Raw genomic sequence first — 72,089 nt, 5'->3', positions numbered from 1 at the left:
CACTTAGGAGTGTATAATCCTTACAATTTCTTTAATTTCAAGAAGAGTATTTTTAGATTCTGAACAATTTTGCCATCTAAATTGCACTGGCTTTCACATTACTGCTTCAGACCAAAGCATTAGCTTTACTTTTCTTCTAAACTAATTTTCCCACTTTGCCATCACCCGTGGTCTCTAGAGTATATCTGGTCATTATGTGAAGAGTGACAGAGGAAGTGTAGAGGAGACTTGAAAGGCAGTGAAAGGTTACTTGCTCATTGTCCTGCTTTTTATTCTAACACTTCAATGGAAAGGTGAAAGAAATGGAAGCACTGTGATTCTTCAGGAAAAACTTAGAAGAGCAATTGTCCTTTCCATGAGACCATTTTTACTTTTATCCTTCTCTTATGACTAGAAGGTATTTTTATGTGTGATGATCAAAAGTGATCAAATATTGGACAATGATAGGAAATTCATTTTATAATTTCCTTTTCTTTTGCTCACTTGGATTAGAAGAATGAGCAAATACCATTAAGACCGTGAATGCTTTCACGCTGTAAGATTTTTCATCTATTATAATTTCCTCCTGCAATTCCTTGATAGTGTCTGGCATGAAGTTTAATGCTCTATTTGTAACCATCGAAAAAATGGAATCAAAACAATATAAAGAGACCCAGAATATGCTTATTAATGCACCTAAGAACTTTAATTTCAGTGAAAAATACTGCTTCCTAACCATAAGGATATATCATCTCACCTGTTGGAATGGCTATTAGGAAAAAACCAGCAATAACAAGTATTCTCAAGGATAAGGAGAAAAGGGAGCCCAATGCACTGTTTACGGGAATGGAAATTGGTAAAACCACCATGGAAAATATTGAAGTTCCTCAGAAAGTTGAAAATAGAACTACTATATGATCCAGAAATCCCACCTGAGTGTGTATCCAAGGGAAACAAAATAAGAATCTCAAGAGCCCTCTGTTCTCCCGTGTTCACTGCAGGGAGACAAGATATGAAAACAAGTCAAATGTCCGTAGACATAGCAGGGAAGCTGAGGAGGGTGTGGTGAATCGGGAGAGGAGTGTTGACGTGGGCACACTGCCACGTGTAAAATAGACAGCTGGTGGGAGCTGCCATGCAGCACAGGGCACTCAGCTCCATGCTCGTGGTAACCTGGAGGACGGGCAGAGGGAATGGGAGGTGGGTGCAAGAGAGAGGAGACATGTGTCCGCTTGTGGGTAATTCACGTTCTTGTTCAGCGGAAACCAACACAGCATTGTAAAGCAACTACACCCTGTGACTCAGGGAGCTCAGACTGGGGCTCTGTGGTAACCTGGAGGCATGGGATGGGGAGGGGGGTGGGAGGGAGGTCCAAGAGGGAGGGGGCATGTGTATACCTATGGCTGATTCGTGCTGATGCATGGCAGGAACCAACAGAACATTGTAAAGCAGTTATCCTTCAATTTAAACTAAATTAATTTAAAAAAATGGATGGTGGGAGTGGAAATGAGGGGAAGAGAGTGGAAAACCCTAACTGGGAAGATTGGCAGGATCTATAACTGGGGGAAAGAGTGGGAAGGGACCAGAGTGAGTCCTGGTTCTCTGCTTGAATTTTATCATAAGGCCACCGACTGAACTACAGAAGACAGGAGCTGGGAGGGGCCGGGGATGAGCATGGTTTTGGGCAAAGTGAAGCTGAGCTGCCTCTGGGGAGTGTATCAGATAGCTACATCCATCTGATGCCCAAGAGGGAGATTTTTGGCTAGAAACCAAAATCCAGAAATCATGAGCTTTTGGGTAGATGAAATGCAATCAAATGAGACAGTCAAGGAGGGCTGTATAGAGTGAAAAAAGGCAACAAACCTCTCACAGAGCCTTGAGACACACCAATATTTAAATGAAAAAAAAAAAAAACCTGAAGTTTTCTATCACAGTATCATATTTTACCACAAAATGAGTGACTTGAAGCAATATGTTGTGGGTCAGGGGTCCAGGCATGGCTTGAGTGGGGCTTCTGCTTGCAGATCTCACAGAATTGCAGTCAAGGAATGGACCAGGGAAGGCTGGTCTCATCTGAGGTTCAGCTGGGGAATTACCTTAGCAGAAAGTGACACATGCTTAATCCTACTTTGTAGCAGAGTGTTGGCAGCATCTTGTTTTCTGCCAGCTAATAATTGAGCACCCCAGTTTCCTGAGTGATGTTGGCTGGAACCCCCTTCAGCCCCTAGAAGCTGCCCTCGGGTTTTTGCCCTGTGGACCCCCCAACACGTCCAGTAAGAAAGAGAATCTCCTGGTTGGATGCAAGTCACATATTCCCTGTCACACTAGTGTTTTCTGTTGGTGAGAAGCAAGTCACGAGTCTCAAAGGGGAGGGTATTACACAACGGTAGAGCTCGTGGGGCCCCCCAGTGTCTTCACTAGAAAACAGGTAAGGGCTTTCCCGGTGGCTCAGATGGTTAAGAATCTGCCTGCAATGTGAGACACATGGGTTTGATTCCCTGGGTCGGGAAGATCCTCTGGAGGAGGGCATGGCAACCCACTCCAGTATTCTTGCCTGGAGAATCCCATGGACAGAGGAGCTGTGTGCTCCAGCCCATAGGGTCACAAGGAGGCAGACACCACCAGGTGGCTGAACAACAATGGGTGGGGGAAGGGGATGAAGAAAGATTTTCCAATTGGCAAAGCCAGGCCCTCAAGCAGTGGTCCAGAGACTGGTAGGAAGGTGGGGAAATGTCTTCCTCAGTTCCAGTAGTTCCAAAGAGAAAGTGAGACAATGTGTACTATAAAAAGGTGTCCACAGAGCGTACAAAAGCTTTCTGAACTCTGGCAGTGGTAACCTGAGATTTTTTCCCAGATTTTGAAACTTTGGGACTGATTTAAAATCATGAACTAGAAGCAGAATTTGCAATGTTTTGGTTTCCGTTCTATAAATAACATACTATAAATAAATCGACTGTGCAATTTAAGTCTTTGAAACTTGAAGTGCATTTAAATCACAAAGCATGGCTGTGTGAACTGTGCTAATCCAATTTTATGATGATTTCAAAGTGCTTGAGTGTTAATGCTTTTTTTCTTTTTTTGGTTTGTTTCCTGAAGCACAGGGACTCTTGGTGAGGCCAAGTGAGTCAGCACTTTCTGGGATGTTTAACTTCACTCCATACTTTTCTCCAGAGTGGGTCAAAGTCACCAACTGCTCGACTGCTCCACCCGTACATGTGATGCCACTATTTTTCCAGCCTTATCATTGGCTTTGATAGAATTATTTTGCAAAGTGGAATATCTATATGACAGTGTCCCTTCTTAGTGACCCTCCATCTTTCACCCAACTTCATGACTTTTTTTCTGATCACGCTGCGAGGAAATACCTTCTTTTTATACCTTATCTTTCTCTACTGTGTGCATGCATGCTGAGTTGCTTCAGCTGTATCCAATACTTTGTGACCCTGAGCTGTAGCCCGCCAGGGTCCTCTGACCATGGGATTCTCCAGGCAAGAATATGGGAGTGGGTTGCCATGCCCTCCTCCAGGGGGAACTCTTCCCGACCCAGGGATCAAACCCATGTCTCTTGTGTCTCCTGTGTTGACAGGTGGCTTCTTTACTGATAGTGCCTCCTGGGAAGTCCACTGGTTCTCAGTTAGGGGGCGGTTTCATTACCCAGGGGACACTTGGCCATGTCTGGAGATAGCTTTGACTGTCAGAATTTGGAGTGGTGAGTACCGCTTCTGATATTTAGTGTATAGACTTCAGGCCACGGATGCAGTTCAACACCCTGGAAAGTTTCCCCCATCAAGAATTATTCGATCCCAAATTTCAGTAGTGCCAAGGTCGAAACACCCTGTTCTGTGGCTCAGAATCCACATGCTGTCCTAAATAAGGTTAACGTGGGGATACTGTAGCTCAGTTACTTAGGCAAGTATCCGCTAGACTGACAGCTAGTTTTTGAAGTAAAAAGCAGAGAGAGTTCCCTGCAAAAGATACACTGGTATAGGGACTCAAAGCAGTTTTCTGCAAGGCTAAAGTGGCCTCATTCGGTTTAAAGAGTCAGATATTTGCTTTAGGCTCCTGGTCTGCATTCATACTCACATTGTGTCTGTTGAATGGAAACTTGTGCAAGGTCAGCATTTTGAAATTGGGTTTGCCTACTAGACGACTAGATTCAGCAAACGTTTTGGAGCATCACTTATGCAGTGGGCTTTAGGCTGAGTGTCAGAAAGAATAGAAATACGAGACAGCATCCAGGGCAGTGACCGGCCCTGGAGAGAGTGAGAGAAGCAGAGCAGAGGGAGAAGCAGGTTCACCTCCTGGGTGACCGTGACTTTGGGGCTGTGTCTGCTAAGGTTTCAGCAGTGGTTCAATAGAGAACTGGCAGAAGCGCCTGCTCGCTGGGCTTTGGAGGCTGCTCCTGAAAGGAACCGCGCTTGTGTTTGGCAAACTGGAAATTATTTTGACATACCCACGATGCGAATGAACTCTAGCTGCAAGATTATAAAGCCAGTGCCATTACCTGTTTCACCTGCTGACCTTCTCAGTTCTTACCTTCCCCCAGCGCATGTGTGGACAACTTCCCAAAGTGGCACCTAGGATGTCATCGCCTTTTTTCATAAGACATGCGGGAAGGATGTGGGAAGACGGGGCCATGTTTTGCAATACAAGTGGGTTTCCCCTCAGCCGGGCAGTAAAGAGCTGATCTGTTTGGGGCTAATAGTTAAGTCCCCACGACTGAAGCAACTTAGCACGCACACCCGCACATTGTTTAGTCGCTAAGTTGTGTCCGACTCTTCGCAACCCCATGGGCTGTAGTCAGCCAGGCTCCTCTGTCCATGGGATTCTCCAGGCAAGAATACTGGACTGGGTTGCCATGTCCTCCACGGGATCTTCCTGATGCAGGGATCAAACCTGAGTCTCCTGCCCTGGCAGGCGGGTTCTTCACCACTGAGCCACCAGGAAGCCTCACTAGATGTCAGTAGAAAAGAGCGCAGTGTGATATCCAAGGGCAGCCGAGGTGGGTTTCCATCAGCTGAGTGCTGCGTGCTGATTTGAGGACCTGGTCTCTCCAACAACACCCCTTCCGGGGCCCCTCTGCCGCGTGCTCTCACTCATCTCCAGGACGTCTGGCCCTGTCTGTTCCCGGGTATCTTCCCCAGGATGCTTTCCATGCGCTTCTGATAAGCCACTTCCTTTTCTTTTCCACAGTCATTTTCTGATTTAGAATCGTGAAATCTTCATTCTTCCATAAGTGTCTCCGCTCTTCTCCCTTCCTGACGAATCTCATCTCTGTCAACCAGAATGTGAAAACCAATTTTCAACATCAGCCCTGTGTAAATAAATTAAAAAAAAAAAAGAGAAATGAGTGAAATAAAGTTTAGCAATGTATCTTATTTTAGGCCATACCTACAAAATAGTAACATTGCAACCATTATGTGTTGGGGTCTATGTTTTCTTTGAGGGGTTGTTGTAAATTTTAAACGTTTACCGTCAGAGTGCACATGAAGTGCCTTTTGTTGTCTGCAGCATGATGATAATTATGGTCCTTCTTTTCTCTGGGTCAGCCCTAATCCTTGGACATTTTATCCCTGAGCTGGGCAAGGATCTGTTAGAATTTTGACATTGTGGAGTATGTTTCAGAGAGCAGAGAGAATCTGGAAGTGAATATGTATGAAGAGAAAGATGTGGATGTAAAATTTTCATGCCTTCTTGAGGTTCTGGCATTTCTAGAAATTTTAGAAATGAATCATCATGCTATAAATATTCTGAGTCACAGCTAATACTATTGCACATTATGCCAACTTATATACATTGCTTTATAATGAAACTTCAGTGTTATGTTAGTTTTAACGATACTAAATAATTTAACAATGGAAAGAGATTACGTTATTTGTACACATTCCTCCTTGATGATTCAAATTCACACTTTCACCTTGGCCGTGCCACCCTGAGTACCAGAAGTCTAAAGGAAGCTTTGAATCATGAGTTTTGTGAATGTCTGAACTGATTGAACTTTTGTCAAACTCACTATATTATTCAGCTAGTGTTGCAATAACAAATACCACAGACCAGGGGTCTTAGACAACAGAAATGTATTTTCTTCCAGTTCTGGGGGCTGGGGTTCCAGAACCCAGGTGTTGACAGGGGTGATGTCTCCTGAGGCTTCTCCTCTTGGGCTGTGGATTTTTGACCTCTCGCTGTCTTCTCACATGGTCTGGTGTCTGCATGCAAGTGTGTTTGTATTTTCAAAGCCTCTTATTTGTCTGTTCATTAAATTATTTTTTTTTTCTTTTGTTTGTTAAATCTTTTCGCTATGCTGCACCCGGGATCTTAATTCCCCGTCCAGGGGTTAACCTGTGCCCCCGGCACTGGCAGCAGGGCGTCTTAACCACTGGACCACCAGGGAGTCCCCCAAAGCCTTTTTCTTTTTTTTAAAATGAAGGCACCAGTCTTGTTGGTTCAGGGCCTACCTTAATGACCTAATTTTATCTTCATTTCCTCTTTAAAGGACATGTCTCCAAATACAATGATGTTCTGAGGAACTGGGAGAGGGATTACAACTTCAACATAAGAATTTGGGGGATACAGTTTTGCTCATTATTCTAGGTACCCAGGAGAGAATATCCAACTGTGTGTCTCCATCTGTCCTTAGCCCTTGGGCTCTGACACCAGTGAAGCAGGGAGCTTAGCAGGCTCTACCATCACTATGAGAGTTCTGGTGGATTTTCTGGCTCTTCCCCTATCTTTTCTCCTCTCTCGTTCTGGTTAATGTCTACCTTGGAAACACATTATCCAGATCAATCTGACTATAGTTTATTAGAAAAATTCCCTAAAAAAAAATCATAGTTCTTTCTTATTTGGAATGTTTTAAATATATATAATGACAGAATTCCTACATTTAATTGCAAAATACTGAAAAGATAATTTAGCTTTGTTTGAACTTTTTTTTTTTTGCATTGATTTTTAAGAGTGTTCCAGAAACTCTTTGGACTGGTTAATTTTAATTTTCATAACTTGTTTTAAATTAGAAAACTTCTTTTTCATGACCTTATATTTGAATTAATTTTAGGCCAAATGACTCTTATTAATTAATATTCCTAAATGTTTATTGTGTTCTCAAACCAGGGTAAAAAGGGTAAAAAGTTAGTATGATTTTTCCTTTTGTCCTTGTCTTTGTGTTCTTGGTCAAATCTCTTGTCCTCTCTTTCATACCTGTGTTTTATAGGAAATTAAGGTCAATATTACTAATTTGATCTTACCCCAAAAATAGTGATTTCTCTGGCTACCTGTGTGTTTATACTATGTGAAAGGAAGTTTGATGCATGATGTGTAATCCATCCTAGTCTAAAGATTAACTAGTCATTAATACATGTAATTCCCATTCTCTAGTCTATGTTTAAATGCTAAGTTAAAAGGAGAAACTTCTGCCTGTTGGTGGTATGGTCTGATCTATGTGACACTCAATGTAACACTCAACTAGATTTTTTCATTATGAAGTTAATAATATTTATCCACTATTGGGGAAAAAAAATCTATTCTTAGGTGTTTTCTTGGTAGTGACAACCTTCTTTTTTTTTTTCCTAATCAGTACTCAGATTTCTATATTGCTTTTTTGAGTCAAGGGCTGATTTTTCTCTGTTGTTGTTTGTGGATGAGCTCATAGGTAATTGACCATTGAAGTTAAATTTTGGCTTTTTAGCAGTGATGCTCTAAACGTGAAATAACATCCAAAGGGCAATGAGGTATATAGGTTTTTATTAACTGTCTGACCTGATGAATGTTCAATGTCATGTGTGTAGTTAATGGCTACCAGCTTGCACAGAGCTTTGCATGTGAGAACAAGAGAGAGATCTGGGTTCTTACTGCTGTGCAGGGGGTGATGCTCGCACGGCTTGTATTTAGGGACCTCGCAGTCACTCATGCTGCTCCTCACTCTTGGTGTCTCTGTCCTTTCCCTTCCTTGGTTCTTTCCTCGGCTGTTCATCTTGCATACATCAGTGTGGAGTCACGATGATGCACATTTGAAGTAGAACAGTCTTCCAGCTGCCACGAGAGGCTCACTTCAGTGCTAATACAGCCCATTCATTTCACAAGCCTGGCTTGAGTGTGTTTGTCTTGACACTCATTGTCAAGTACGGCTTAGACGATGGCGATGGGATGGTTTGCCGACATAAATGTTTTATGTCAGTAGTTTCAGGCTGCAGAACAAAGAGAAAGCTGAAGTGAGGGTTCCTGCTTGGGTGTCCCACTTGCTCTGAATCTGTATACCGTGTCCTTGCCTTCTTTCAGCCTTGCTTCTGCAAGGATGGAGCTGGGTCTTGTCAGTTGGACCACTGTGGAGGAGATGGCTGCATCCATTCTGCTGTTGTGTGAGAGACTCTTCACTGCTGTCCTTCATAGCAGCTCACATTTCCTCACTTATTTACTCCTGCATCCACGTGCACATCCATTCATGTGTTCAGCATATGGATGGCTGTGATCTGTGTCACTCTGTGAGCACCCGTGATCCCAGGATGAGTAGCACAGAGACACCACTCTCAATGGCTCACAATATCTTGGGGAAAGAAGCACGTACAACCTGGAACATCTGACAGTCGCCCGGCCATGCACAGGCTCCCAACAGAACAGGTCTCAAAGGTGGAGTGAAGGCAGCCCAGTGGGACAATGGAGAAGAGTTCTGTAGGCAACAGAAAGCAACCATTAAGGCACGTGGTGAGAGAAAATGTTGTGGACTGGAGAATTATTAGCAGCTAGGATTACCAGACTTAACAATGAAGCAAGCAAGACAGGCTGGTGTTGGTGGGAGATGAACCTGGAGAAATAGGTAGCTGGCTGGTCACTGGGGGCTGTGTGTGCCTTCCTAAGTAAGACAGAGCCTCTTATTCCTACCAGATGCACTGCCTGCTACTTACAGCAGGTGTTTAATGATGCTCTTTTTGCTATCTTGAAATCCAAAGATCCTATAACCTTTCTATAATGTTAGAAAGCTTAAAAAATCAAGCTAATGCTTTTACTATAATATGAAAGAAATGCAAAAGAAAACTTATTTATAATATAATAATAAATATTTACTTGGGCTTCCCAGGTGATTCAGTAGTAAAGAATCTACCTGCCAATGTAGGAGATGCCAGTTAGATCCTTGGGTCAGAAAGATCCCCTGGAGAAGGGAATGGTAACCCCCTCCAGCATTCTTTCCTGGAAAATTCAATGAACAGAGGAGCCTGGAAGGCTACAGTCTATGAGGTCATAAAGAGTCAGACACAACTGAGCACACGCACACTATATATATAGGTATGTAAACATTTTAATATACTCTCATTAGGAAACATGATGACACTGTGAGATGCTTAAATTAAACAGAATAGTGGTATGCGTGACAGCTCTGAATGCAGACAGAAATATAAGTATCATGTTGATGACTCAAACACCAAGAGACATTGCAGTGATGTGATTTTCTAAAATGTTAAATAACACTTGCTATGGTTCAGAATAAAGCAAAGTGCAAGATAGACGCATTCCGGGAAAAATCAGCATATAGTAAAACTGTACAAGTACTTTGTGTTTCTGGGTAAAATATCTCATGTGGAGCAAAATGTCTGGAAACTCTGGCTTCATTGCTAAGTATCATCACCTTCTGCCCCCCTCCTTGTAACAACCCACAATCCACATGCACGTTTCCATACAAGCAGTGTGCCTCTCCCTAGAAACATCACTTTGGACAAGGAGTAGTGACAGTGTGAATCAGGAGAATGTCATAATTAGATTTCAGTGCAGACAGATCATCTTCAAGTCTTTTTTTCCCCCAATCGCATCACATGGCCCGTGGAACTTCCCTGATCAGGGACGGAACCCACGTCCCCTGCAATGGAAGCACAGAATCTTAACACCGTACCACCAGGGAAATCCCCTAGAGTCTTCTTGACTTGAACTTGAGGAGCACAGGATATAAGGTGAGAAGACTGGTACTGAGCTGCTGCAGTGATCCAGGTGAGATATTACTGAATGTGGAATGAGGACAGTGCTGGAGGAAGGGGGAGGGTGAAAGGACCTGGAGACATCGTAAGTTTTAAGACTTGCAAGGGAAGGAGAAAAATTTCTCTGGTGTCACTTCTGGAGTCTGTCCTAGGGGATGCTTGGCTGGTTTTAGAAACCCAGGACCAAAATGCTTGAAGAATTAATACAGAGGAAAGCAAGAAAATAGTTTTGGCTGATTTGAGTGGCCATAGATAGCCAGGAAGAGCTGTTCTACAGACCTGTGTGTGTGTGTGTATGTGTGTGTATGTGTATACATTGAAAATTTGATGGATGGATCAGGGTTTGAGATAAAGATTTAAGTCACCAGCAAACAGTTGGCAGCTGAAGCAACGAGACTACTCCTTAGAAAGAGTGTGCCACTAGATGAACAGACGATCAAAGGTGAAATGTGTTTGCATGTGTTTTCATCTCTTGAGATAATAAATTCATTTAAACTCTCAATCTCTCCAGAAATAAAATCTTCTTGTACTGCATGCAAGTCATCCAAATTATCTGGGAAACCAAGAGAGTGAGGAATCCTGTTTCTCTGACATTCACACCTGCCTGAGAAACTATTTTTCTTTAGCCATGCAGTCTGAGACTTAGGCAAGTACATGTCTGGTTTTAAGGGTCTGAAATCATTTTAGAGAAATATCTTTATGAAATCTTACTGCGGTTGTAAGCATGGCAGGGACAAACAGCCTCCCCATTTTACACACAGAGATCCGGAAGCCGGGAAATTAAGCAGTTTGCACATGGCCTAGAAAGTCCCATGCATCATTGGCCACCTTCACTGAGCCCCTGTGGTGCTTAATTGAGCCCAGCAGGTGCTGGATTGCAAGAGTGTTTTAGATAGAAGACAAGAGGCAAGATATCCACTTCCCAGATCACACACATGGCCTCATTGCCAAGAGGGCTTCCTGCCACGGACACACATCTTGTTTGCAGAAATCAGTTTGGATATGTAGTGTCAAATTTCATTAGCACAAAGCCTCCCCACACCTTTAGTTTAATTCATCACAATCAGTCTTAGCTAGAATAGAGCCTAAGGTTTTCCCTGCAGTGAAAGAAATTCACCTTGTCAAACTCAATACTTTGAAAAACGTTGAAGACAATGGCATTCCTTGTGCACTTGACACCCTGAACAGATCCCTAACAGGCATTTCTCTGCACAACAATTTGTATAGTCACTAAATCTTGCCACTGATGAATCATCTCATTTTCTTGGTTCATATTTAAAAAAAAAAAAAAAAAAAACAAAGATGAACAGTTATAAAAGGAGACTCACTTTTGGTGATAAAGGCAATATTTAAATCCAGTGACATGTTTTCTGAATGTTTTATGCTTGTACTAAAATTTGCACTTGTGAAACAAAAATATTACACTTCACACTGAAAACTCTATTTCACAGCACTAAAAATTTAAACACAAATGAAGCTCTCTAAGTGGTCACATAGGATGAGAAAGTGGAAGTAACTCTATTCAGTCTCTAAGGCTACCATCACTGTGTTATTGTGTTTTGTTTTTTGGTACTATTTTTTGTAGCATTATGTAGAACAAGGACAGAGAACGCATGAACATAGTCCAAAGAAAATTATTTGATTCTACCAGTCTCACAGGAAGACTGTGAAATGGGGGAATCCCTCAGTTTAACTTTCATGGAGACCATGATGTTTATTAAAGAAGAGGAATAAAAATGTGTAAATTTGTAGCTTGCATATATGTTATTAAAATTCTCTAGTAACCACAGCAACCACTGAGAACTTACATCAACAAAATATCTCCCCCTTTTCTCCAGGGATGTATAGTTCATCACTGACCTTGTTTAGAATTGCCAGTTCATGGTGAACTTAAAAGCAGACAGATTTCAGTCAGCTCAATCACTCATTTCAGATTTTCTGCAATCAGTGCATTTCCTCCCTTCCTCACCACACGGCTTGCACCTGAGTCAGATTCTGTCCACTTTCCCTGACCATCCTGTAAATCAGAGAATGAAGTCACACTACAGAGTATCTTGATGTCTGTTGTGATTATATCTGGCAATCCCAGATTTAGTATGATTGTTACAGACTTGTGTGAACACACATGGTATGAATGTTATGGACATGTATGAACACTGTATTGTATGATTGTTACATACTTGTATGAATACCATGTTGTTTGATTGTTATGAACTTGGATGAACACCATATTGTTTGGTTGTTACAGATTTATATGAACACCATGTTATATGATTGTTTTAGACTTATATGAACACCACATTGTATGATTGTTGCAGACTTGTGTGAACACCACATTGCCTGATTGTTATGGACTTGTATGAACACCAAATTATTTGATTGTTACTGACTTGTATGAATAAATATTGTGCAATTGTTATGGACTGAATGTTTATGTCCATGTCAGATTCATATGTTGGGACCCTGTCCTCAGATGGAGTGTGGTTAGGAGGGGAGGCGCTAGGATTAGATGTGGCAGTGAGGGTGGAGGCCTCCTGAATGGAATTAATGTACTTACAATAGTTCCTAGAGAGTTCATTTCCTCTGTTGGCCCTCCAGCAGGTGAAGACATGAGGAGGGGGTGGCAGTCTGCAACCTGCATGGGTTCTCATCAGAACTTGACCATGCCGACCCCTGAATCTTGGCCTTCCAGGCTTCAGAACTAGAGGAAATTATACCTGTCTATTGTTTATAAGCCTCCCAGTCTAAGGTACTTTGTGATAGAAGCCCAAACATAGATATCAGTGTTGTTGTTTACTTTTATTTTTCATTTTATTTGTCTAATTATTTCAAATAGAACCTGCAGTTTAACTCTAGTGGGTATATGTGCCTGTATAACAGAAATGCATGCCTTCTAGTGAGAGGGTGTTTAAAATAAGGCTCAGTGAGTCCCAGAAAGCTAGATTTAGTCTTGTATGCCAGGCAATAATAAAGGGACTAAAGTAATGAAGCTTACAAAGGCTTATGGAGAAAAATAGACACCATCAGGCGTTTGAAACTACAACAGCTATGAAGAAATCATGTAATTCCATCTTCCCCATCAGCACTCTGTGTGCTAATGTGTGCATTTTGCCAAAGGCCTTAATCATGGCTAAATGAAATCAAGACTACTCCCTTACCACCTCATCAAAAAGACATTTGGGCCTTTGAATAAGCAAGGTTAAAAGCTCAGGCGTTCGGAGACTTGGTAGGCATAAACGTCGGCCCTTGCTGGGTTTCCGCAGCCTCATTGGAGCCACTGGCGGGGTGACAGCCCTGTGGTTCGAAGCTGAGTGCTGTCACAACTCGTGCCGTGGTGTCCCGGGGCTTTCCTCACTGATGACTCTGAGCCGTTCTGCAAACACCACCAGGCATCTGGAAGTGGTGGCGAAGCTGACCTGTCCCCGTGGGCAGAAAAGAAAGGCAAGTGGAAAGCTTTCTCAGCCATCACTAAGCCATTAAACAAATGGCCTGGTAGAGACATGACCACATTGACCTTGCTCGGATGTGTGTCTGGTTTTAATCTAGCTGTTACCCTAAATGTTTGCTTTCCTTTAATTCTCCAAATATTTATGGGCAACGAGAACATTCTAAGGGCTTCCCTGGTGGCTCAGTGGTAAAGAATCTGCCTGCTAATGCAGGAGATGTGGGTTTAATCCCCGGGTGGGGTAGGTCCCCTGGAGAAGGGAATGGCAACCTATCCCATGATTCTTGCCTGGAGAATCCCATGGACAGAGAAGCCTGTTGGGCTACAGTCCATGGGGTCACAAAAGAGCTGGATATGACTTAGTGACTAAACAACAAAAACAGGAACAGTCTAAATATGCAGATATGTATCTGTTATGTAGGCAAATACATTATTTACCTCTCTCAGAGTATTAGGTTCACTTTTATGGTTTGGAGGGAGAAAAAAAAAACTGGAGAGAGGGATCTTTACAAGGAGTGTCCCCTCAGAGAGGTGTCCCAAAATGTCAGAGACCTCGATGGTCAAGTGAGCTAGGACCCCATGTTCCTTCCCCCAACAAAATCAAAGCACTGCCAATTGAATTGTTGAAATTATAGGCCTCGTCTCACTCCGAAGGCTGCACTTGACCTTAAGGATTTCTTAGAATTTGTGAGTCCTGCACAGCAGGGAATTTTCTCCTGCCGTCCTTGCTGATTCCTCTCTGCTTCAAGTGTTCCTCTTGCTCTAATTAAATCGAATTTAACAAGTTTGAGACCATGATGTCCAGCAGCTGTTCAGCCAGAAACACAAAGAGTGATGAAGGGCTCAGAGAATGGCTACATTAAACGAGTCTCTATGTTAGAGGCAAAAATATCGATTCTGTTTCTGTTTTTCCAGAAGTAGAACTAATCAGCTGCTGTGGGAATCCAGTTAGACAATTCTACCTCTTAGGAAACCGTGGAAGAATGAATAAGCTGGATTTGCTGCCGACATGGCCCTCAGCTCACTGGACACATGTCCACGGGCGTGAGTAGGGGTCCAAACGGTGCTGACCCATAGCCACATCAACAAGGCTGCCCGGTTCCTATGTCTGGTTCTATCTGTCATTATTACTACTATCTGTGTTGACAGCATCCTGAAAGCATTTATAAAAGCATTTATAAAAACGATGCCTGTGTGGGCAAAATGAGTCTTATTTTATTGGTAGAAGATGAGGCTCAGACATGTGGAATGATTCACTCAGTTCTTTCATGGGGCACATGGTGAAGGGTGCGAACTCTGCCCTCGGCCAGTTTGGTTCAGCCTCAACGACACCATTGGCATCATACAAGACTTCAGGCAAGCTAAACAACCCCCTGCTTCAGTCCTCATTGGTATGATAAAGTTGTTGAGAAGATTAAATGAGGGAATACAGGAATGAGCTAGCAAGACTGCCTAGCACGTGGTAGTCTACTTCATTTCCCAGGATGAAGCTGGAGATGCGAGAGCAGAGTCGCCAACATCCTGAAGCCACTGCTTTGAGATGGTGAATTTGGTGCAAGTGGTTCTGTCATTTGGATGGAGACAAAATATTCAAATACAAAAATTACTCCAGCTTTTCAATGTTATGCTATTTTATTGCAGCTGGAACATTTGCCATGAGATCTGCCCTCTTCACCAGATGTTAATTACACAGTCCAGCACCGCTGGCTACAGGTGCCATGCTGTATGGTGGACTCTGGAGCTTAGTCATCTTGTGTATCAGGACAACAGCTGTTGAAACTCTCCATATCCCCTCCCCTGAGCCTCTAGCAACCACCATTCTACTCTGTTTCTGTGAATTTGACTAGTTTATTTATTTATTTTTAATTAATTAATTTATTTATTTTACTTTACAACATTGTATTGGTTTTGCCATACACTGACTTGAATCTGCCATGAGTGTACATGTGTTCCCCATCCTGAACCCCCTCCCACCTCCCTCTACATCCCATCCAGCTGGGTCATCCCAGTGCACCAGCCCTGAGCACCCTGTCTCATGCATCAAATCTGGTCTGGTGATTCATTTCACATATAATAATTTACATGTTTCAATGTCATTCTTCCATATCATCCCACCTCACCCTCTCCCACAGAGTCCAAAAGACTGTTCAATACATCTATGCCTCTCTTGCTGTCTTGCATACAGGGTTATTGTTACCGTCTTTCTAAATTCCATATATATGCATTAGTATACTGTATTGGTATTTTTCTTTCTGGCTTACTTCACTCTGTATAATAGGCTCCAGTTTCATCCACCTAATTAGAACTGATTTAAATGTATTCTTTTTAATGGCTGAGTAACATTCCATTGTGTATATGTACCACAGCTTTCTTATCCATTCATCTACTCATGGACATCTGGGTTGTTTCCATGTCCTGGCTACTATAAACAGTGCTGCGATGAACATTGGTGTACACGTGTCTCTTTCAATTCTGGTTTCCTCAGTGTGTATGCCCAGCAATGGGATTGCTGGGTCATATGGCAGTTCTATTTCCAGTTTTTTAAGGAATCTCCACACTGTTCTACATAGTGGCTGTACTAGTTTGCATAAATTAAAAACATTTCCCCTAAAGTCAGGAACAAGACAAGGGTGCCCACTCTCACCACTACTATTCAATATAGTTTTGGAAGTTTTGGTCACAGCAATCAGAGCAGGAAAAGAAGAAGTAAAACTCTTACTGTTTGCAAATGACATGATCCTCTACATAGAAAACCCTAAAGACTCCACCAGAAAATTACTAGAGCTAATCAATGAATATATAAAGTTGCAGGATATAAAATTAACACACAGAAATCCCTTGCATTCCTATACATTAACAATGAGAAAACAGAAAGAGAAATTAAGGAAACAATTCCATTCACCGTTGCAACAAAAAGAATAAAATACTTAGGAATAAATCTACCTGAAGAAGCAAAAGACCTATATATAGAAAACTATAAAACACTGATAAAAGAAATCAAAGAGGACACAAATAGATGGAGAAATATACTGTGTTCATGGATCAAGAGAATCAATATAGTAAAAATGAGTATGCTACCCAAAGCAATCTATAGATTCACTGCAATCCCTATCAAGCTACAGATGGTATTTTCCAGAGAACTAGAACAAATAATTTCACAATTTGTATGGAAATACAAAAAACCTTGAATAGCCAAAACAATCTTGAGAAAGAAGAATGGAACTGGAGGAATCAACCTGCCTGACTTCAGTCTCTACTACAAAGCCACAGTCATCAAGACAGTGTGGTACTGGCACAAAGACAGAAATATAGATCAGTGGAACAAAATAGAAAGCCCAGAGATAAATCCATGCACCTATGGACACCTTATCTTTGACAAAGGAGGCAAGAATATACAATGGAGAAAAGACAACCTCTTTAACAAGTGGTGCTGGGAAAACTGGTCAACCACTTGTAAAAGAATGAAACTAGAACACTTTCTAACACCATACACAAAAGTAAATTCAAAATGGAATTTGATTAGTTTAGATCTCTCCTGTACAGAGTAATGTGGGAAGCATTCTCAGCCTAACATGACCTCCAGCATCCTGTGCACTCCTAGGGCAGGAGTCAGGATGGCAGGAAGACAGATGAGGATCAGAGTGGAGGTGGAGGGGTGCCAGTTCTGCCCCCTGCTTGGTATTTTGACCTATCAAAGTGGCTGTATCAATGTATTTTGTGTTATGAAATAAGTTTCCAAGTCATTCTAAGGCTAAAATCCCATGTTTGCTTGAATTATTTCAAAGTGTGTACTTGAACTATTAATGAAGAACTACTTCAAAGGAGCAGATGCTGACAAGTCAGCTTGGAAGTATCGGCCTTATTTACCTGTTCCAATTTTCTGTGATCAAAATAAAGAAAAAATCTATAATCTAAAAAGTAGGCACAAAGGCCCTGAATGCCCCTTTCTGACAATCAATATGTCTTTCTAGCAGCTACACTTCTCCAGGTCTAAGTCCTTACTTTATCTCTGTAACACTCCTTCCCTTGACTTTTTCTGTTGAAATCCTTCTTTTCTTCTCAACCTACCTCAAATTCTAGTCACATGTGACTCAAGAGAAAATTTTTAAATTAAGAAACTTTAGAGTAAACCTTATAAACCAACATATCCCAACTATATTCCTCTAGACACTAGTAAGTGTATTCAAAAAAAAAAAAAAAAAAGAAAGAAAAGGATTTGGTGGTCATATAAAGTTTAGGAAGCACTGAGCATTACTTTTTCCTCCTAGGAGACTGCCAGGGCTCATTCTCACACTAAAAACTCTAAAAGTCTGCAACAAAGTAGACTATCTGTTATGACAGCCTCCTGAAATATTTGCACCCAGAACCCATCCCTCCTTAATTTTCCATGAAACCTCTTAGCTTGGTTTTCTGCAGAGCCTGGTGCTTGGAAGCTCTTCCTCAGGGCACAAGGAAGAATCAACAGTATTGAGAGAGGAACTTTACTGACTGACTTTCCACTGAGGCTGGAGGAGGGTGGGTCAGCCCTCGATAGGGAGCCATTGCCAGTCCAGGGACTAGTGACAAGGACATAGAGCAGGGTGGTGTCAGCACATGTGGCTAGAGGAGAATACAGGGGTGAAATAGCCCCCTGGCAACTGAGTGGATGGATTACAGGTGAGTTTACAGTCTCAGTGGCGACCCACTCCAGTGTCGCCTGGAGAATCCCATGGACAAAGGAGCCTGGCAGGCTACAGTCCATGGGGTCACAGAGAGTTGGGCATGACTAAATGACTAACACTTTCACTTTCACTTACAGTCTCAGGGCCAACCTTGTAGAAAGAAGATGGTACCATTTATTTGTTTTTTCTATTTAAATAGTTTTTCATGAGTTGTATAGCCAGTAAAGAATCTGCCTGTGAGGCAAGAGACCAGGGTTTGATCCCTGGGTCGCAAAGATCCTCTGGAGGAGGGAATGGCAACCCACTCCACTATTTGTGCCCAGAGAATCCCTTGGACAGAAGAGCCTGGCGGGCTACAGTCCATGGGGTCACAAAGAGTCAGACACAACTGAAAGACTAACACACACACACACACACAGCAAATATAATTCCCCAAATGTAAGTCTGCATTAACAATACTAACTTTATTTGTGTGTGTGTGTGTGTGTGTGTGTGTAATAGTTTTATTAAAGTATAAAGGAGATAGAGAAAGCTTCTGACATAGGCATCAGAAGGGGGCAGAAAGAGTACCCTTAACAATACTAACTTTAAAATAAAATTAGTGTTGTGCTAATTTCTGCTGTACCGTAAGTGAATCAGCCATGTCTCCTCTTTTTTACAGTCTTTCCCCATATAGGCTGTTACAGAGTATTAAGTAGAGTTCCCTGTGATATACTGTAGGTTATTGTTAGTTATCTATTTCACATATAGTAACATGTATATGTCAATCACAGTTTCCCAATTTACCCCTTCCTTATCCCCTGGTAACCATATTTGTTTTCTACATCTGTGCCTCTACTTCTGTTTTGTAAATAAATTCATTTGTAACCCCCATTTTTAGATTCCACGTATGACAATCTCTAGGTTCATCCATGTTGCTGCAAATGGTATTATTTCATCTTCTTTTATGACTAATATCTCATTATATACATATGTCAGATCTTCTTTATTCATTCCTCTGTTGATGAACTTTTAGTTGCTTCCATGTCCTGGCTATTGTAAATAGAGAGCAGAATGATCTCAGTGTTGGTGTGCTGAATTCAGGCACACACACACAAAAACAAACCACATAAATTAAGAGGTTTGGGGGTAAATGGCAGAGCCAGGCAAAGTGTGGAAGAGAGGATGAGTCTGGGAAATAAAAATTGGGCCATATTTCATAAAATAATAGTTAAATCAGATTGCTGGCTGTTAATATTGTGTTGGGTTAAGGGACATACAAAAATCCCCTTTTAAAAAATTCAAATTGTTTATAGTTAACCATATATATTTGTCTCTTGAAATATATTTAATTTTTAGAAGTTTTTGTTTTAATCACATTCCTACCATAATTCTTTTTTTTTTTTTTAAGTCATTTTTATCCCTGTTATTTTTCCCATCCAGCTTTTTCCAGGCTGTCAGAAGCACAAGCTGCAGTGGTTATGATAGGAGAATGACGGGTGAAATGCCAGTCCTAATTAGAGACTTGATTGCTCCATAATAAAAAAGCTTCAATTTGATTTGGATGGCTCTGGCTTGTCAGGTAGAATGAGTCAAATATGTCTGTACTTTCATTTCAAAATGTGAAAAATGTGAATGTGCATTATTTATATTGTATTTCATGGCTATAATTAATTATGTGTCTGTGGAAATGATGTCCCCAAAGACAGTTGATTTTATGTTCAATCTGTATGTGCATTTGTAAAACTAATTTGTTCTCATTAAAATTTTTAAGGGTTTATTTGAGCTAAACTCAGGAGGTTTTCCTCGGTATCAAACTCACAAAACACAAAGCAAACTGTAATTTCAGCTTTTACGACTGCGTGAGACATTCAGCGCCTGAAGCTTTGTGCTAGATATTATTGCAGGGAGTGTGGTTGGGTTATAAAGATAAAGAGAAGACAGACTTCCTTCCCAGAAAGTGCTTCTAAGCTTGTTTGAAAGACGAGGATGTAAAACAAATGAAAATAATGCAATTTGAACTTCTCCTGCTTTAAGAAAAGAACATGATGTTTAGTCAATGAAATATTAATCCTGTAATAATGAGTTGACCAACTTTTCTTGTTACTCTGTAGAGATTTGGAAGTTATTTTGATGATGATGATTTTTTTAAATTGCCCACCATTGCTTCCAGTTTCTTTACTTTCGCTACTTGATAAATATATTAACTACTGATATTAAAGTTTCAGAACTATCTCAAATTATAAATAAAGCATTTTTCTTTGTCAGTGTCAGCAGTAAGTTGATTTGCTTTCAAGAAGACCCACAGTTTAAGTATAATACTTCAAATAATTTATCCCATGTTCACTATAATTAAATCCGTTAATTTCTGTGGATGTAATTGCAATTATTAAGGCAATATTTACAAAAATTTTGTCTCATCTTTCATTTGCTCATATGATTATGAATTCATATGTTATTCTAATTATGGTATAATTAATAATTCAATGTAATATGCTAGTTTACAGGTATATTAGAATTTAATTTCTTAAAATATTATTTTTAATCAATGAAGGTACAAAGAATATTTATGTCTGAAATGAATAGGTTGACTTCCTTGGGTTATGAGTGTTCCATTCCTTTGTCAGTGTTCTTTTTCTAGTTTTCAGCATGACAATGATGGTAAAACAAGCTGATTCCTTTGTTTTATTTTATCCAATTTCAGAGCTCACTACCCTCAACAAGATGAAGCAATTATTTTCCTCTTTATTTGGTGTTTTCAGAGACCATTAAGCTTATCTTGTCCACATTGGGAAACAAAGTAATTTTCTATTCAAGGTATTTCTGCTTCTCAACAATGCATTTTTCACTGGAGTCAGTTCTGTTCTTCTGGAAGTCACTTTTCAGCAGGCCCAGCTGTGGCCAGAACATGGTCCAGAGCATGGACAATGGAAAAATAAAGTCAAAGCAATGATTGTCACAAAGTCTCTACAATTAATCCTGATGGCAATATTGAGTTGCTTTCAGGTTTGAGTTTAGAGGAAGGTACATGATTAGACCCAGGGAGGGGACTGCATTTTGAACCAACAGTAGCTGGAGGAGACAGAACTTGGTCACATCATAGGCCCACACCAGCAAAGAAGATGAAACCATGAGGATCATCCAGAGTCTGGAATATAGACAGAGGTAGTGGAAAAACAGCAGGGCCCTTAGAAATGCCACCAGCAAAGAAGCAAGGACCTTCGAAGAACCTGCCAGGAGACCAAGGTATAGACACTGGTTAGGAGGAGACCATGAGACAAGGAAGGGAGAACATTCCAGAAAGACATCAATACCAATGCAGCAGATGGGCACTGCAGAGAAAAATGTGCCGTGAATATTATACATGCACATCACTGCTAACTACTGTTGGAATTATCCCAGCAGTGTGGCAAGGGTGAAAGGTAGAACCCAATAAGGAGAAAAATGAGGATTGATAAGCAACAAGGACTTATTGCATAACACCTTTGTTAATAAAAACCTACGATGGAAAAGAATCTGAAAATATAATATATATATTATATATATATAGGAATATATATATATCTCATATATCCTTTATATAATATATATATAATATATATATCACTTTGCTGTACACCTGAAACTATTAATAACAAAATACTATCAGTTTTATTTCAATTTTTAAAAAGATAGAAAAATTAGGATTAGAGACAACAAGTATGATCTGATCTTTAATGAAAACTGACTGAGTTGTGCTTACAAGCTCTTGGTATGTGTAGAGTGAAGTGCTTAGTCCCTTAGTTGCATTTGACTCTTTGTAACTCCATAGACCATAACCCACCAGGCTTCCCTGTCCATGGGATTCTCCAGGTAACAATACCCAGGGATCAAACCCCTCTTGGCTTATAGTAGGGGCTAAATGGAAATTATTAAGATGCTATAGCTATTATCATGAGTAGCATGTAATTCCATGTACAAGAATTAAACCCTGGATCTTGTCTTATGTCACTTAGAGATACACTCTTATGTTAAAATTATAAAAATCCTCCCCTCTCTCTTGTCTTATGTCACTTGGAGATACACTGTGATGTTAAAATTATAAAAATCCTCCCCTCTCTCGTTAATTTTAGGCATATAAAAATTCTAGCATTTCACAGAACAGCTATTCATGAAAACTGTTGATTTTTTCTTATTCTCTCATCTCATCAGTCTGTACTCAGTATAAAAGTTTTCTATGTTTTCTTTTTCCATCTAATGTCACATAACCAAATACTTGCGAGAGACAAATCTTTATTTACATAGAACACGATTGTTTATGTAGAAAATTCCAAGGACTCTACAAAAATGAAACCTTGGAACTAGTAAGGAAGTTTATTAAGGTTGCAAGGTATAATATCAAGAGACAAAAATTAGTCATATTTCTATATATTGGCACTGAACACATGAAAATCAAAATTAAAAATACAATACCACAAGGAAATCATCAGCAAAATGAGAAGGCAACCTGGGAGAAGGGAGAAAATACTTGCAAATTATTTATCTATTAAGGGGTTAATAGCCAAAACATACAAGGAACTCATAAAATTCAATAGCAAAATAGCAATCCAATCAAAAGGGGGCAGGGAATCTGAATAGACATTCCCCAAAGAATATCTATTCCCCAAAGAAAGCATACAGATGGCCAGCAGTATGCAAAATGGTGCTCAACATCATTAATCATCAAAGAAACACAATTCAAAGCCATCATGAGATATCACCTCACAAACATCACCTGTTAAAATGGCTATTACCACCCCACCCTTCCAAAAAAGAAAACAACTTGGATGAAACTTCAGGAAAGCATGCTGTGTGAAAATTCAGTCTCAAAGGTTACATTCCACTTAAATAAATCACATTCTTGAGATGACAAAATTTTAGAAATGATGGTAAAATTAGTGGTTACCAAGGATTAGAATGAAGGTGGGTGATCAGTGTGGTTATACATATAAAAAAAAATCAATAGGACAGCTCCTTGGAGTAACAGAGTATTTTGTATCTTGATTCTGGTGGTAAATACAGAAACCTGCACAGATGTTAAAATTGAACAGAACTTAACACACACATCCCCACACTGTACGTTCAAGTAAACTCAGGAAATCAGAATAGAAGCGGTAAATTTTATCAGTGTAAATATCTTAGTTTTAACAGTAGTCTAGCTTTTTTTTTTTCTTTTTAGCAAAATGTTGATATGGGGGAAATGCATAAAATGTAGACAGAATCTCTTTTATATGACTTCTTTTACTGCATGTAAACACATAATGATCTCAATAAAATTTTCAATTAAAAGAAGTTCATTTCCTTCTCAGCACCTGTAGAAACAGAGAGGTCGTCGTTTTGTTCCCCATCAAAATCTAAGCATGTGTTGCACACACGTTAGTGATCACAGCAGCAGTCATCCGCTTGCTTGCTTCCTCCAGATACAGAAAAGGGCCTTGCCACTTACCAACAGCTATGGCACAGGGTCAGTTCTTTCTGCTGTTGTGAAATCCGGAGATTTTAAATTGCTTATAATTTTTAAAAATGCACATTTAATGTGGACACAAATCAGCTTAGTATTAATTATCCTGTCTGAGATAACCTCTTATCTAAACCACTACCCTGCCTCCACTGTACAAAACAGCTGAATGTAGCTTGGCGAACTGGGGTTCCCACTTGGCTATTTTTGTCAGGATCACACTGAGCCTGCCTGATCTCTTTTGGATGAAGTTGACAGGTGGCGCCTGGATTTTCTTACTCACTGGAACACCCTTGCAAATCCTACACATCTGTAATTAAGCAGGGCTACAATTTCTTGATGAGCCATGTTTGAAATTTTAGCTTTTGTTTTTTTGTTTGTACAGTTTCTTGACCACTGTCTGGGCTTCCCAGGTGGCTCAGTGGTAAAAAGAACCCGCCTGCCAATGCAGGAGACACGGAAGATTAAGTTTCGATCCCTGGGTTGGGAAGATCCTCTGGGGGAGGAAATGGCAACCCACTCCAGTATTCTTACCTGGAGAATCCCATGGACAGAGGAGTCTGGTGGGCTACAGTCCATGGGGTACCAAAGAGTCGGATAGGACTGAAGCGTCTTAGCATGCACGACCACTGTATAGGTCAAAGGTAATGCCTTTCTGTTTTCTCTTCCACTCATCTGGGCTACTGTCTTGCCCTGATGATACCTTATATTAATATTTCCTAGATAACTTTTCCATTTCAGTGGGCACTCGGGTAAAATGCATCACTTAAATCTCAGGAAACCTTGTTAGGTAGATATTTTGATCCCCACGCTTACACTTCTGAAACAGAAATTCTGGGTAATTTTCTAAGCTCCTAAGCAAGAGAGCCTGACTTGAATTCCAGGTTTTCTGCTTCTAAATTGAGTGTCTTCCCCTGACAATCAGGACTACTGGGGTGAAACAAAGCCTTCCTGTCTCCATGACTCATTTGACCTTGCTGAAGAGGTGTTGGCAAGCTCTGAGAGCCCCAGCACGGGCCTCCGGTCCCAGTCAGGCTTTGCAGTATAAACAGATAAACCAGGATGGTTAGAATACTGCCTCAAATAGCACAGACTTTCTTAAGCTTTCCTTAAGACTTTCTTTATTGGCTTGTGGATTTTCAAAAACAGTTACCTAAAGTAATAGTTTAAGGTCCTTCCTGAGCTATTGACAAATAGAGTAATTAGTTCTGAAAAAGTGCTTACTCCATGATGAGATAAGAACGTCCTCCGAAGAGAAGGAACAGTGACCCGATGCTTATTGAAGAGACAAGTAAATGCGGGAGGACTTGAGGCTGGTGATGTTGGGGTGGAGGATACGGCATTAAGCCATTTTAAAGAGACTTAGCTTAAAGGTCCGATTGAGCAAAGCAAATTATGCAACCTATTTGGAATACTGGATAGTCAGAGATGATTTGCTTCATTTGTTGAATCTTTGAACATTATATGTCTTTGTTGCAGCTTTGTGTATTTTCTTTCCCAGTCTCTTGACACATCTCTGTTGATGATGTCTTTCTAGAAAGAGAAGGAAGGCCAATTACATTCCCCTTTGTGGATGAACTGAATCAGCCATCCAAGTGTGTTTTAAAAAACAATCAAGACACTGGAAATTTCTCTCTGCTTCTCCCCAGTTAACATTGTCTTGGATAGAACCGGTTTAAATGAAAAGAACATGGAAAGTCCGATGAAGCGTGGCACTCGTTTGCTTTCACTGTTGTGCTTCAGCATCAGGTGAGCTGTGTACTCAGTTCATATCTGAGCCCTCAGAGGGGCTGCCCACAAGCAGAAGCCTTGAAGCCGGAGTGTCTGAGCGGGTTCCTCCTCCAGCCCTGGTCCCTGGGGACGCACGAGCTGCAGCATCTGTAATAATGGGAACAAATACAGTGATTTGCAGGACTTTTGTTATTTGGATTAAACAAAAGAGAAGATATTAATACTTGTGGGCTTCCCTGGTGGCCCAGTAGTAAAGAATGCAGTAGGCACAAGAGACTTGGGCTTGATCCCTGGGCTGGGAAGATCCCCTGGAGGAGGAAATGGCACCCCACTCCAGTATTCTTGCCTGGAGAATCCCGTGGGCAGAGGAGCCTGGGGGGGCTACAGTCCATGGGGTCGCTAAGAGTTGGACACAACTTTGTAACTGATCAAGTGCCACACTCACACAACTGTTTCAAATTACTATTTACATATTTAAAAATTAGATTATGCACTAAGGCTAAATAACAATTACATAGCTAGCATCTAATATTAATTCTAATAATCTATACATATGTAACAGTGATAATTTTTATTTCAGTTATTTATATTTTCATCTTTTTTTCTTATCTCACCACACAGGCAATATGCTTCAGGACAAGGTTGAATAGCGCTGCTCTCAGGAGGATATTCTTGAATTGTTCCTGATCATAATCGCTGAATCATTAAGCATGAAACCTGCTATATATTTTTGTTGGAGGATTATTACCTTGAGAGTCATTTTTTTTCTTTTCTGATTTTGTATAAATTTTCATTATGAAAGGCTATTAAATTTTATCAAACACTTTTTCTGCATCTAATGAGATGATCATGGAATTTAAGTCCTTTGATATGTTCATGTGATACAGTTCCTTAATTGATTTGACTGTTAACTTTTCTGTTAAAACATTCCTGCTGTTTTACCCTTTTCATACATTGTTGGACTTGGTTTGCAGTTTCATTTCAGGTTTTGTATTAGTGTTCACGAACGAGGCTGGACTTTCACTTCCCTTCTTGCATTGAGCCTGTCAGGCTCAGTATTCTAAAGTCATACTGACCACACTTGTGGAATCTTTTTCTGGAACTGAAATGGTTTATGCAAGAGGCATTTGATCCTTGAATACCTGATGAAGCTTGTGGTGATCTCTTGGTGGTTTTTTGGAGGAAAATCTTTGAAAAGGATCTGATAGTGACTGTGGGGCTGTTCGGGTCTTTTTCTTTTATTTACTGGAGTTTAGTTACTTAGCAATGTTGTGTTAGTTTGTGGTGTACAGCAAAGTGACTCAGTTACATGGACACATGTCCTCCCTTTGTCCCCACAGGTCACCGAGTGGAGGTCCGTGTGCGGTACAGGAGATTCTCGTCAGTTACCCGTGTTATCCGTAGTAAGATGTATATGTGTCTGAGTTCTAATTCTTTTTGAGTCTCTAGTTTCCACTCTGTCAAGGTTCAAGAGAGACCTGTGTTCTTACAGTCTTCTCACAGTCAAGACTGACCCCTTCAGACCTTTGCTTTACTTTCAGGGAGATCTTCTATCACCCCCTACCCCAAACAAACCTTGGCTTGTCCCCTGACCCTACAACCCACAGGCTGCTGAACCCAAAGTTGAAAGGTATTCAGTGCTGGGGATATCTTCAAGGGGAGGCTGGGTTTCCAGGCCATGTCTACCCCCACGGAGTCCTCCTCTCACTTTGTTTAGGTGTTCTGACTTGGTTTTTAGCCAGGATGGTCAAGGTATATCTAGATATCCATGCTACTGGAAATAAAGGTTTCTTTCTTTCTTAATTGTAAGATTCCTTAAACTCTTAATTCTGAAGATTTATTAATTTCTTCTCTAATTTCTTTTCTGGCCATGCTGTGTGGCATTCGGAATCATAGTTCCTCAACCAGGGATCAAACCTGTGGCCCCTGCAATGGAAGCGTGGAGCCTTAACCACTGAACCAACAGAGAATCCTTCTCTAATATTTATTTCCTCAATTATTTCTTTTTTTTCTGGACAATATCCTGCCTATTGCTATCTCTGTCTCAATAGGTTGGCTACTTAGATCCTTGTGTTTTTCATGCATTTAGAGAGATGACATTAATCATAAAATACTTATTGCATGTTTTTCTTTGTGTTTGGGACTGTGGTAGATGCTGGAGGTAATAGGCAGAATACGAGAGGGGCGTAATGGGTGGCGTGGCCGCTGGGTGGGGATGGCCACCCTGGACCAGAAGTGGCCCCAGGAAGGAGGCTGCAGGCTGTGGGGGTGGGTGCTCAGACAGATGTCTTCATCCGTCAAGAGAAACGGGGAGCAACAGTTTACAGCAAAGTGTTTAAATATAGCCTCCTTAGCCTGGTCTCATGCAATTTATTTCAGTCAATTTGATTAAATCTTTTTATTTCAAACCATTTCTTTATTCTTATTGCAGAGTAAATCTTGAAGTACATTTTTGGCCATGCTTTTATTTCTCATCCACTCTACCTAATGCCACAAATATAATCTGAAATAATTTAAGATATGTGGACATTTAAAGAAAACATTCTTATCTGACATTTGGTTTTGTTGCACGTTGGTTACAGGCAGACGTGGAGGAGGCAACCTCGGTAAAGAGAAAGTATGGAAACCCAGGATAAGAGGACTCAGACTCAGTTCTCTCACTCTGACTTGTTTCTCTCACTCTGACTTGTTGAATTTCACAGAGAAGACACCACCCTCTCTGAGCCTCAGTTTCCTCATGTGTCAAATAGAGGCAGCAATGGGTTTTCTCCTGCAGTTCTGATGAGAACAAAAATGACAAAATACGACGCAGAAATGATGCTTTAAATTTTGAATCAGCTCATTTCACTCTCCTGCTTGAGGGTCTTTGATGGCTTGTCATTTTACTTGGAATACAATGGGATGACCCACAGTGGAGATGCAGAGGTAGAGAATAGACTGTGGCCACAGCGTGGGAAGGTGAGGGTGGGAAGAACGGGGAGAGTAGCCCAGATGCATATGCACAACCATATGAAGGACAGGTAGCCAGAGGGAAGGTGCTGTATGGCTCCGGAACCCAAACCCAGGCTCTGTGACAACCTAGAGGGGTACAGTGGGATGGGAGGTGGGAGGGGTTTCAAGAGGGAGGGGCCATATGTATACCTGTGACTGATTCATGTTGCTCTATGGCAGAAACCAGCACAATATGGCAAAACAGTTATCCTCTGGGCTTCCCTGGTAGCTCAGCTGGTAAAGAATCTGCCTGCAACGCAGGAGACCCCGGTTCAATTCCTGGACTGGGAAGACCTGCTGGAGAAGGTATAGACTAACCACTCCAGTATTCTTGGGCTTCCCTGGAGGCTCAGTTGATAAAGACTCCACCTGCAATGCGGGAGACCTGGGTTCAATCCCTGGGTTGGGAAGATCCCCTGGAGAATGGATGGCTGCCCACTCCAGTATCGGCAGAAACCAACACAATATTTTGTAAAGTAGCTATCCTTCAATTAAAAGTAAATAAATTAAAAACAAATTCTGATGCCTTTCCTTTCTACCTGTGTAATCTGGTTCCATTCCAACCTCTTCAATGTAATTTCTTGATACTGGCCCCTTCCCCAGCCTACAGATTGATCATTCTGCCTGTAGGCAGGCCCCGGCCCCTGCGGTCCCCCACTGCTATGACCACACTTCACACTTGCTCTTTCTTCTGCCTGACATGCTTTTTCATCCTTCAATCTCAACTCAGATACCGTCTTCAACGGCCCCTGATTATAGGGACTGAAGAGTCTCTCCCCACTGCCCCATGCAAGGCAGTAACTCACGGTCTCTTAGTCCATGGTCATGTAACTCCATGAGTAACTCGTGTAACCATGAGTCCAGTAACCCATGGTCCCAGGCAACTGCATCATCCATAGTCCCACTGATGGTTGTCATCTGTCTGACCCCTGCTAGAATTAAGCTCCTTTGAGGTTGAGGATTTTGTCTGTGGTGGCCACTGCTGTTGAGTTTCAAACAGTCCATAGCAATTGCAAGGAGTTCAATTAAGTGTGTCTCCAATAAATGAATAAGCAGTGATCATGAATGTGTATTTAAACGTCTAAAGAATTGTTCAAATTCAGGGCAGTTTGGCTGCATTTTTATAGTTTATTCCTTACATAGCCTACATGAGCTTGTGTGCTAAGTCACTTCTGTGCTAAGTCGCTTCATTTGTGTCCAACTCTATGTGACCTTATGAACTATAGCCCGTCAGGCTCCTCTGTCCGTGGAATTCTCTGGGCAAGAACACTGGAGTGGGTTGCCATGCTCTTCTCCAGGGGACCTTCCTGACCCAAGAATTGAACTTGCGTCTCTTACATCTCTTGCATTGGCAGGTGGGTTCTTTATCACTAGCATCACCTGGGAAGCCCCTTTCATAGCCTAAGAGTGTTTGAAAAGAAAGTGGGCTTCTGCCATCATTTGGATTCAGGGTTTGATGCTGTAAGTGGCAGACACCCCACGATAACAAGACATTGGGTCCACAGCAGGTGCAGTCACAGCCTGGGCGGCGTCACTCTGTTCTCCTGGATGACCAGCCCTGGGCTCTGACCGATGAGCATTCCCAGCTGCCGTTTTCAGCGTATTTTCCAAACAAGTTGATGGCTGACCCTTCAGTGGCTACAGTGTTCTTTTGGAATCCTAAATTCAAAAGTGTATTTTTCAGAATCCATACTGAGACGTCTGCATGACAGCAAACATGGCAAGCTGCAGCTCCATCCAGCCCAGAGCCTGGTGCCTGCTAAGGAATGTTCCATGGGAGGCAGTGCTCCTCTCTGTGTGATGTCAGTAGGAGATGCTTTACCTACACAATGAAGTTAGACAGCACCTTTCACAAATGTGAGGAACTCCCTTTGGTGTTGTCCATTGCACTTCTCATCATAATTACACTCAGGCATGTTTCCGACTTAATATGATCAGCATCATATGTCCAAAAACTATACAGCACTTGGTCAGATGTTCGGAAAGAGAGAGTTTAAGTCAATCTTTTTTTCTAGAATATTAATTATGCTGTTCAATCCTATGCTTGTTCTTTTATTGTTTGGATTTTTTTAGGGGAGATGGTAGAGCCCTTAATCATACATACTCTAGGTCCAGATGACCTGAATTTGAACAACCACTTCGTCTATTACTAGCTGTGTGACCTTGGTCAAGTTACTTAACCTCTCTGTCACTCAGTTTTAACATCTATAAATCAGAATAAAATAATAATAATGATAATATATACTCAGAGGTATTAATAACTGTGATGAGCTTAGAATACTGCTACATATAGAAATAGGTGTTACTTGTTATTTTTTTCAGCTGTGAATAAGATTTCATATTTTTTTTTCTTGAGGTATAGTTGCTTTACATGGAGAAGACAATGGCAACCCATTCCAGTACTCTCCCCTGGAGAATCCCATGGACAGAGGAGCCTAGCCGGCCACAGTCCATGGGGTCGCCAAGAGTCAGACACAACTGAGTGACTGAGCACATACATAGCTACCTTTCATCGTGAGCATCTTTTATAGCTCCATAGGATTTACCATATTAACATCAAACTCTGAGCCCCCAAATATCAATTTCCATAACTTGCACTTGAGATGGTAGAAAGAAAGTCATGATATAAACACTAAATGATAAATATTCTGCATTTTCTGTATTCAACTTTGCCTCAGGCCACACTCTCACTCTGGCTGGATGACACACACTGGGCGCTGTGAATTGTTGGGGTTCATTAGGATTCGACCAAGTGTGGGCACCTGACAAGCTCCTGCGGCTTCAGGGGGGTTCTGACAACCTCGCCTGGGGGATGGATTTTACACCCTGGTTGACTCAGCACGTTCGCCAGGCCTGTGTGGCTCCAGGGCATGGGCTGAGCTGGACTCTGGGTCCCGTGGCCAGTCCCTGGATCAGCACTGACACGATCTTCTCTATTCTCCCCGGCCCTGAGACAGGGCGGCATCAGAGTCAGAGCAGCAGTTTGGCAACTGCGCTTGGGTCTCAGGGCTTTTGCTTGTTTGTCCTTGTGTCTCTGCCACGCTGACCCCTCAGCCTCTGGTCTGCAGCCCTCTGGGGCAGACAGGGTGGCATCCTATGACGAAGAGGGTGTTTTCTTCCTTATTCACTTACGGTGACTAAGGAAACCTTTCTGCTGGGACCTCCTTAGGGCCCTTCAGGTAGGACTGAATCACAGACCCATGTCCTCACCGGACAAGGGGCTGGAAGTGGAAGGCCACACGCGGACCCCTGATCTCTAGTCACACTGGGTGCTAGCTTAAGGCATTGCTGGGCTCTTGTAGCCTCCTTACAGGTGAATGTTTTCCCAGTTAACCCAATCACACTATTTTCCCTCGTGTGTGTGTGTGTGTTCAGTCGTGTCTGACTCTGAGATACCATGCACTGTAGCCCACCAGGCTCCTCTGTCCATGGAGTTCTCCAGGCAAGAATACTGGAGTGGGTTGCCATTTCCTCCTCAAGGAGATCTTCCCAACCCAGGGATCAAACCTCTGTCTTCTGCATCTCCAGCACTGGCAGGCAGGAAGCCTGCCTCCCGGGAAGCTGTTTGATGGCATATGATATTTTGTTTTGAAGTATATCTCCAGAATGAAACACAGTGCCCGACACCAAGCAAGGGAAGCTCTTCAAGGCTGATATCCCTTCCTCCTGACTCAGAGACCAAGGAAGCCAGACACTCCCCCTCTATATGTTATGGGTAGCCAAGTTTCACATCCTTGCAAACTCTATGAAACAGGATTTTCAACGATTTTGAATGGTTCGGCAGACTTATCATGAAGTTATTCTCTGAATCGGTTGACAAATATATCAACCTTGGCTATGGTACTGTAAATATTTCAGAATCCTTTTGGAAAATGCTTTCACTTTGAGTCTCTAAGAGTCAAAATCTCCAGTCATTTCCAGCATCTGCACACATTTCATCACCTTTATTCAACTCTCAAACTTTACTTCATTAATGTATATGGATAATGTTCCCTTCTGTCACATCTTATTAAGAACTAATGAAGCTCTTCTAGACTTAATTTTAGGACTCAGTGGCTGTCTGCATTTCCTTGCATCAGCATTCACTTTTGTCATCACAGGCCTTGCTAATTCTCCTTCCCACCGCAGCCAATTTTGTGAGTCAGGATGGCCTGCAGGCTTCCTTCCTCTGTGGGATTCTGTTCTGTTCAGTCCTCGTTTCCCCATCCCAGAGACCTCAAGGTCAGTAAACATGAGTGCAAATTTGATCTCACACTCATCAGGAGCATAAACAAGGCTGTGAATGCAACCCTGTTAACAAACACATTTTCCCTCACTTTTTTATTTTCATTTTTTGTTGTTTTCCATTGCTGTTTTAGGGCTATGTTGTATCTCCTTTGGGGAATGAATTCAATACAATGAGAACAATTAAGTGCATTTTCAGAGTTTGAGGGTTTAAAATTCTCTGTCATCACCTTGATTTGCTGTCTAAAAAAAGGAAGTAATGCTGATAATAATAACAATAGTGTCACCAACAGCAAGAGTATTCACGTACCATTGATTGCAAAGTGCTTGGGGAAAGATCACAAGCCTGGTAATACAGAGTTAGTAGATTTCAGGTACTAACCAACTTTTAATCTTCCTTTTCTTTCCATATAGATACACACTGTTAAGGATAATTAACTGTTTGTGAAAGCTAGTGCCCTTTCCTTAGGGAAAAGGATATATACCATTGTGGTGTGTGTGCTAAGTCACTTTAGTCGTGTCTGACTCTTTGTGATCCCATGGACTGTAGTCTGCCAGACTCCTCTGTCTATGGGATTCTCCAGACAAGAATACTGGATTGGGTTGCCATTTCCTTCTCCAGGGTATCTTCCCAACCCAGGGATCCAGCCTATATCTCTATGTCTCCTGCATTGGCAGCTGGGTTCTTTGCCACTAGCACCACCTGGGAAATGCACCATTTTGGTAAAATAGGCTAATTCCAATGAATCCTTCTCGAACCTTCTTTTTCCTCCTGACCTCTCATTATCAAGTTGCAGTAGAAGCTTGCAGTTAATTGGCCTGTATTTCAAAATTTGTACTTGTGAGGGGAACACAACTCAAAAGTTTTTACATGCTTTCTGAAAATGAACTGCAAGTCAGCTCAGATATTTAAAGAAAAAGGAAGTCTCTTTTTACAAGATTTCTAGGATGATTCATGAACTTGTTCGCCTGCCATATTTACCTTGGGAAAGAATCAACACCATGTCTGCATGTTCTTTTATGTTACAGTGTTTATAAGCCAAGAGCTAAAAATAATCCTCTGATATATGCATCAGAGAATTCCTGCGGAAGCCCCAGAGAACAGACCCGTGGTTGCAGGAGGAGAGGGAGGGCGGGGATGGGGAGGATTGCGAGCTTGGGGTTAGGAGCTGCCAACTATGATATGTAGGATGGGTAAACAGCAAGGTTAGACGTATAGCACAGGGCACTAGATTCCATATCTCATGATAAATCATAAAGAAAAGGAATATAAATAAAGAACATGTAAATATGTATGTGTGTGTGGTGCTAAGTTGCTTCAGTCATGTCTGACTCTGTGATCTTATGGATCATAACCCTCCAGGTTCCTCTGCCAGTGGGGTTCTACAGGCTAGGCTACTGGAGTGGGCTGCCATGCCCTCCTCCAGGGGAATCTTCCCGACTGAAGGATTGAACCTGAGTCTTTTATGACTCCTGCGTTGGCAGGTGAACACTAGTGTCTCCCGGGAAGCCAATATAGATGATAGATAGACAGATGTAGGTATAACTGAATCATTTTGCAGGACAGCAGAAATTCACATAGCATTGTAAATCAACTGTATTTCAATAAAAAAATCAATTATATTTCAATTAAAAATTCCTGTGAAATAATAAATCCCATTAATTTCTCCATGGCATTGATTTCATAAATTTACTCCAACCTTATTCTTTCCTATGTGCATTTGTTAAATGAAGACCAGTAACAAACTTCATATTACTCAAATAGACAGATTTTTTTTAAAGTATTCTGAAGTTAACGCTCCAATAGCTCAATATAAGCAATTAGCATGAATCTACCAATTAAACACTGCAAAGCGAATCCTCTTCTTCTAAGGCATTTATTAGAGTTACAAGAAGGGAAAGAAAGTTAGCTTTAATTTTTCTGGCCCACGTGCTATCACTCTTGAATTTAAACAAGTTCGGCTTGATATTAAATCTTGCAGAAAGTACTGTCCTTGTGTGTAATGGCAGACCATTAAGATATAGAGGAAAACATTCCATTTTCCATTCCATTTTCCAGATGTCTCTGCATATCCATGATAGATTTAGTGAAATCTATTTTGAGTTCCCTTCACAGATACAAGTGTCCTTCTCATTGCCTGGACTTGATCAGGAGATGGGAGGATTCCCAATTGGTTGGCAAGAATCATTTCTAATTGGTTGACAAGAATCAAGTTGATTTGTGATGTGTCCTGAGAAGGTGGAGGCCACATCTAGGATAAACAGTGTGTTTGGGGAGCAGTGGGGCTAGGTAGAGTCTGACAAGCACATGTGAAAACATCTTAGCTGCTGAGTGCCTAAAAATGAGTAAAGTGAAGCTCCTTATATATATTACATTAAATCATTTATATTCTGTGCATGTATATAGCATTAAAAATATGTAATAGTCACATGAATACTACTGGAGCATGCGAGTGTGTGTGTGTGTGTGTGTGTGTGTGTGTGTGTTGAGATCTCAGTCGTGTCCAACTCTTTGTCACCTCAAGGACTGTAGCCCACCAGGCTCCTCTGCCCGTTGGAATTCCTAAGCAAGAATACTGGAGTGGGTTGTGAGCCCTTCTCCAGGGGATCTTCCCAGCCTAGGGATTCAACCTAAGTCTCTTGAGTATCCTGCGTTGGCAGGTGGATGCCTTACCACTGCACCACCTGGGAAGTCTTACTTGCACATATCCAGCTGTTAAGCTTTCATCTAGAAGTGAACATTTTTATTCATTGAATCATAGTGACAGTAATTGATGATAAATGAATTAAAGTTTTTTTTTTCTATATTACCATGAGATGATTTATTTTTGTTAAGTGTTTCAGTCTCCAAAGCAAGTGCCTCACCATCAATTTATCAGGTTTATGTGGAGCTTCCGAGGTTCATCTGCACCAGCTAAGTCTCTGCAGCAGTCCCTGACTGCTCTCGGCCTCTCTGCAGGTGCGTCTTTTCGTGTGTACAGTGAGCGTGAAGTGAGCAAAGAAAAACTAAATCAAACACAAATCAGCAAAGGAAGTCTGACTCACGTAAGGAAGCAGCAACTTGACATGTGGCCCATGGAGGAGAGAAGGAGGATAAGCCACAAGAAAGATGAACGGGATTATCACAAATGGTGGACAATTAGCTACCAGAGATAAGACATAGTTGCCTTTGTTTCCTTTTTGAATTCGATGAATGGTGCAAGACTTCAGCAAATATGTATGTAATTTTACTAATGTTTTCCCTACTAAGTCCCTCATTGAGACCAGATGAGGAACTGGTGGTGGTGGTGTTTGGTTGCTAAGTCATGTCTGACTCTTCTGCGGCCCTATGGACTGTAGCCCGCCAGGTTCGTCTGCCCGTGGGATTTCTCAGGCAAGAATACTGGAGTGGGTTGCCATTTCCTTCTCCAGGGGATCTTACCAACCCAGAGGTCAAACCCACGTCTCCTGCATTGGCAGGTGGATTCTTTACCACTGAGCCACCTGGGAAGGTCTGGAGACGTGCCCAATGATGAGTAAAACATTTGTGTTGCTTTTTCCATTTTCCAAGAAGATGCAGCTGGGTGAAGAAGAGACATCTTACCCCATATGGCTTTGTGGTTTCCTTTGATCCAGTGTCAATGCTCACAGCAAGAAGAGCCAACACAGCTGATATTTCCCTGTTTCACCTTAGATCAGATAGGTAGAATTAAGGATATTTACAAAAACACAAAACCATTGTTTCGAAATGTTGAGGTATATTGAAAGGAGTGTATCAGGATGTACCGGTTCTTATGCATCAATTACTGCTGAGCTTGAAGAGGGGCTTGTTGAAGGCACTAAGCCAAAACACTTGTGTGGGTTGTTAATACTATTTTCTCATATTAAAATGTTCAGGAAAATAACCCTGTTCTTTGCACTGCAGCATCACTGCAAATTAACAAGGTAAGAGACAGACTCTCCCTTTTTGTAAACTGCCCTGTTTTCTTTCTTAACAACAATAATGAAAACAGTGATGCTCCTCACAGCTACATTGTGATCTTTTATACCTACACACATATCTTTTCAATTTATTTATGACAAACCTTGTGGGACAAATAAGACAATCCTAAATCATCCAGTGGAATATCAGAAGGATGTTGAAGGTCTCTGTTAACTGTTCGCAGAGAAAAATTATGCGGACATATGGATTGGTTACCAGGAGATTTGAGTTCTGTTCCTAATGCCATTTCATAGTGACCTTAGTCAGGTCATACAGTTGTGTGTGTCTCTTTGCTTCCTTAAGTATAGAAGTTGAATCATAAATCACTGTTGACTTTATGTGTGACTGTTTAATAAAGGGTTAGCACACAGATAAACATAACACTATGTGTAAGACATTAGAAGAATCTCATTGTGAGTGTAATTATTAAAATAATTTAAACAAATATCTGTGACATACAACTGGGTTAGCAGTATATTTTATTATGTTGATAGATTTTTCTTGCTGATATAGAGAGAAGATGAATAGTATAAAGATTAGGACCCAGATTCTGGTCCAACACTTATTGAATTTATAGCCCAGCTCAGCTGTGGATCTTTACAAAGGTCACTCTACATTTTGGACCTAGTTTCTCTTCTCTGTAAAATGGGATAATAATGGTAGGTAAGTAAAAGGATTAACATGAGGTTGAAGTAAGTTTATAGATGCAAAGTGGTTAAAAGAGGGCTAACACATGTATGATGATCATTATACAAGTTAGTTACTAAATTCTGGCAAGTATTTTAGTATTAACTGATCTATCTTGAATTATCATGGATAATTTATTCCCTTATACCAAACACTGAGTCTTCATTTTACTTGGCTGTGTCATATTTTTCTGCTATGTAATACATTTACTTGAGTTATATTTATACTTCTAGCCACTTATTTAGGTTAGTTTGAGAGTAATTTGGTTTGTCGGTAATAGGTACTGATCTTTCTGTGATGTATTAATCTTTCCATTTGTAATTCTGATGATATACATGAATGATTATCATTATGTTATGTGGGATTTTAGTTTTGTGTCATATCATTTGATAAGTGAACCTGTCTTATATATCTTAAAGCATTTTTAAAGGAAGGTGAAATGAATATCTGGATATTGAAGAAAGAACCTGGCTTGTAGCAGCAAGTTCAAAATATTTGACCTTAAAACCTAATTCATTGATTAGTCAACACCTTAAGATTTTTTTAGAGTATTTCTGAGTGATAGGAAGTGTGTGCAAAATTTGCATTTTATTCCATAATAACTTTGTTGTAATATAAATAGTGCATTAATTTATACAATATGGAATGATGCAGCACTGCTTACCCAAGGTGATAGGAAGCCTACAGAAGCTGACACAAATATATTTTGATGTTCTTAATATCTTAAACATTGATCAGAATGTGTGTATGTGCATTTGCCTGTGTCTATATCTGTATGTAAATTTGACTAAAAGCAAATTGGCCATAGATTTTGATGAACATAAGTGAAAATCACTCAGTCGTGTCCAACTCTTTGTGACTCTGTGGACTGCAGCCTGCCAGGCTCCCCTGTCCATGGAATTCTCCAGGCAAGAATACTGGAGTGCATTGCCATTTACTTCTCTATTTGATGACCATACATAGAACCAAATATTTTAACAGATTCTTTTCCTTTTAATTTTCCTTTATTTAATTTAAGATGGAAATTTTACTGGGCTTATATCTGTAATATCTTTTTTATCTTAAGGTAAATATAAAGGCGCCATTTAGGAACTGAGTTAATGGGAGCCATATGCACATGTGAAGGTGTTTTCTGAGTTCATTATCTGCCAACACAGCAGGCCAGACTTAAGTAGAACAGACTAGAAGTGTTTGGATAAAGGCCAAATAGTGATAAATTTGTCATATTTTCATTGACTCACCTAGTTTAGGGATTTCAAAACATCGTGAAAGTTGCCAAGGAAATATGTTTGGTCTAAATACTGAACAATGATAGAGAGTAGATGAGTTAGATCATTTGAAATCAACACAGTATAGAAAAGGAATAGTTGAGGCCATATAGAGACTTCAGGTCAATCTCAATAACTTCATAGACTATCATATCTCACTAATATTTTGAGTTTGCCATATCAGCCCCTTGCCGACAACTTGTGTTTTTGCTCGTGATTTTTTGGGCTCCAAAATCGCTGCAGATGGTAACTGCAGTCATGAAATTAAAAGACCTTCACACCTTGGAAGAAAAGGTATGACAAACCTAGACAGCACATTAAAAAGCAGAGACATTACTTTGCCAACAAAGGTCACTCCAGTCAAGGCTATGGTTTTTCCAGTAGTCATGTATGGATGTGAGAGTTGGACTATAAATAAAGCTGAGCACTGAAGAATCGATGCTTTTGAACTGTGGTGTTGGAGAAGACTCTTGAGAGTCCTTTGGACTGCAAGGAGATCCAACCAGTCCATCCAAAAGGAAATCAGTCCTGATTATTCAATGGAAGGACTGATGCTGAAACTGAAACTCCAATACTTTGGCTACCTGATGCGAAGAGCTGACATTTGAAAATACCCTGGTTTTGGGAAAGATTGAAGGTGGGAGGAGAAGGGGTCAACAGAGGATGAGAGGGTTGGATGGCATCACCGACTCAATGGACGTGAGTTTGAGTAAACTCTGGGAGTTGGTGATGGACAGGGAGGCCTGGCATGCTGCAGTCCATGGGGTCACAAAGAGTTGGACATGACTGAGTGACTGAATTGAACTGAAGTGAATAATATGCAATGCAATATGTGTTATAATGATTGGGTTAGTCTATGAAATGAGAGAGCATTTGCTTTTAGATTACTTTAAATTATGTAACAACTTGAAGTCGGTAAGCTCCACAGCAGAAATGGAGTTTGTATGTCTCCGTGAACTCGCTCCAACATTCAAACAGCACATTCAGCTTGATATTGCTGGTGGTGGCCAGTGATGCTTTTCCATTTCAAGCATATGCTTTCAGCTGTTTTATGAGAATTGCTACTTAGAGCAATGATGTGAGACACTTGATCCATAATCTTCTATCATAGTTTTATCCCTTGAAAATTTTTCAACTGATGGCAGGGTATAGATGTTTCTCAAATTGTTCTAGGAATAGGCGTTATACAATTCTGACTGTTTCATCATCTTCACCACACTATTATAATATCTACATTATTATAGTTTGTTCTCCTCTCTAGGGACACATAACAAAAGAGGAATCTTATGGTGAAAACTACACAACTTAATGAAATGGATAATGTAGTTGGCACTTTTTCCAGCATAGTGATTCTAAAATATTTAACAAATAAAATTTGCGTTTTCTTTTGACTTTGCTATATACAACTTCTCTTTTAACTTTTTCCAAAAGTTTCTTGTGTCTTCAGAATATTTAAAAATGATTTAATTCCCAAAACAGACATTTTAAGATACTTGGCTTGTTTTAGGGGAGGATCTTTCAAGAATATTTTTAAGATTAAAGAGGTCAAGAAACTAACTGATACTCAGCATTTACCCAACAAATATCTATTGAGAGCTAGCTATATTTTTGGCTAGGTGTAGGATAAAATTTTGAGCAAAAGAGAGAGATTATGCTCCTGTGAAGATTATAGTCTCCTCCTAAAATCTGTTCTTTCATAGAATGAAAACAAAGACATCTTTATCTGGTAAACTCTTAGTTTGTATAAACTTTGTTGTTATTGCTCAGTTGCTCAGTTGTGTCTGACTCTTTGTGACCCCACAGACTATAGCCAACCACGCTTCTCCGTTCATGGAGATTCTCCAGGCAAGAACACTGGAATGGGTTGCCATGCTCTCCTCCAGAGGATCTTCCTGACTCAGGGATCGAACCCAGGTCTCCCGTATTGCAGGTGGATTCTTTACCCACTGAGCTGCCAGGGAAGCCCAAGAATACTGGAGTGGGTAGCCTACCCCTTCTCCAGGGGAACTTCCCAACCCAGGAATTGAACCAGGTTCTCCTGCATTGCAGGTGGATTCTTTATCAGCTGTACTATCAGGGAAGCCCTTTGTATAATCCAGTGGTCTATTTACGATAGTGATGCTAAATATACCATGCCAATAAAATGTATCAGTTGATTTATACAGTACCCATCATCTAGGATCACAGTCAAGGTTGCTTATTCAGTCAACAAACACTTTTTGAACACCTAGAGTATAAACATATTAAAATGTTTTAAATTGTTTTGTAAAGTCCCTCATATGTGCGTGCTAAGTCGCTTCAGTCATGTCTGAGTCTGTCCAACGCTGTGGACTGCAGCCTCTCAAGCTCCTGTGTCCACAGAATTCTCCAGGCAAGAATACTGGAATGGGTTGCCATTTCCTCCTCCAGGGCACCTTTTTGACCCAGGAATCAACCCCGCATCTCTTACGTCTCCTGCGTTGACAGGTTTGTTGTTTACTACTAGCTCCACTTACTACATGGAAAATTAAGTGCACCATCACCATCTTCAGATACGGACGTAGTTCCTGTCCTCAGGGTTACCTCCTAGGGAAGAAAATACATGATTATTGCTCTTTATATTCAAAAGAAGCCCAGAATGTCACAAATGCTCAGAGATGGAGCATCTCATATGCCCTCTGAGGCTTAGAAGAAACTTCCTGCCCTGAGATCGCTTTGTGTCAGGTGATTGGAGGGAGGTTTGGTTTAGTGGTCCATGGAGCATGTACCGGGTGGATAACTGAAACAGCACCGTCTAACAGGAAGTTCTCTGTTGACGGAAATATCTTAGGTAAGTGCTATCTAACTTAGGAACCATTTGGCACCTGTGGCCAGGGTGTGTGAGGAGCTGAATTTTTAATTTTATTTAATTAGAACTTAAAGTGACGTGTGGTCCCTCGATTGGGCAGCGTTGGGTTGGCTCTTGCCAGGCCGAGAGCATTGGAAACTAAGAAAGAAGCTGCTGCAGCAGGCCAGCCCCAGGGGACGCGCTCAGCCAATGGCTGTGAGAGCAAAGGCGGAAACACGCGCTACGGGATTTTTAGGGAGAGGGAGAGATCCAGGCGACTACCACTTCCTAGGTGAGCAGCCTGGTACACTGGGCGTCACTCAGTGATACAGGGAATGAGGAAGGAGAGCAGTGTGGGTCAATAAGGACCCACAATCTGCAAGGTGAAGAAGGAGTGAGACCAAGATGGGGACCTGAGTGGGCAAGAACCACTTGGGGGCAGACATGGGGACCATAGCGGAGGGGATTGTTAGGTAGGTGATGGACAAAGAAACTCAGGAAACTGTGGTGCTGCTAATTCTAAAGGACCTTCAGGAAGGGTGAAAGTTTAAAAGTCACACAGAAGGTGAGCAAAATAAAGATACACCATGGAATATTACTCAGCCATTAAAAAGAATTCATTTGAATCAGTTCTAATGAGATGGATGAAACTGGAGCCCATTATACAGAGTGAAGTAAGCCAGAAAGGTAAAGACCAATACAGTATACTAATGCATATATATGGAATTTAGAAAGATGGTAACGATAGCCCTATATGCAAAACAGAAAAAGAGACACAGATGTACAGAACAGACTTTTGGACTCTGTGGGAGAAGGCGAGGGTGGGATGTTTAGAGAGAACAGTATCGAAACATGTATATTATCTAGGGTGAAAGAGATCACCAGCCCAGGTTGGATGCATGAGACAAGTGCTCGAGCCTGGTACACTGGGAAGACACAGAGGGATTGGGTGGAGAGGGAGGTGGGAGGGGGGATCGGGATGGGGAATACATGTAAATCCATGGCTGATTCATGTCAATATATGGCAAAAACCACTACAATATTGTAAAGTAATTAGCCTCCAACTAATAAAAAAAATGGGAAAAAAAAAAAGACCAAGTGCTGATTCCCAGAGGATGGGGAATTTGTGTATCAGAAGTGATCAGAGAAAGTTTCTTTCTTTTTTTTTTTTTTCTTTTTATTGTAGTGGTTTTTGCCATACACTGACAGAGAAAGTTTCAATAGAGACATAAGATCTCTGTGGGTTTTAATGATCGAGAAATAGGTTCTTGATAAGGCGGTCTTCTAATGTAAACTTTTAACTTTATATTTAAACAAGTAAATAACTCTCAGGACTCAATCACCCTTTTATCTCTCAAACAAACTTCTATCCTAACTTATTGTCAGGAAACTTAACCAGATACTTACCAGAAGAATGAGAGAACCTGCAGGAAATAACTCAGGGAAGGAAGCCTTGTTTTCATTGATCCAAAGGGGATGGATTGTCATCACTGCTCCTTTAAAACACAGTTGTTATTTTAAGTCTATGCGTTGTCTTCTGTGTACATCCAGCCCTTTAGAGAGTATAAGCATTTCTTGTCCTCAGGGTCATAAAGACTAGTTTTCCTGGCACGTTCAGAGTCTCACACAAGTCACAATGAAAACTTTTAGATGTTGTAGACAAATGCAGCCTAAGGAACAGCAAGTGGAACCCTTTTAAGTTATTTTAGAATTCTTGATTGGCTGGTTCTTTTCCATCTTACTAAGCAGCTGGGCTCCGGGCTCCCGTGGGGGCTGTGGGAGCAGAGCTCTGCAGTGGGGCTTCCTAGTGGTTTGCAGAGGAGACTACAGTTTCATAAAGAGGTGGGTGAGAGGCGTGAGTAAAATAATAGTTTAACTAGATACCAAGACGTAGCCCTCAAACTTCATCCGTAAAGCAGAGGCTGACTGAAAAGGATGATGTGCTTCTGAGCACAGCTGGAGAAGTTTATCCTGAGAAGCTGTGTCTCTGCTCCCTGTCTTGAGTGTTTTTCCCGAACCATCTCAGCGGGATTGGCCTGACTGCATCGTTAGTTCTCGAAGGGAAGGAGGTGCCTGTGTACTTTGGGAAGAGCTATCATACTGTCACAAGCAAGGGCTCAAAGCAGGGGAAAAAACAGTCAAATGTGGCTAAAATGTTTAGAAAAGAATCCATTAAAAAAAAAAGAGAGAATCGATTAAGTTAGAGCAGTGGCCAAAGGTTTATTAACTCCTCACAGCCACGTGGTCACCTCTGTCATTCTCAGTTTAAAGGGAGAAGTTCTGAGAGAATTGACAAATTCTAAGTCCAAATGACAATGAGGCTGAACTGCTTGTTATATCAGAAGTCAAGGTGGTTATGAAATGCTATCAGACTCATGCCAGCTCGAAGTGACCATCAGTAAAGATGATTATTGCAGTGCATTGAAGAACATTAAATGTGTTGTTTCCTAGATGAACTGTTTCTCAGAGCAAGCAAACAGTTGCTTGATGAGCAAAGCTTTCTGCTTTATGGAATTTACATAATCAAAGAAGAAGAAATAACAGACGTAGAATATCACGCTTTTCCAACTCTTAGCTCAGAAGTAAGGAATCTACGTAATGATGGTAAATAGCGATAAATCTCATGAAAAGCAAAACAATCACACGTTCTGTGACCCCTCCCCAAGGAGTATGTCCTACATTGTCTGTGGAGTGCATGCATGTGTGTGTTTGCTCAGCCGTGTCTGACTCTGTGATCCCATGGACTGTAGCCCTCCAGGCTCCTCTCTCCATGGGATTCTCCAGGGAAGAATACTGGGGTGGGTTGCCCTTTCCTCTTCCAGGGGATCTTCCTGACCCAGGGATTGAGCATATGTCTCCTGTGGATCCTGCATTGCATGTGGATTCTTTACCACTGAGCCACCTGGGAAGCCCCTATGAAGTATTACTGCTCCCCCACCCCAAGTCAAACCCAGTCCGGCCAGTTGCCTGTCCTAATCTCCCAATATAATGGGAATACAGCACAGAGGGATATGTTAAATAAAACCACAGTGATAAAATTCTAGAGAATTTGGCTGGAGGAAATTCTATAAAATAAGCAATCTGGCATCTTCAACAATGATTTGCAAACAAAAACAAAACCTAACAATAAACCAGCACAAACAAGAAGGGAATGATATAGACTGAAAGTAGGCGTATAAAACAATGAATTAAACCGTATAAATTCTTTCATTTTTTTGGCAGTTGGGAAAATTTGGATACTGCACATATATTTAAGGATAGTATGGAGGTAGTTAATATTAATTATAAGAAGATAATAATCTTGCAGTTATTTTGGAGTCATTTTTTGGAGATGCAGCTATAGCATTTGGGGTGAAATGATACGTTGTCTAAAATTATGTTCAAAGTAACTGGGAGGAGAGGCAGAATGGTGTAGGGGAAGTGTATTTTGTGGGTCAGCAGAATTGTGCAGATAGCTTTGCACACCTACCCAGCCAGAGCTCTTAAAGGTCACAACCTGGAGAAATCAGGTATTGGAGAGAGAATCCAGGTTAATGTGAAGTGGAGGAAAAGTATATGGCCCCACTTGCATTTGGAGAGAGAAGTCTTTTTTTCAATTTCTACCTGTCTACGTAGACATTCCATATATATGGCTCAGATGGGGAAGAATCCATCTGTCATGCAGGAAACTCGGGTTTGATCCCTGTGTTGGGAAGATTCCCTGGAGAAGGGAATGGCAACCCACTCCAGTATTCTTGCTGGGGAAAGCCCATGGACAGAGGAGCCTACAGTTCATAGGTTCAAAAGTGTCAGACATGACTTAGCATCTAGCCACCACAACCTGTCTATGTATTGAGGGTTCTTCTTTCATGCCATCATTTGAACTGGGTCCCCTGTGGTATTAGGAAGTACTATTTTCTTTTGTTCCTGAGGTTTCTCGAAACTTGAGCACCGGCACTTATTTTCATTTATGTTATTTTGTCAGCAATGCAAAAATGAGTTAACTTTGAACCTCTTGCAATTTGTCAGGTGTTCTGGTGGTGTTTTTTTTTTTTTTTTTTTTTGGCCAGCGTTGTCAAATTCAGACATCACTCCTCGAACACCAGGTCGTGAACTCTTGCTAACTTCTACATTCCTTAGTAATCAAAATCCTTCACTTAGGGAACATTGGGTTTATATTTACACTGGCAAACTGACACTACTATGACTCATAGCCACTAAACTCATGGGATCCTCTCAGAACTGCCTGGCCTTTCTCCTATCTTCTCTGGGTAGGCTGCTTTCTCCCTCTCTCTGAAATAGTCATTTCAAATTTTATAAACTCTACTCCGAGACTCCCTACTTCACTCTGACTCTCAGCAGATAACCATTCTTGCTATTTAACCTTGCAAATAGAAGTTATCAGAAGAACTTCATCAGCTTTCCTGTATCTATAGATAAATATAAGTGTTTAGCACTCGTCTTTAATTTTTTATTTTTTTTTGTGGTCATGCCACACAGCATATGGAATCTAAGTTTCCTGACCAGGGATCAAACCTTCGCCCCCTACATTGGAAGTGCAGAGTCTTAACCATTAGACCACTAGAGAAGTCCCAGCATTCATCTTTCTCTCTTCCATGGGTAGGTGATAGAGGCCAATCCCTGCTCTAGGAAAGACTCCCTTCATGCTTTTTAGATAAACTTACCTTGTTGATTATCTTTCCTCCCTATTTTCAGCTTTTTCCCCCTCTCTCTTCTTGAGCCTCCCATCAGTATTGAAGTATGGCTTAGGCTCTATTTTAAAAGCGAAATGAAACAAAAATAACTCTTCCTGGATGTCATACGATCACCTCATCTCCATCTAATCATAGCTAAACTTTTGGAAAGAAGCAGCTTTCTACAGCAGTTAATTTTCTTTGCTTCCCACTCACTCTTCAATGTCAGCTCTCTGGCTCTGTCCCACTGCTCAGCGGATCCTGACATTTCGCGGGGACCCAGTAATACCGACTTCCGCCAAGCCAGTGGGCGAGGCTCACTCATTGTGGACTTGGCTTTCGGCTTTTCCATCATCTTCAACACCCGGGAGCGCTTCCTTCTCCCTCGGCTTTTGTGACTGTTCCCATCATGTTCTCCCTCCCTCTCCCTGATTACCAGGTGGTTTGTCTCCCTCCAGTCTCTAAGCATTGATGTTTTTCCAGATCCGATTCAAGGCTACCTTTTCTTACTTTACCCTATTCTTAGGAAATCTCATATACATCTATAGCCTCAATGACAGATATACAGAGTATTTTCCACTTTATTCTCCTCTTGAGATATTTTTTTTTTTTTTTGCCACACCATGCATATGTGGGATCTTAGTTCCCAGACCAGGGTTCAAAACAACACCCTATGCATTGGAAGCCTGGAGTCTTAACAGTTGGACCGCCAGAGAAGTTCTGAAATCTTTATTTTGGATGCTGGTTCAGTATTTTCAATACCTATGTAGAATTCCCCATGAATGTTCTAGAATCATCCCCATCCTAAAACTGACCTCATAATATTACCAACACGCTTCAGTTCAGTTCATTCGCTCATTTGTATCCAACTCTTTGTGACCCCACGGACCAGGCTTCCCTGTCCATCACCAAGTCCAAAAAGACCCTCCAAAATTGTTCCCTTATTCATCATCCTTTGAGTTGTCTTAGTTAATAAGTTTGCCTCAGATTGATTCATAGCAACTATTACATTCTTATGAAGTCCCAGGAGATGTCTATAAAGTAGAAATTGAATTCTATTTCTATTAAAACAGAAATAAAATCTCTCCTTATCCAAATCTGGCTGTCCTTATGTTTTACTGAGATGCTAAATGATAGGGATTTCATTTCAGTCCAATCAAATGCAATGTATGTTATTCAAAAAATGACACATTGTGCCCAGCAAATATTAATCATAAAAGACTATGTGCTTATCTTTGAATTTCATCCATAAGGTACATCTTACTTGGAAATTCTTCCATTAGCCACCTGATATAGCCAACAGTCACAGTGATTTTGCCTCTGCTCCTCTGCCTCTGAGAAGGATGCCAGAAAAAAAAAGCAAAGGAAAAAGGTAGCAGTTTGGAGCTTTTATACTTGTCATCTTAGAAAATTACTGAAGGTCAAATTTTGTTTCTTTGTCTCCAAATAATGGAGTTAGATAAAAGCAAATTGTTGTCTTTTAAGCAGTCAGAAAATTAGGGTGTTCAACAAACACCCTGATAGGTTTTTAAAATGGTTAAGGGTAGAAGGAGAGGGTAAGGAAAAACATTGAAAGCTATTACACAATGTATTTCAACTTAAGTGTGAATTGGCTAATATGTAAAGAAAATGAAATTGGACTGAAGAAATCAACATGTGTGAGTTTGAGTCCCAAGTCTTCCATAAAGCCTTGGCTTTGCTGAATCATGTAGCAACACCATGACTCAACATTTCTCCAACTCAAAAAGCCCAGCACCTCCAGCAATTCATGCATGTGAAAGTATTTGTCATTACAGTGTTATAAAATTGTAAGCTACCGTCCTTTACAAAAGTCCATAGATTTCCAAGCTCTCAGAGAATAAGATTTAGCTCCACTCAAGCTCAACATTTTTAAAGCTTCTTGACGTGGGAAACCTTCCATCTTTGTATCCTGGGGGAACCCAGAGAGTGATCAAAAGGACCTCCTAGAAATTCGTGCTGCTGACAATGTCAGCAAGGCAAGCAGACCCATGAAGGCAACCTAGCCCTTTTGTGATCATCCTGGGGGACTGTGCACCCAAAGTTCAGGCCAGGGCACAGACTTATTTTCATGTATCACCTTTCTCTTCCTGGTTATTATAATTTCACTGAATACAAGGGTGACAAATATCTGTTGCACGCATGAATGCTAAGTCACTTCAGTTGCATCCAACTCTTTGTGACCCCATGAACTGTAGCCCACCAGGCTCCTGTGTCCATGGGATCCTCTAGGCAAGATTACTGAAGTGGATTGCCATGCCCTCCTCCGGGGGAATCTACCTGACCCAGGGATCGAACCTGCATCTCTTACGTCTCTTGCATTGGCACCCAAGTTCTTTACCTCTAACGCCACCTGCAAAGCCCAAACATCTGCTAGGAGATGCTTAAGAAAGAATGTGTTTATTTTTGCCCAGTTGAATAATTTCTAGATGTATAAAAATTCTATAGGTCAAGCCCGTTACTAATTAAACAAACTTTAAGGGAACAGTTATGACTTTAGCCTCCTTTTTATTTGGGGGACAATTTGTTTGGTCTGTTTTATTTTTTTTTCTAGTCTTCTGATTTCATCCCAGTTGGGCAGCCTCTGCCCATCCTGCCCCTGGAGAGACTGGGGTGGCCTTGAAGCCCTTTATGCAGGACCTGCTGGTGTGAGCTTTCCCCGGCAGGCCTTTGCTCTCTGCTTTACTCCCTCGAGACTCAGGCAGGTCACGCACCGAGTCCTGCAAGTGGTACCCATGTTCCACTCTCCGTAGCACAGTGGACATGCTATTTTGCTCTTAATCTGCCACTCTTCCTTGCTTGGTTAAGAACTGGTTAAGAATCCTGCAAGGAGATGCCGGTTCCCCTGAGCCACAGGGGAAGCCCGAGAGAATAATTCAGCTTTTCCAGATACCCAGCAGACGCACCTGGAGTATCACTAGGCTGGAAAGACCCATTCTGTCAGCTGTTCTCCTGGTTGGATCAGCATTTCACTGGCTTTCAATTTATAATCCCACTTAGTACAGAGAATTATTGTGTGTTTTTAAAAATTTGGTGGAGTATGGTTGCTTTACAACATTGAGTTCGTTTCTGCTGTGCACATTGATACAGCCTCTATGGAGAACAATGCAGCAATTGTTCTTTTTTTTAATTTATTTTTATTAGTTGGAGGCTAATTACTTCACAACATTGCAGTGGGTTTTGTCATACATTGACATGAATCAGCCATGGAGTTACATGTATTCCCCATCCCGGGTAGCAGAGGATAAAATGGTTAGATGACATCACCAGCTCAATGGACGTGAATTTCAGCAAACTCCAGAAGATAGTGGAGGTCAGAGCAGCCTGGCGAGTTGTTGTCCCCGGGGTCAGAAAGAGTCAGACACAACTTAGCGACTGAAAAACAACCAGGGTAGCTCTATTTTTGGTTTTTAAAGAACAATTGCTGTTCTCTCAAAACAACTCGAAACAGCAATTGTTCTTAAAAAAAACCCCGGGGACAACAACTCGCCAGGCTGCTCTGACCTCCACTATCTTCTGCAGTTTGCTGAAATTCATGTCCATTGAGCTGGTGATGCCATCTAACCATTTTATCCTCTGCTACCCTCTCCTTTTGCCTTCAGTCTTTCCTAGTCGCAAGTCTTTTCCAATGAGCTGGGTCTTTGCATCACATGGCCAAAGTACTGGAGCTTCAGCATCAGAACTACCACTTGCTGTAGCAGTCCCACTCCTGGGCATATACGCTGAAAAAACCATAATTCCAAAAGGTAAAAGCACCCCAGTGTTCACTGCAGCACAGTTTGCAATAGCCAAGAACATGCTTCTAAGACATGGAAGCAACCTAAATTTCCATCAACATATATAGAAGATGTGGTACATATATACAAGAGAATAATTGTATTTTCCTCATCTGTTCATATACCCGTTAAACTGCTAAACATTTGTGCAGGGTTCGATGTTTCTGTTGCCAAAATGAAATATACTTTAGCATCATTTCATCACCTAATAAAATGGTATTAGTCACTCAGTCATGTCCAACCCTGTAATACCGTGGGGTGTAGCCTGCCAGGCTCCTCTGTCGGTGGGATTCTCCAGACAAGAACACTGGAGTGGGTAGCCATTCCCTTCTCCAGGGGACCTTCCCTACCCGTGTCTCCCACACTATGGGCAAACTCTTTACCATCTGAGCAACAGGGAAGCCAAATAGATTGGTGGACTCTTTATTCTCTTACTCTTTGGTGGGAAATAGATTGCCCTCAGTGTAGTGTGGTAGTGCAGGTTTAGTCACCAAGTCGTGTCCGGCTCCTGCGATCCCATGGACTGTAGCCTGCCAGGCTCCTCTGTCTGTGGGATTCTCCAGGTGAGATTACTGGAGTGAGTTGCCATTTCTTTCCCCAGAGGATCTTCCCAACCCAGGAATTGAACCCGAGTCTTCTGCATTGCAGCAGATTCTTTACCACCTGAGCTAGTATGCTTACCTGCAATTAGAGGGTAGTCACCAGATATATGCTGTAAGATTCTTTTAAACTCAGTGGCTAATAAATACATGCAATTGTTCCAACTGACTTTTAAGAAATGCAAATAAAATGTTAAGAGATGAATTTTACCTACAAAATGGGGAAGATTAATAAGAATACTAAAATGTCAACCAGCCTATGGAGATGTAGGAAACCTCTATGCTCCTGGTAGGTATATAAATTTGCATAAAATTTCCAAAAGTCATTTGTCAATATTCATTAAAAGACTCTACCCCTCGAATCAGAAATTTTACTTTTGGGAAACTCTCCCAAGGAAATAATTGAGCATGTTCATATAATAAAACAGTTACAGAGCCAGCAATGCAGTCTTTTTGCAACAGCCCCAAATGGGAATAATCTAAGGGTTTAAGAGTAGATGGAGAGGTGAAGAAATCATGGCCTAGTTGTACAGTGTGCTCATTAACATGCAAGGATGGAAATAAATTTTCTGACTTGGCAGGACAGTCACATGCATGCTTGCTAAGTCATTTCTGTCGTGTCTGACTCTGTGACCACATGGACCTTCCAGGCTCCTCGGTCCATGGGATTCTCCAGGCAAGAATCTTGAGTGGGTTGCCATGCCCTCCTCCAGGAGATCTTCCCAATCCAGAGATCAAACCCACATCTCTTACATCTTCTGCATTGGCAGGCATGTTCTTTACCACTATATCACCTGGGAAGCCCAAGATAGTCACAGCGTACTGTTCAATCGAAATATAAGTCATTAAAAAGAATGGGCAGTCTTTAAAAATCTTCACATGTGGAAGTGATTTTCTCTGGGTGGATGGCTATTGAGTGGCTTCCTCTTTCTCCCCTGCTCTTATTCTCTTTGTCTCTCTAAATTTTATTTTTCAAACAATAAACACATGACTTTGTAAAAAACTAAGATATTAGTTGAATAAATGTTCAAAAATAACCTCTTTATATGATGTCTCTTTCCTCTCCCCAGTTCCCTCCAGGGACAGTTCACCAGCCAAGGCGCTCAGGGAAGGACATTCTTGTCAGTGTGGTTTGTCTGTTACTATTATTTGTTTGGCTACACCAGCTCTTAGTTGTGGAATGCAGGATCAGTTCCCCAACCAGGGATCGAACTCCTGTATTGGGAGCAGGCAGTCGTAGCCACTGGAGCATTAGGGACGTCCCTACTTTTATTATTTTAAAAAGAATGTGCTGGCGCTCAGTAGCTAAATCATGTCCAACTCTTTGTGACCCGTGGACTGCAGCCTGCCAAACCCCTTTGTCTGTGGGATTTCCCAGGCAAGAATCCTGAAGTGGGTTGCTATTTCCTTCTCCAGGGAATCTTCTCTACCCAGAGATCAAACCTAAGTTTCCTGCTTGGTGAGAAGATTCTTTACCACCATGCCATCTGGGAAGCACCATTATTATTTTAAAGGAATACAGTTCATTGATTCCCTCACTCTCTTCACATAGGCAGACTTTGCGAAGGAGAAAGGAGAGGAGAAGAGACTACAATATTCAGACTGGGGAGAACCAGTCATTTGATTAATGTATATACTTTTTCTTGATTTTCACTGAGGAGGGCATGAAGATGCCAAATCCTTTCCAGAGCTGGATTTGTTTTATGAATGCAAATAAATAATAGTCACCCATTAATTTAATAGGAAACTCAAGATTAACACCTAAGCAAGGTCATTGTGGACTTTTTATTTTTTCTCACTCAATACTTTAAAATGTTGAAATAGGCAGTTGAGTAACAAAGCTTTACCCTTCCACTGTATTTAAATTTCATTAAATTATATAAAGTCACTTACAATCTTGGCTTCAAACTTGCTGAATCATTTTTTGGCTTATTTTGGGCAGTATGTGAAATTTTTCTTTCACCACCCTGTCTTTGTAACATTGTTTAAAGAGTCTCTTCAAATGGTTTACTTTATTTATACTTCATCTATGTTCCCGCCTTCCAAATAAATAACGTAAGTATCAGTAACATTTATTTTGGCCCATCTTTACTCCTGAGATGGGACAAAGCCTGCTGTGCTCCCTCCATCTGTGGGGTATTTCTGGAATGTTGAGAGAAAGACATTTCTGATTATTAATTATTTTCTTTGAATTAATTTCCAGTGATGGTCATACAATTTTTCTTAGCACTTTCCAAAACATTTCAACAGAATTAAATTTTTTTAAATTAGTAAACTTCTATTTGTGTAAAGTAAATTGCAAATAGGAAGGTTGGCTATTGTAGTTGAGGAAGAATAGACTCAGCATGACTTCTCTGTTGTTGTTTAGTTGCTAACCTACTCTTTGTGAGCTGATGGACTGTAGCCCACCAGGCTCCTCCATCCCTGGGATTTCCCAGGTAAGAATACTGGAGTGGGTTGCCTTTTCCTTCTCCAGGGTATCTTCCCCACCCAGGGATTGAACCCGGGTCTCCTGCATTGTGCCAGGCAGAATCTTTACCACCAGGGAGGCCCATCACTTTTTCAGTTCAGTTCAGTCACTCAGTCATGTCCGACTCTTTGCCACCCCATGGACTGCAGCACACCAGGCCTGTAGTGCATGCATTAAAAAATGCCGAGCACTGATGCAGAGATAACTTTGCATGAAACATTGCTTCTTCTTCACCATGGCTCCATTTGAGGCAGCACTGAGTCCAAGGAAAACCAGTCAATGGTCCATCCTGGAGGAAACTGATTTGTGTTCCTTCCTCAAATCAAGCTTTCCCTTTGCCCAAAGGCATGGTTGAAACTCTGTAGACTCAGTTGTCTAGCTGAGCAAGAATTCCTATGGACCTTAATTAGTAGAACTTACCTTCTTATTAATCCCTTTAGGAAGGTGGCCACCTGGGTCTCAAAGTGTTATCTGAGCTTTGCAGCATCTTTAGCTAGATGAGAGCCCTCCACATGATCTCTGTGACTCAGGGGCAGCAGGAGGAATGGTCAGCGACTCTGGAGAATTCAGTCAGGAATGACTTTCTGTTTGTTTGACTAAGCATATCATCCTTTTGCTTTGATGTAAACCATCAAAACCATGACTATAATGTCTAAAGTGATTTTTTTTTTGCTAATTAATTTGAGTATGTCTTAATGGAATGACAGCTAGCTTCTCCTTAGCCTGAAGTGAATTATCTACCTTTCTGATATGGTTTTAGCAAAAGATCCCTGTGACCAGAGAGAATTGTAAGTGGATACAGGCATCCCTGGTGGGTCAGCTGGTAAAGAATCTGCCTGCCATGTGGGAGATCTGGGTTCAAACCCTGGGTGGGGAAGATCCCCTGGAGAAGGGAAAGGCAATCCACTCCAGTATTCTTGCCTGGAGAATCCCCATGGACAGAGGAGCCTGTGGGCTACAGTCCATGGGGTCACAAAGACTCGGACACGACTGAGCAACTAACACTTGATCGACGGTCCCACTGACTATTCTGTTGTGAGGTCCAGGCATTTGCAAGTTTCTGTAACAAACTGTGCCTTCACCATGATGCTAGTTGAGTCAATTCTATGCGTAAAATTTATTGATCTGTTCAATCCATTTTCTTGACAGGATACGGCTAATCAATTTGAATTTGCAGTGTACCAATGCAGGCAAAACATCACTTTCTTTCTTTAGTTGTGGCTTATCTGTTCATATGGCCTGTGTATGTTTCCTGCTGCCCATTTAGATGGAATTTTGCACATTTTAATGAGCCAGGTTTACTGTTCCATTTGCTTCCTTCAAACAACAGTTTCATGCAAACTTTCTATTTGTGAAAAAGTTCTGGCCTTCTAGAAAGAAGACTCAGAATATCTTTTTCATTTTTTTAAATTTCAAACTGCAAACTTTTTATTTTTTATTGGGGGATAGCCAACTAATAATGTGATAGTTTCAGGTGAATGGTGAAGGGACTCAGCCATACATATACATGTATCCATTCTTTCCCAAACCCCTCTCCCTTAATGTATGTAAAAATGTGGCGTTGCAAAGACAACCTTCCCTAACGAAAGGAAAGGGAGGGAAAGGAACCTATTATATCCAAAATAAGATCAAAAGCATAAGGTTTGACACCCCGTGTTTGTGGTTTAATCTCTTTTAAAACTGGGATCTAGAATCTCATTAGTGTCAGGGTTCTGAAACTCACCCAGTATGTGTAGATAAGAATGGTAGACATCAGTGGGGACCAGCGGAATCCGAAAGAGGAAAACTTCCTTTGTTTAATTGAAACCGTTAAGTGAAATGATAATCTACTTCACAAGGTTGCAATTTTACGGACTGAAAAGAGTCTCATTCTATAGCATCAAATCCCTTTGTATTCTTCACAATTTCCTGAGCGAAATCACCCTTAGATTAATTCCTTGTTGCATTTGCTCCATCCTGTCTCCTTGGAGAATCAATCAGGATTGCGTGGGGGTATAGTGAATGGTTAATGATGTCTAAGGCTTCCTACTTATCCTTAAAGGCTGCAGGACACCATTGCATTGCATGGCAAGGTGGGCCACAATGTCACGTTACATAAAATGTTAGAATCCATCCTGATATATCCATGCCCAGAGACAACCAGGAATACTCTTGCAGCCACTTGCCCCCACAACATGAGGAACCACTGGGTGGCTCGAGAAGCATGTGGGGGTGGCTTGTCATTTGGTTTGAAGTTTTGATTTTGGGGGAGAATGTCAGGAAATTAATTTAATTTTGGATTGGATGCTGCCAGAAAGCAGGGGTGATCTGTTAGTTGAGCATCTTAACACTTTTTATGTAGGAAGAAGAGGCACTAATGGTTAAGAACCTACCTGCCAATGTTGGAGATGCAGGAGACACAGGTTCAATCCCTGGGTTGGGAAGATTCCCTGCAGGAGGGCATGGCCACCCACTCTAGTATTCTTGCCTGGAGCGTCCCTATGGCCAGAGGAGCCTGGTGGGCTACTGTCCATGGGGTCACAAAAGAGTCAGACACAACTGACTGAGCATGCACACAAGAGTGATGAAGTGGCAGTGTCAAGGTAGTAGCGCTTGTACGGTCATGACGAAGAGATGCTTGTTCACTTAAATGGGAGCAGGGTGTCCTGGTTTTAGTTTTGTCCCAACGTGGCCTGGAGTGAACACATCCGATGTTCATATTCTGTGAAACTGTTAACACTTGCTTGGGGATCTCCTGGCCCAGCTTCACGGTTCTCTCCAGGCATTACAGCCCACTCTCCAGGGCACCTTTGCACAGTATAAATATTTGAAGGAAGCACAGGAACATTTGTTGAGTGTCCTGTGAACATAACTGCACTGTTTGGACCTAACTATGGAACCTGTGGGATGGTTAGGACTTCTCTTGGCTTAGGGCTTCAGTGAAAAAAAAAAAATACCCAAGATGCCAAAGACACTGTGGATGGGCACACTTGAGAAGATTGGCCTTGATATTATTTCACCTTCAGATGCTGGGGTCCAGCTCCTTGGGCCAGGGTGTTCTTCCTCAATCCCCTTCTCTTCATCTGTCTCCCAGCACAGAAAAGTTTGAAACTTGGGAACCTTGGTCTAGAACTGCGTTGTGTGGTTCAGAAACCACTTACTACATGTGTCTATTTAAATTAATAAATGCATACAGCTTAAGTCATCAGTTCTTTGATCCCACTGGCCACGTATCAGCTGCTCAGTTGCCACATCTGACGAGCGGTTACACAGTAAACAGCACAGATGGAGAGTGTTCCTATCCCTGGAGCAAGTCCACTTGGCAGGGCTCCTGCCCACACAGTGCCCACAAAGCAGTCTGCATCCCATGGGGCCAGTCATTCTCCCGTAAGAGGATGCCCACACACAAGCTCTTACCTGTCCCGTGAAAGTTTCAGCCCAAAATATTCTTAAGCGTGGAATCAGCCTGGTTCCCGGCCCTTACTCGCCCATCGAAAGGGTTCGGTGATAGCCCTGCTTCGTCCAGGCCAAACAGCACCTCAGGCTGAAATGTTTGCCTTTGCACTACTTCAGCCTCATCTAGAATATCACTCCCAGAATGAAATGATGTCTACAGCATAAACAGATTCTCATTTCCACAGTGAGAACCCCCAGAACAACAGACAAAGAATCCCACTAGAGAAAGTCATAAACTTACTGTCTCAGCTTCCAGGAATTAAGGCATCAGAAACCTAAAGTTCAATGAGTATCTTTTAAAGACAGGTGAGTAAGCCAGCACACTGCTTGCTCCTGGACAGCTGGGGACCCCTTGAGGACCCACATTGTCCTTGATCATCACTGAGTCTTCCCAGCTTCTTGAATAAAGCTGCCCTGGGGGCGGCAGTCTGCTTCCCCGAGAATTCAAGTGCCGCTGGTGACAGAGAGCAGGGTCGTGAGCATGGGTGGGATTCCCACGTCCTCCACTTGCTCTATCTGATGACTTAGATAAACACCTTAACTCTCTGTGTCCAAGGTTGCTCATCTGTAAATTTGTAGATTTATAGATGAGGAAAAGGACAGTATGTAACCCAAACTCAGAGGGTTGTTTTGTGTATTAAATGACTCAATACATATAAAATTATGCCAGATATATAGTGCTCACTTAATCAATGTTAGTTATTTTTATTACCGTCTATCCAGTAATAGATGGGTGATTTCACAGGATATATGACTTACTTCTCATTAGGACACTGTAAAACATTAATCTCATTTATAGATTAGAAAATTAAATGTTAGAAAGTGTAAATAATTCATCCTGACTCATACACATCAGATGACAAGGCTGAGACCTTAAAGAAGGTTAGGTTTGTCTGTGATATCCTCCCAAAATACCCATAACATTTTCTATTACACACTCAATACACTTGCAGTGATTTGTGAAGCTGTTCTTCCCAAGGAGATGGTACTTTCCCCGAGAACAGGATTCATGTCTGTCTTGTTCAGCATTCTACTCTTCCTTCCTGTAACACTGTGTAGAAGCTTAGTGAGCACTTGATAAAGATGTATTGAGTGGATAAATTAACAGACAGATGAATGAAATCTATGTGTTCTCTAGTTTTCCAAATGCTATTTTATTTTGGATGAAAAGATGGTAAAGGAAAAAAAAAGTTGAACATTTTATGGGTAGATTAAAATTCTTGTTCACTTTTTAGAAAAATAATATTGGTATGAACAAGCAGATTTAGGTAGCATTTGTCATGGAAAAGGGACATGGGTTTTAAAGTTGAATAATACATTTAACTGGAAAAAAAATAAACAGGCAGCATTTAACAGTGATTTAAAAAAAAAAAAAAATCCTGAGAGCCAGTGCTAATTTTGTAGTACAGAAGGTTCTAAAGTAATCCAGGCTAGAGATGACTAAAGCCTGGATCAGGGATTTGCCTGCAGGGATAAAGAAAGAATAAATGAAGATCTCTGACCTTTAAGAGGAAAAAATTGTGTTTTTAAAAAAAAACCCAATCACCTTGAGAATGACTCTTTCTGTATAATACTAAGTTCCATTTTTAACACAGAAATCCCAAATTCAACGTAAAGTGATTTGCTGCTAGATTATTTAATCTGTAATTAACTGGCCTTTATACTTCTTTTATTAGAAATTACAGATTCTTGCTTAATAGCTAATATGCCAAGCCACCAAATCCATTACTTATACGAATAAGTGCAATTTAAGTGGAACAATATGCGCCAAGTGCTGATAACAGGTTAAAGCATTTACCCATGAGTAACGTCAGCAGAAATGAAGTGTCCTACTGACGGGACAAACGCCTGCAATGCAGCACCAGTTACCTAGGACACTCACCCTAGGCAACTCGGCAGCTCCAAGGCCAATGCAGGCAGTCGTCAAGGTGGTGAAAAACCGTACTTCCCTTGTTGATCCGCAAATCCTTATCTCTGTCATTGTCCAAAGACAGAGGACATTTCTATTTGAAGACAGACAAAGCATGATTTTATCACAGCTTGGAGTTGTGAAGTTCTTAATCTGAACAATGCTGGGATAAACTTACCTGTAGTAATCTTTGATTGTAATACTAGAGTTACTGTGCTCTAACTAATTGGATGATTTGGGTATCTGAATTTCTTTTCTTTTTAATATTATAAACACATTTATTTAAAAATGTGTTCCAATATCAAATGGTAAAGTTCAACAAGGCAAAACTGAAATTACTTTTGGCATCTGAATTTCTAAGTTAGATACTTTCTGAATTCATTGGGGAACACTGCTTTTGCTTTAACTGTGTTATGTACTGAATGTTTGTGTCTCCCCCAAATATGTAGGGTATTAATACCTAGTGTGGCTGTATTTGGAGAAGGGGCCCCTGAGGAAGTCATTAATGTTAAAGGAGGTCAAGAGGGTGATGCCTGGATCCCACAGAACTAGGGTCCTTATAAGAAGAGACCCCAGAGAATTTGCATCTCCCGTCTATATCCACATCTCGTCTACCCAACCCCCATGGCCAGGCACTGAGGAAAAGTCAGAGGAGGACAGAGTGAGAAGCCCAGATCCTTTCTAAGGCGCTGGAGGGGACAGTGAGAGAGTGACCCCATCCTGGTCTCTGGTGTAATCCCACCTGGCTGTGTGCTCTGTATCCCCAGCTCCCCTGGGAGGCGTGTTTGTGTTCCCACTTCTGCCCACGTGCCCAGCAGCTGGTTCTCACTGCAGGGTGCTACCAAACTCCTCTCCCCATGGTCTCGTCATCTATGTGTGTCTAATTCCCTTTTTTCTATTAAACTCTCTTTGTTGAAACATAAAAAACTAGTCCCATTTCCCCACTTAGACTCTGATTTTGTTGTTTAGTTGCTAAGTCCAGTACGATTCTTTTGTGACACCATGGTCTGCAGCCTTCAGGACCCTCTGTTCTTGGAATTTTCCGGGCAGGAATACTGGAGTGTTGCCATTTCCTCTTCCAGGGGATCTCCCTGACCCAGAGATCGAACTTGTGTCTCTTCCGTTGCAGGTGAATTCTTTACCACTGAGCCACCCGGGAAGTCCAGGTGAATCTTAGGCAGGTATTTAACCATATATGTCACACTTCAAAGATTCAGAAAATAAAACCTATGCTGATATTCTGATTAGAATCACTGCAAGATTCCCAGTGCTACTATGTATTTATGTAAGTTTTTATCTTTTTGCCACTTTGTCAGCACTGGGAGTAATTCCATTTTGAATCAGAAGTCCGTGTCTTTCTCTAATTTCTTGCTTTCAATCTTTTTCCCACTGCAGTTTCATTTCTAATCACTCAAGTTATTTTCTTGATAAGGAACTAGATCAAGTCATCCCCATTCTCTCAGGACTGTTTGCTCAGTCGTTTCCAACTCTCTGAGACCCTATGAACTGTAGCCCACCAGGCTCTTCTGTCCTTGGGATGGTCCCAGCAGGAACACTGAACTGGGTCGGCATTTCCTCCTCCAGCGGGTCTTCCTGACCCAGGGATCAAACCCACGTGTCCTATTTCCTTCTTTGGCAGGCAGATTCTTTACCACTGAGCCACCAGGGGCACAAGACTCTTTGGCACAGGATAAATGTCCTTTAGCCACTTTGTCCGCAATTTTCCCCATTGCTTCTTGAGCCTGAACCCTGATTCTCTGTGAGCACCATACTTTTCTCCACTTAGGGCTTTTCCACAAGTTGGGTCTTCTGAATGGAACACACCCCTCTTCCTGCCTCCCTGGAAAGCTCCTATCCATTTTTCAAGTCCAACTCAAGGTCTTTTCTCCACGATCCTTCTTCAGCCCAGCGGATATCACGGGAGCAGCATCACCGACCCCAGTTGTCCTCGCTGCAGCCTGCTTCTCTGTCGCCCAGTTGACACTGAGGGATCAGAACTGCTTGGAATAAGCAGTTTTTTTTTTTTTTTTATCCCCACAGTTTAGCACAGTGTCTTTTAACAGGGTAAGAACCCAAATATTAGATTGAATATTAGACCAAATAATAAAGTAGCAAATAAAAACACTTCAAGCTGAACAGTACTTTTTCTGGATTACTAAAGAATAATTATTTTTAGTAATGCCAAATAAAATTTTTAAAATAAAAACTAATATTCTGTGAAATCTTATTCTGTGCCAGTGCTACATATTCAAGACCTAATCTCTTAGCATAGTTTTGGCATCAATCTTGAGAGACCCTTGGACAGCAAGATCAAACCAGTCCATCCTAAAGGAAATCAACCAGGAATATTCATTTAGAGGACTGATGCTGAATCTGAAGCTCCAATATTTTGGCCACACAATACGAAGAGCCAACTCACTGGAAAAGACTCTGATGCTGGGAAAGATTGAGGGCAGGAGGAAAAGGGGATGACACAGGATGAGATGGTTGGATGACATCATCGACTCAATGGGCATGAGTTTGAGCAAACTCTGGGAGACAGTGAAGGACAGAGAAGCTTGGCTTGCTGCAGTCCATGGGGGTCACAAAGAGTCAGACACTACTGAGTGACTAAAATTGAAAGTCCATCTAGTCTCAGTCTTTGTCTCTATTTCTCTTTCACGCATACAGACATTAAAAAAAAAAAAAAAACTTAGGCAAAACCATGCCCAAACTATTCCATACCTATACACGTTAATTCTGTTTCTATTTTTATAATACTTTATTTTAAATTATCTATTGGTCTTAAAAATAAAACATCATCGCTAGCACAGAATTAAAAATATAATAAACTCTTTAGTTGCTACTTTTGTAAGTTGTGGCTTCTTGAATCTGCTCTTAGAAATAAAAAATGCAGAGAAATGTGGGCAGTGACATGTCAGTGGGTGTAAACTGTGGTGTGCCAGCAAGTTTAAAAGCTTATTTAAAATGTGAAGATAAGCTTGATTCCAAAATTATTCCATCTTTATTTTTCTCTGCCTTTTTTTTTTTTTGACTTGAAGATATCTCCTATTTAACATGACAAGAGCCTCCTGCTCCCAAACTCCCAAGTTTGAGAAGAAATTTTATGAAATGTCATCATATCCCACCCCCAGCCCATTCCTCCCCTCCTTCTTGGTAACAGAGAGGTCTTAATGAACCCAATCTGATAATTTGACTCTCAGAGAATCAGATTTTATTTTGGGCAACACATCTGCCTGAAATGTCAGCCTTTACCTGACTTTCAGACTTCCTTTAAGTGGGAGGGAGAAAATAGATGTGGCTGCATTAATAATAGCTAAATGCTAATATGACATTAGAATTGGGATGGAACAGCACATACTTTGTCGCTGTCGCTCCGAATGACAGCCCTCCCATAGGTGAGTCAATAAGGAAGATAATTGTGTTGGAGAATATAGTCCATGAAGGAAGGAAGAGAAGGATAAAGTGAGAAGTCACATATTTTACCTGGTAGAAATAAGAAAAACTTTAGGCTAAGTACTATGCACTTATTACAGTATTTAGGTGTCTGATCACAGGGTCTGATCACAGAGTGTCAGATCTTGCTTTTCCATCATTTTCATGGTGAAACAGAAATTGTTTAGTTTCTAAGTCATATTTGAGTCTTTGAGACCCCACGCACTGTAGCCCATCAGGCTCCTCTGTCTGTGGAACTCCTAAGGCAAGGATACTGGAGTGGGTAACCCTTCCCTTCTCCAGGGGATCTTCCTGAACCAGGGATCGAACACGCATCTCCCACACTAGCAGGCTGACTCTTCACCACTGAGCCGCTGGGGAGGCCCTGAAACAGAAGCGCGACATCATCAAAGCCTCGAACTGGCCCTACTCAGTCTCACTTGCTTCTTTCCTTGCCTTCTCTCTCCTTCAGAGCTGTTGAAGTCTCTGGAATTCCATCTCTAATACACTGCCAGATTAGATGGCAGGCAAGCTTAGAGAATTATTCCAAGAGGTGATGCTGTTTGGGTTCGGACTGCAGGGTGCAGTTATCAACCTGGCCCAGACGACTCATCTGAGAGTCTTCTTCAAGCAAACTGTGATACTGTTTTCTGGGCCACACACTTCACCATCATGAGCAAACATGCTCTGTCCCTACAGTCCCATCATTCAATGCTTAGTGACTTAGTAACATCCCTCAGGGAAACATAAAACTAAAATAATCTAGCTCCCTATAGACAAGGACAAATGAAATGTGCACATCATTTAATTTCAGTTCCATACCTTTCTGGAAGTCATTAACCAGGCATTCTGCAAGATCCTGGAATAATCAAATCTAGTGAATAATGAACCCCCATCCATGAAGGAAAATATCTCTTGCTCCTGTAAATCCCTTCATCCTTTCTTTTACTTACTTTAATCTCCTCCCAACTTTGGCTCATTGGGCTTCCCACTCCGGTATTCTTGCCTGGAGAATCCCATGGACAGAGGAGCCTGGTGGGCTACAGTCCATGGGGCCACAGAGAGTCGGACACGACTGAGCGACTGAACTCACAACTTTGACTTTGACTCATCAGGGCTCCCTGGTCTCTCAGCTTGTCTGATCAGAGCCGAACTTATCTGACCTACGATATCTGTTTGGTTCTTTCTTCTCATCTTTCTTTTCCCTGTCTCTCTTTCTCTCCCTCTTTTTCTCCTTTTCTTGTTCCTTTAAAATATTCCTGCGCACTCACTTTGTGCTGGGAATGGTGTGCTGGGACGGGAGCTTCAGTGGTGAACAAACACACGTTTCTGACAACCTCGTGGGATGGAGAAGCCCGCCATTGCACAGATGAGAGATGATCATAGAAAGAATACAGGAAAGGCCTCATTTATTGAGTTCGTGTCAGAGAAGATGCTATGAAGAGGACACCCTGGGCTGAGAGCTGCACAGAAGTAAAGCAGGCAGGCAGGCAGAGGGCAGAGTGTCCTAGGTGGAAGCTCAGGGGTGGAAAGGCGCTTGGGTGGCCACTAAAATGGTACTTTGTGTTGCAGTGAAAAGGAAAAAAAGAACAATGAATTTTCCTTTTCTTTCCTGAGAATGAAGAAGATAAAGGGAACAGTGAGCAGGCCTGATTCTTCCTGGTTTTATCATTTTCACTTTTCCCAATCTGTAGTCTGTAACTAAATCTGCTTTTCTGCCCCCTAATTCTGCATGGAAAAGGTCAGTTTTCATTCCAATCCCAAAGAAAGGCAATGCCAAAGAATGCTCAATCTACCCCACAATTGCACTCATCTCACATGCTAGTAAAGTAATGCTCAAAATTCTCCAAGCCAGGCTTCAGCAATACGTGAACCGTGAACTTCCAGATGTTCAAGATGGATTTAGAAAACGTAGAGGAACCAGAGATCAAATTGCCAACATCCGCTGGATCATCGAAAAAGCAGGAGAGTTCCAGAAAAACATCTACTTCTGCTTTATTGACTATGCTAAAGCCTTTGACTGTGTGGATCCCAATAAACTGTGGAAAATTCTGAAAGAGAAAGGAATACCAGACCACCTGACCTGCCTCTTGAGAAACCTATATGCAGGTTGTAAGTTAGAGCTGGACATGGAACAACAGACTGGTTCCAAACAGGAAAAGGAGTATGTCAAGGCTGTATATTGTCACCCTGCTTATTTAACTTATATGCAGAGTACATCATGAGAAACGCTGGGCTGGAAGAAGCACAAGCTGGAATCAAGATTGCTGGGAGAAATATCAATAACCTCAGATATACAGATAACATTACCCTTATGGCAGAAAGCAAAGAGGAAACTAAAAAGCCTTTTGATGAAAGTGAAAGAGGAAAATGAAAAACTGGGCTTAAAGCTCAACATTCAGAAAACTAAATCATGGCATCTGGTCCCATCATTTCATGGGAAATACATGGGGAAACAGTGGAAACAGTGTCAGACTATTTTTTTGGGGACTCCAAAATCATCATATTAAAAAGCAGAGACATTTCTTTGCCAACAAAGGTCCGTCTAGTCAAGGCTATGGTTTTTCCAGTGGTCATGTAGGGATGCGAGAGTTGGACTGTGAAGAAAGGTGAGCACCGAAGAATTGATGTTTTTGCACTGTGGTGTTGGAGAAGACTCTTGAGAGTCCCTTGGACAGCAAGGAGATGCAACCAGTCCATCGTAAAGGAGATCAGTCCTGGATGTTCATTGGAAGGACTGATGCTGAAGCTGGAACTCCAATACTTTGGCCACCTCATATGAAGAGTTGACTCACTGGAAAAGACCCTGATGCTGGGAGGGATTGTGGGCAGGATGAGAAGGGAACAACAGAGGATGAGGTGGCTGGATGTCATCACCGACTCGATGGACATGATTTTGGGTAAACTCCGGGAGTTGGTGATGGACAGGGAGGCCTGGCGTGCTGTGGTTCATGGGGTTGCAAAGAGTCGGACACGACTGAGTGATTGAACTGAACTGAACTCTGCATGAGCTACAAGTTGTACCTATTAGCCTTTGACTCTGTGCTAATTGCATCCTGTATTTGCTGCTCACCTTGACAGCACTCTCTTTGAAGACCACTCCTCCTAGGTTTTTTCTTTTTACAGAAAGAAGGCCTCACTCAGTACAATGCACAAAAGACGATGGGCCCAACTATCGGGCTGCTGCCAGAGGCTACCTGACACTGGCTTGTGATTGTTCTTGGAAGTGTGCAAGAGGAAGGGATGAAGATGCTAGCACCTTTGATCCTCATCATGGACCCAGAGTGCAAGCCCTCATCTTACATAAGCCCTGGGACTTTCATGGAGGACGGGGCACGGCTCTTGAGGCACGAACTTCCTGTGTTCCCCTCTCTGCCGGCTGAGGATTAAAGCCTCCTTCGTATTTCCTCCAAACTCTGTTTCCGTGTTTTTTGTGTGGCTTCATTGGGCATGGAAAGCCAAGATCTTGGTGGCAACGTTTGGAAGAACTTAGAGGCCCCTGGCATCAAAGGGTACTGGAGGGTGGGGGTATTTTCTGAGATGAGCCTGAGAAGGCAGTGTTGGGAGAAATGCAGGAGGGTCAAAGCTCAGGAAAAGATCAGGAGCTTTCTACACATCTGGAAGTGTGTTCGTTTTCTTATCTAGCACAGGAGTGACATAATTTAGTTTGAATGAGATAAGTCAGGAAGGGCTTTCAGGAGGCTTTTTGCCTGAAACTGTAGCTTTCAGAAAATTGCACGTGGAGTAGGGAGTCTACGGGCTTCCCAGGTGGCGCTAGTTGTAAAGAACCTGCCGGACTATACAGGAGCCGTAAGAGACTCGGGTTCGACCCCTGGGTCGGGAAGATCCCCTGGAGGAGGGCATGGCAACCCACCCCAGTATTCTTGCCTGGAGAGTCCCGTGGGCAGAGGAGTCTCACGGGTGACGGTCCACAGTGTCACAGAGTCTGACACGACTGAAGCGACTCAGCATGCTGAGCACACACTACTAGAAAGTACCAGACTCTAAGGAACTTCAGCGTTTCAAGACTGCGCAGGGAAGCAACACACTGAGAAGGAGTGGGCCACGAGGCCAGAGTACACTTTAACGGAACAGAAACATGTTGAGAAAGGAGTCAGAAATGCTGAATGCTTCTGATACGAAAGACAAGAAACGTGTCCTCTGAATACAATGCGGCCATCACTATGGCCGTTCTACAGGTGGTCTGACTACATTTCCTCCATAGAAGTGACCTCTCAGGGTCTCTGCGACTTTGTATCTCTCAGCGCTCCTTTCTCACCAGCTCCCCAGGCTTGCTTTTCCGTCTGTTTATCCCTCTACTGACCTCCTATTCCTGACCGTGGGTGGTCCTGCTGCCTTCTTTCAGAAGAAATAGAAACACAGACACAGACTACTCAGCGCCCCCTGCCCATCCCCAGCCTCCTGCGTGAGTCTCTCCACATCCCGGCTTTCACTGGACCTCACCACTCCCTCTCCTCTCTGGGATGCCCCCAGCGGTGACTGCCTTTCCCCCAGGCTTTTGCCGTTTCTCATCTTTTATTTACCTCTCTGCCTGTGATGACGCTGAAGCCACTCCACCTCTTCACAGTGCTGCTTGATTTTCAGGGGAGCATCCTAGCTGTGCCTTCCCTGACTGATAACGTTCTGAAAGATGCTATACGTAGACACCTGTATCCCCCAGTTCTCCCACATAAACAGCTCTCTTCGCTGCGCTCTTTGACACTTGGACTGCACCACAGCAGGGGCATCATTCATTTAAGGTCTGTTTTTACCACTACATCCTGAGTTCCTTGAGGGCAAGCGGCCACATCTTATCTCTGCAGACTACTCACTGGCCAGCACATGACATACAGAAATTGCTCGATCATCACCCATGGAATAAATAAATAATGCCTTTGAACATTATTATAACTTGGCAAGTGTTACTCTTAATAGCAAATGTTGACTTTAATAAGGTACTGAGGGTTATATTTCTCCACTATAACCCCATTGCTGGGCAAAATTGAGTATAGACTCTCCACGCTAAACCTTCAAAACCCCTTAGAGAAAATGCTGACATAACCTTTCTTCCAAATGAAGCCAATATATTCAAAATGCCAGAAATCCTTTGCTGACCCCACAGTGATAGTTGACCTCCTAACATGCAGACTGTTAAAATCCTAGGCTCTGTCCTCAGAGAAGAGTTGTTACAAACAGTTCTTGCCAAGTAAAGAGGATTCTGCATTTCTAATCCACCAAGATGTTTTTAAAAAACAGCTGTTACAATGACTATTTAAGCTGAGGATATGTGAGGTTCTTTTATTTACAAATTTTTCATGCATGAGTACTTGTCGGGTGTTTATTTTTCAAAACCCATGTCACATCTGTCTTGCACACCATACTCCTGATGACATTCTTTTCATCTGAAATCTAGAGATTTAGGCGCATTCAGTGTTGTCACCTGCTTGCTAATGCTCAGGAGATCAACGGCATTCTGTAGGCAGACCATCTGGAGTCAATGGTTACATCATGTGGGTTGTTGAAAAGGAAGATTTTAATGCAGAGGAAGCAGCCAGATCCAGAGAGTTTCTCTCTCCTGGTGCTCCTGCTTTGAAGGCTAAGTATCAGATTTTGCAGTGTGTGATAGATACAAAGGTAATCAATCTAGTTGATGCAACTCTACCTGAAAAGAAGTAATCTAGGTCGCTCAGCCATGTCTGACTCTTTGGGGCCCCCCTGGACTATACAGTCCACGGGATTCTCCAGGCCAGAATACTGGAGTGGGTAGCCTTTCCCTTCTCCAGGGGATCTTCCCAACCCAGGGATTGAACCCAAGTCTCCCACATTGCAGGTGAATTCTTTACCAACTGAGCCACAAGGGAAGCCCTTATTAACTAGCATGATGCATCTCACAAGCAAAGAAACAAAAGACAGATGCAATACCAGAGCAGGTGTTCCACAAGCATTCACCAAGGAATAGGGGTGGGCAGGGCTAAGGAAGCCTTTTGAGCAGCCAGGGCAGCATCTCCAAGAGTGAGCCCAGGCCCATGGCTGCTCCAAGACCTGGGCCAAGAGCAGCCACTCCTAGGGCTGGTATCTGAGAAGCCTGGAGATGAGGTCCCAAGTCCCCAAAGGTATCGATGCAGGAAATCTTACATCTACCTTGAGGATGCAGCTGTAGGTCTCACTATGGGAGGCACTCTCAAAGGGTGGATTTCCCACCAGAGGCTCATAGCAGAGCACCCCTAGGCACTATAGATCCACTTCTCATTGTATGTTCTCCTATCAGTCATTTCTGGGGGCAAGTAGTCCAGCATCCCACACATCATCTTTCTCCTTAGAGAGGGTGTGTGCACAGACCGGCCAAAGTCTGTATCTTCATCTCACGCATGAGCCCCAGTAGTAGGTTCTCCAGCTTAATATCCCTGTGAATCTTCTTCTTTTCATGGCAGTAGGTCAGAGCATCTGCCAATTCCTCCATTACTTGGTCGTTCAGGGGTAAAGAATCCGCCAGCCAATGCAGGGGATACAGGTTCTATTCCTCATCTGGGAAGATCCCACATGCCACAGGGCAGCTAAGCCAGTGCGCCACAACTGAAAGCAGTAATAGTATTTGATTTACATGTTTGCTAATATAGTCAGCTGTTTTGCAATAAGTTGTGGTAAAAACAGATTGGCATATTTATAAATTAGGCAGAAAAGAATAGTTTTTTACTGGTTCAAAATGAGTTTTTAAAAAATTTTATTTTAAAGACAGCAAGTAACTCTCAAAATGGAAATTATATAAGGCTAAATGAAGAAAAAAAAAACCATCCCCCAATTTCATGTTACTTGATTACCAGAATTTATTACCCTGACTTTATTCATGAACATATCGATAAAAAAATACCAAATAGCGATTTGAACATAAATATATGCTGTATGCACATATGTAGAGAAAGGGGGGCTTCTCTGGAGGCTCAGTGGTAAAGAATCTACTGGCAATGGAGGAGATGTGAGTTCCACCCTTGGATCAGGAAGATCCCCTGGAGGAGGGAATGGCAACCCGCACCAGTACTCTTGCCTGGAAAATCCCATGGACAGAGAAGCCTGCCAGGCTATAGTCCATGGGGTTGCAAGAGTAATATACAGCTTAAGAGACTAAATCACCACCACCACCATGGAGAAAGGAGAAATTTTGTTTTTTCTATTTCCTATATCAAAACTGATGGGTATTTTTTAAAGTACCCTATGAGTTACACTGGACTTGTTATCATTAAAACAGCATGCCTTTTTTCCTAAATAAGAGGCAACAATTTCAAAGAGAGTTTGGTAGGCACTTCCTTTAATGCTTAATAAATCATCCTGAATCTAATAGAATCTCATTTCTTTCCGCATGTAAGAAAGTTCACCTGCTGATACATGTGGGCCTGGACCACCTTACTCTGGGCACTGGAAAAAGTGTGGAGCTGGGAGTGAGTGGGGAACTCATACTTGTGTATTAGTCCCATGTCTGCCAATGAACTGATTGGCAAATTACTTCTCCATTTTGAGCCTCAGTTTCTTTACCTTTTAATTAAGGACACAGGCTAAAACATATCACCTAAATCCATTAGCAAAGAGTTAGGAATCAAAGGGCATAACGTTTCATCCAAGCAAGATGAGTAAGCTCTAGAGATCAGGTCCACCACGGTGCCTGGAGTCAACAGAGATCCACGACACACTTCAACGTTCGTTAAGAGGGTGGAGCTCAGAGAGTCTTGTCTGGAGAATCCCATGGACAGAGGAGCCTGGTGGGCTGCTTCCACGGGGTCACAAAGAGTTGGACGTGACTGAGCAACTGACACTTTCACGTTCACACATGTGTGTGCGTGCACGCGTGCGCATTGTTGTTTAGTCGCTAAGTTGACCCCATGGACTGTAGCCTGCCAGGCTCCTCTGTCCATGGGATTTCCCGCTTGAGAATAGTGGAGTGGGTGCCATTTCCTTCTCCAGGAGATCTTCCTGACCCAGGGTTTGAACCCTTGCGTCCTGCGTCTCCTGCACTGGCAGAGGATTCTTTACCACTGAGCCACCTGGGAAGCCCATCTGACCACCGTACTTGGTACTCATTTATTCTGCGTGTTTAAGCACCTGAAGGCGAGACAATCCCACCAAAAACAAGTCTCTGGATAGAGTCATTCAGGAAGAAAGCTGAGCACTTTTCCTCCACTCTGAAAATCTGTTAAGGAGAAACAGACAAAGACTTTAAAGGCACTCTTGTGGTGGCATCAATAATTTAAGTATTGGCATGATATCCAGGGACTTTCCGTCATGATTCACATCCTGGGCAGAGGAAAGTGATGAAAATCGTAGGTGTGTCATCCAAGTGATAATAAATAGAGAAGAAGCAGGTAGAGGAAGGCACCGGGAAATGATAAAGGACACAGAATATAAAACTGCAAATTCATTTCAGCTTTAAAATGCGCTGAGGTGCAAACGGCACAGCTAGTCTGGGGACCTGGGGGTGAGCAAAGAGTGTGTCGGGGTGAGCTTTGCGCACTGCACCAAAAAGAGACTTTTCACATTAGATGTGGAGAGAGGTTAATGTCGCGCACCTGCTACAAATGTGACATGAGAGGCCTTGGGGTGGTTTACAGCATGGCTTCGAGCTGCTGTGTCTAAACACGTGTGGATGGTGGGATCTACAAAAGTGCGGGGATGGGGGTCAGGATCCAGGAGATTTGGGGGGAAGGAGCCCCAGACCTCTGGTCCTTGAAGCTGAAGTCAGGCCATGTCTGGCCTTGCAGCGTGGACCCAGCAGGACCCACCCACACGTGTCATGTCTTAGTTTTCGAGACAGAGTAAGAGCTGAGCAACTGATTTAGCAAAATCCAAAATAAATACACAGGACAGCAGTGCTCCTGGCTTGGAGCAAACAAACACTGGGTGGGTGATTTCAGTGAAGAAGAGAAATTTTAACTCACCTTGAAGACCCCGAAGAAGGGTTTAGTTCATGCAGCAACTTGACTCTCTTTGGGGTTTTCCGTTTAGTTTTCATTAGTTAATGGAAGTAATTGCTGATCATAGCCCAATAAATGTGCTTCCATCTTGCACTGACAGCGGCATCGGGCCACGGATGCTCTTTAGAGATGGAGAGGCCAGGCCACGCTCTGACAGAGGCGGGCGCTACAGCTGCTTCCTGGATGGTCCATTAGGTCCGACTCCAGTTTTTTGTGATTTTCTTCATTTTCCTGTTATGGGTCCACAGAGCAGTTATTAGCCTTCCTGCTCCTTTAACTGAAGGTTTCTTTCCTCTTCACTCCTGCAGGGTCCCTTCTGGCTCCAAGCTCCTGACTTTCATCTCCACTGGCGTGTGCATCATAATGTATGTGACAGCAATAGGCTGGTTGTCATACACATTATTTATGATGTAAGGATGTTTCACAATTTTTTTTTCTTACTTCAAATGATACTAATTTTAGCATCACAGAATATTGGTCTCTGAAATTGCAGTTCTCTTTTTGAACTGATGCTAATGTAACTTACAAATTGGACACTGCTACAACTCTTCCAAAGGCTTCTTTGGTCGATAAATAAAATATGCTAAGCAAGAGACAACTTTTGCCAGACGTACTCTGCTGCTAAAAACAGGACAGAAAGCTCCTATACCTATGCATCATTTAACTACACACTAAATAAACCGAGTGGTCTAAAAATGTGTTGATCAAAACAAAAGGGAGATTGCCCTCACAAGAGAACATGATTTTAAAAACAAAAATTGGAGAGAGGGACTTTCCTGGTGGTCCAGTGAGTTGGCCTCTGTGTTCCCAACGCAGAGGCCATGGGTTTGATCCCTGGTCAAGGAACTAGATCCTGGATGCTGCAAATAAGACCTGGCACAGCCAGATAAATATTAACAAATAAAAATACATACTAAAAAGCTGAAGAGAAAGCAGTGTGATGAGCAGGGGCTTAGGTTCTTGCACTTCTGGGCAGTGGCTTCCTTTTCAGGCTCACACGACTTGGCATCAGCGGCTGTCTCTCCTCTTTCTGTGAATAGCGACGAAGCACTTGGGGGTGGGGTAAGGACTCCCGGCTCATCCTCCCAGGACTGTGCTTGGCGTGTGCTGTTACTGTTACTGCGGGGAGAGGTGTGCTTGCCTTTACATTGCAAACTCCATAGCAGCTCTAGTAGTAAGATGTGTGTAAGTCAGAATTGGATGATAGGACTTTTTTTTTCAGTGAGACTTTATTAAAAGCAAGCATGGGGCATTAAAGGGATCAGACTCTTCAATATCACAGTGATGGTCTTCTATGTTATTTTAAAGAATAGATATCCTTAAAAACCATCCCTGGGAATTCCCTGGCGCTCCAGTGGTTAAGAGGCTAAGACTCCGTGCTTTCATTGCCAAGGCCCTGGGTGCTCTTTCTGGTCAGGGAACTATTAATAAGATCCTGCAAGCTGCATGGTGCTGCCACTCACACACACAGACACAGACACAGATACACACACAGACACACACACACAACCTACACCTGGCATTTAAGTGTTTTCTAATACACGTGGAAAGGAAGCAATCATTTTCAAAAGTTCTTCCAGGGAAAGCAGGCAACTGGGTTATGCTCTATGCTCGTGTGTGAAAATGGTCTATTATTTGCCCACAGGA

General features: G+C 41.9%; 1 pseudogene; it reads right to left on the bottom strand.

The window, feature by feature from the left end:
• Positions 1–30,958: 30,958 nt before the first annotated feature.
• LOC110127021 (aurora kinase C pseudogene) lies at positions 30,959–67,952 on the bottom strand (annotated as a pseudogene).
• Positions 67,953–72,089: the final 4,137 nt, after the last annotated feature.

The sequence above is a fragment of the Odocoileus virginianus genome, chromosome 22 (assembly GCF_023699985.2).
Source record: "Odocoileus virginianus isolate 20LAN1187 ecotype Illinois chromosome 22, Ovbor_1.2, whole genome shotgun sequence".
In the NCBI taxonomy this organism is placed as follows: Eukaryota; Metazoa; Chordata; class Mammalia; order Artiodactyla; family Cervidae; genus Odocoileus; species Odocoileus virginianus.
Note: the sequence above shows the minus strand (reverse complement) of the source record. Positions and strands in the feature narration are given on the sequence as shown.